The sequence below is a fragment of the Chelonia mydas genome, chromosome 9 (genome assembly GCF_015237465.2).
Source record: "Chelonia mydas isolate rCheMyd1 chromosome 9, rCheMyd1.pri.v2, whole genome shotgun sequence".
Taxonomy (NCBI): domain Eukaryota; kingdom Metazoa; phylum Chordata; order Testudines; family Cheloniidae; genus Chelonia; species Chelonia mydas.
In genome coordinates, this window is record NC_057855.1 from 92,484,079 (window position 1) to 92,556,167 (window position 72,089).

Here is a 72,089-nt window from a genome sequence, read left to right on the forward strand (position 1 = left end):
CCACCCACACAGAACCCAGCAATTCAAAGGAAAAAAAAAAGGAATGAATCAAATGATAGGAGACCAATGCTTAACCATAAATGCCGTTTTAAGATGCCTTCTCCGTGGCATAATAATGAGGTTTTCAGCACTTCTGGATGAACATTCGCTCCTGAAAAAGGGAGGGAAGGAGCCTGCTGTCCTTTGCAAGTGCTTACTTGAAGTACTATGCATACTGATGGGATTCACCCGCTACAGAGGGCCAAATTACGTTACAGCATAGTCTATGGTGCTAGCTGTTTACACAAGGGTGAATTTCAGCCATAGAGCATTGTTTTAAGTCACATGAGTCAAACTGACATGGGCAGTCTTCAGAGCCTTTCAGGTTTAAAATATTTGGGACAAAACCCATTAACATTGTTTTTCCCTCCTCTCTTCCCCTACGAGGTTCTGATATGGTGTCATGACTGCCTGTTATTGGCCAGATTCTGATCATATTTCCACCAGCAATGAATTAAAGGTAACTCCACTGACATCATTCAGACTCATAGCTAACGGACTTACTCTGGATTTACACCTATATAACTGAGGTCAGAACAGGGCCCAATACCAAAAGCGCTATGATCTTGTCTCTGAATAACATTGGTGGTTTTTTTTTTCATTTGTGGGTATTAGAAAATTTACATATTCATCATTAATCTTCACAGTTCTCACAGACTCTTGTCTATTAACTTAAGATGCCCAACTAATGAACTGACATAAGACTTATTATTGAAATGGAGGAAGCAAGAGAAACAAGCTAGTTCATGCAAGCCACCTCAGTGGAGTGACACTCAAAATGGAAATCAAAACAATTTTTAAAAAAAAAAGTGTCTGATATAATATCAGTGGTTTCGAGAGAAAATATTTTACAGCCTTTTCATGGAAACAACAATCTCAAAAGGAGATAGCTACACCAGGTCCATATGCAATCACTGTACCAGCTCCAACAAAACCAGCATTCCTCAAATGGTCCCACTGCCTGCTACTTAGAGGCTAATTAGCACCCGGCACTTCTGCACTCAAGAGCAAGAGGCATGGTGAATGGAGAAGTCACAGGGAATCAATGCTGCTGAAACACAAGTCATAGCCAGAGAGAAACCTGCATCTGGCATTGCAGACATTTCAGAATAATTTTTGTACAATAGTTATTGCTACTGCTTGCAAAGACACAAGTTAATCACCTCCATTTCAAAATGGTAACGCCATCTTATGCTCACGATCTTTACTTTCAAGGTCAGCAAAGTACGGATTGGTCTCGTTTCCTAACGAGTAACACATATTAATTTGATCACAGCAGGGGAGAAACATGTACTTCATATGCCCTTATGAAAAGCTGGTTTCAACTAAGGCCCTTAGAAGTGAATGGACTACAGGATCTATTACATAGTTAATCCATGGCATTTTTAAAAAAGTATATTAATGAGTGACAAGGAAATATTCTAACTAGGTTTATTCTTGGTAACTGTATTATGGTTATTAGACATCTACAGCCAAGCTGTAACAACAGTGCTATATTTGTAGACATGTACAGACATAGGGTAATAAACAAGAAAGCAATAAAAACCTTGCTAATCCCAAACACTTCAATTACGTGAATGTACTTTAGGATAAATGAAGTCTATCTGACCTCTAATTTCATCTATCCAGATACAAAACACTATGTAATGAAAGCCACTACTGTAGTCAAATGGGTGACTTTGTTCATAATCTCAACAATAAAATTAGACTTCATGATTTCTCATATTTCAAACATTACTAATATTCTTGAACTTCTCTGGTCTGTAATATGATTAAAAGCCAACCGCTCCTCCATAATTTCTTCCATTCAAAACGATCTACTCAGTATATTCACAAACATGTCAATAGTCCACTTCCAAAAAGGAAAAAAAAACCCTCTCATTAATCCACCTCTCTTATTATCCAGGATTAAAAACAAAAACTTAGTCAAAATGATTGGCCCCATGCCCAGAAAAAACGATGAGATTGATAATACAGACTTAATAATCCCCTTCCTAAAGAATCACTTTTTCTACTTCTTCTACAGAATGCTTTGAAAAAAGAATTGAAAACAAACAAAAAAAAAAACCCTGAGAAACGTCACATCTCCCAGAAAAGTTTATTACTCTGTATTTTTTGGTAAATAGGAATGCTTCCACTATGTTAATTGACATTCGCCATCTGCTATAGTGGTAATATGTGAAATCACAAACTGTATCAGTGATTAGCCTGGAAGAGCCTAAAACATTTCATTAACATTTCCAGTATCTCATTTCACTCATGAGCAGTTTAAAATTATGGCATTTGTATTCTGATGCAAGGTCAATCTTCTTTTTGAAAGTGTTTTATTTTTGCAATTCAAGTTGTTTACACCATTATCTTGACACAAATAGTTACAACTTAAAACTAAGAAAAAATGGGTTTCTTGGTTTCTTTTTTTTATAAACTAAAAACAAAGAAAAAAGATTGATGTGCAATTCTCTGTAGATACAAAAAGAATTTATAGGTGCTTTTCATCCCAAAGCACCCACATTCGACAGGGATCACTTCAGCCACCAACAATATGCATCCACCTCAGAGGTGGAATAAGGCAGATGTTTAACAGTGCACAGCAACAACACGCAACAGTTTAGGGACAGAAACGAAGAATTCAACACCCAGAGGGCATTAGGGAGGCAGAATGTAGTTACTATGGTTTAAGATTACTAATCTGCCAAGCCTCATGCAGAACGTCCCTCAGCAAAGGCAGAGCAGTTCTTAGATTGGGTAGCACATGTTAAATCCACTGTGGATGCAAGAGCACTGCTCTGTTTTAGAAGCCGGCCAGCTAGCCTCTTCTTCCAGCTGAAGAGGACCACACAGCGGCAGGGGAAGGGAACTGCTACGTGCAGCTCCCTCTAGTGCTAAGGCCCATGTTTACCATGACGGTTAGGCAGCAGCATCCAAGAAAGACACACACTGCTTCTGTCAAAGGAGGCAGAAAGAAGGGGAACTTGACTGCCCAGGCTGAATCACTCCCTTTGGTGCTGAAATTCAGCGTCAGGGAAATAGGGCACAGGACGAGCTTGTCTGTGAGGAAAGGGGGACAGCAGAGAAGGATACATCTGAGGAGAGCGCTTGAATCAGTGCAGGGAAAGAGCTTGCAGAAGGTGATTAGGCAGCTTGGAAGGCAAAGAGAGTCGAGGCGGTGAAGAAAACTGCGAGGAGAACAGAATCTTCAGGGGGGAAGGAAGCAGACAACCTGGAGGCTTTACAAAGTCACAAGCAGCAGAGGGTGGCACACTGAGAGATAGCATACCGTGGCCCTTCTACCAATCTTTTCTTTTTGAGGGGAGAGGGGGGTTTACAATGTCAACCTCTAGCAATTACCCAAACTAGAAGCTGGCCAGAATAGGAGCTCTAGTGAAAAGTGCCATGGACACCACTGACTGCAGTTCTCTCTCTCAATCTCCCTATCGAGAAAACGAGCATTTACAAATAAGCAGACAGGAAAGACAGGTGTGTCACACATGCAATAGAATTTCTCCTAGGAGATGCCCGCCTAGGAACCATAGACCAAATTCTATCCTCAGTTACACCTTTCCTTATACCCATCCCCCCATGCACAGGCCTGTACATCAGGGTAGCGTTCGGCCTCATCTCATCAGGTGTTCATGGTGGGTCAACTTCTGATAACCTTATTTAGATCTTACTTTACCAGTAGCCCTATTGATTTAATGCTCTATATCCAGAGAGACAAACGTAGGCAGTCTTTTTTTTTTGCACTGCAAATAGCTACATAGTTTTAGTACTGTGCCACCCTATCTCACCCATCATCTTTAATCTGGGGGCCATTCTGTCATGCGTCATAAATACATCAATTTACCAGGAAAAGAAACGCTTTTCATCTTATTTTATACAGAGACAGTCTTCCACTGATTTGGTCACTCTTTTTTTCCACAGGTGAGCTCTGGAAAGGAGCCATCAACCAGGGAGATCTTTTCAGATTGCTGCTAACTATGAGGCTGCTACCAAGGCAGGCATCATCTCCTAGGAGCAAGAAGCAGCCGCCACTACTGCCTAGCAAGGGAGGCCGACAGATCTTCCACAGGACAGCAGCTGAGAGGCACAACTTGCTCTATCAGAAGCAGCATTTTAACTGTTAAAGAAAAAGAAATCTCTCAAACCTATGCAAGCTGTGAATAAAATTAAAGTTTAATAATATATAACAAACAAGATCCTAGAATAAAAATTGTTTTGAAAAGTTTGCACTGATAAGGCAAATCAAAATGCATTTACTAAATAAAATACATTAATAGATCTGAAAAAAAAAATGTAAAGGAAAACAATACCTGAAAAATCTCTCTTTGCCATCGAGGCGAACCATGTGCAAAACTCAGGGAAGCAAAACAAACATAAAAATTGAACCATAAATAGCTACTAAATGAATTCATAATCTGCGTGCTACCATGTTGTTCTTAAACATTATAGAATTGAAAACCCAAATTTGCAGAAGACAAGGAAATTTTGCATTGGTTCTGCTGTTTGGAGAAGGGAGGAAGACGATTTACTAATAACTCCAGATACAGAAAAGTGCCAGTCTTTGCAAACGGTACTAAAAGGGAATTTAGAAAGAGTTAATGCAGCAAACCCCATCACAAAACGGTCACTTTAAGTAATCCCTACACCTGATTTTCCTAGTTTTCTCAGCAATAAATACATTTAGTTGTATCCCGTGTCCCAGACATAAGACAATAGTATTGGAAGCTCTCAAATAAGTACCTCACCCAAAGATGGATGCTATTCCAGGCAAATATTCCAACTTCAACTAATATGATAATACTTCTCCTCCTTCTTGAAATGAGACCATTTTGAAGACTGATTCTTCAGTGGTTCATTGCAGCACTTCAGTTTTAAACCTGATCTAATGAGCAGCAATAGAAGTTACGGCCTCTAAAGATAAGCAATTGACAAGTTAGCATATTAATGTACTCATATGTCACATAAGTCACTAGAAAACAGTTTGCAGCATGACCCATATATTTGACCCTATACATGCAAACCTTGTTTACTTCTTAAATATAAAGCTACTTCCTGCTGGCAAAAGTCCTGATTAAAATAACACAGATTGTAGTAATTTATAACGAAAATCTATTGCTTAAAATTCCTCAAAGTTGCAGATAATATATCATTAGTTAGAGTAAAGCTTTAAAAATCAGTCAGCAGAGTCCACTTCAATCTCTGCATGATAATAAAGGATTATTATGTGGAGTAACCTATTTATGAAAAGGAAACAGTGTGCTTCTTTCAGACCCCATCAATTGCTTTAATAAGGAATTGAAAAGCCTGGCCTACTTTATATGCAGATCACCATCCCAGTTGCATAAGGATTTACAATAGACAAAACAAAACTTTTTGTTGTAAATAAGGGCTGTTTGTTGAAATCACACAATGTTTGGATCTAAAAATTATTTACAGGCTACTAAGGCTCTATAAAGTTTGTGTATCTCACTTGTTAATTAAAATGTTTTCAATATTCTTCAGGAAGGAAAGAAATGTACATTTTAGATGTGAAGGTAAAGATTCAAGTAACACAAGCCCAAGTCTAAGGCAGAACAGAAAACATATTGACTATGTTTACTGATGTTCTTATTAAAACCCATATTGAGATTAAAAGGTAATTGATTAATAAACCCCTCTAAAAATTTAAACTACTGTATTTAGTAGGAGTTGTTTATCAACTGGGTTAGGATTGCTGCACTGTTACTTTCTATTTAGATAGGGAAAACATGAAATTGTTCACATTGCTGAAAGTTAGTATGATGTATCTATCAATCTCTAGCAGACTGAGGGGACCCAGGTTCTAATCTCACTTCTGAAGTTTCTTTGCAAGTTTGTTTATTCATTTACGTGTATGGCTGTGTGTTTAATGAGGTTGTGTGGCGGCCCCTGCTGGTGTGCATGCTTATTTTAAAAGTACTACACCTGGCAAGAAAACAAACTGGTAATTCCAATTAAGTTAGAAAAATAAACTCTGTTGTTAAATGTATAAAAATATCTAATTTAATGCAGAAAATATACATTACAAGTAGAGTAATGTTTTATTTAGTATGAAAAAATCTTAAACCACTGAACATTATTGGCTGTGTTAGAGCTGCAGTGTAATGAATTGAGAAGGGACATTAATTGTTCAGTTCACTATGATGTCATGTTAAATGTCTTTTATTAATGAACTGTTACTCCCATCTGAGGCAGCTGATTACCTCTAGTCCATTGCTAAGTCCTCTTAGTTGATTTCAATGAATCACTTAAACCAAACCCAAAGGGGGGGAAAAAAATCCAAATAATTTACAGTTCAATCTATAAAGTCCTAGAACTACATTCCCTTAAAGAAGGTCTGGCTTCCTATAACTCAAGCAAGATGGTTTGATTTAATGCAGCTGACATATAGATCTATTTTACATTTTTTTAATTTCAAAAATACAACACATTAAAATAGGTTCAATTTATCAAAGCTAAGAGCAACAATTAAGTAATAATGTACTTAAAGTGCAAAGGCACTTTAACACAAGAAAGTGATGCCCAGTGGCTATACTTGTAATTGAAACAGCAGTATTGTATATTATTATTTACAAAAAAAGTTATAGTCCAGGAAAAAGATCTTTGGAGATCTTCTACATAATACATTACCTTTCCACTTTAAATTGAAGAGAAAAAAAAAGTCCCCCTTCCTCCCAACTCAAAAAAAAAAGAGAATTATGCAAAAATCTATTGTCGAAACATTCATTTGCAGAGACAGTTCCTAAGGGGAGGGAAAAAAGAAGAAAGATGTAGAAATAACTTAAAGGGACCTTTGCAAAAGCAACACTACACCCTCAGCACAGTATAAGAGGGTTGTGTTTGCTTGTTTTCAGAATTTAAAAAGTGGAAATATTGAGAATGTGACAAGTCACACTGATTCAGAGCTCAATACCAATCAAGTTTGACTTTAAGACCCTTTTAAAATGCCTCCTCCTCCCCCCCCAATCCACCCTCACAGCTGACTAATTGCAGTTTGTTTTTCCAGAACTTCGAGGTAGTCTGGTTCCGTTTGTAGCTTTCCTTGCAGCAAAGGATGCTCGGGTTTAGACTGTTCTGCAAAATATTTCCTGGGTGTTCCATACAAAACAGTCTTATTTATCCTGTCCTGGTTTTGGCGTCTGGATTCATAGGAAGGAGCAAACTGCCTTTTGGGTAAGGTGCAAAAGTTATAATGAACAACCCCTCCACTGGGGAGTTCCTTGACCCTCTCTGCAATGTTTTGATACAGCAGCTCTGGCTCCCTTGGCGAGGACTGCTTTTCCAGCAATTCAGCGGCACTGATTGTAAATGCAAGGCTGGCGGAGTCTTCCTTTTTGTGGTCAAGATTGCTATAGCTAAACTCATGGAGATTCCTGTAGTATGCAACTGGATCCCCTTCCTTTTGCATGTAGATTGGGTTTTGGCACATCTGCCCGACAGGAGGGGGGATGTAGTTATAAACATGCCCTTCAGTTTTATCGTGGCTCTCCATGTTGTAAGACCCATACTGCAGCTGAAATGAACTTATGTCTAAGTTGTTTGCACTGTTGGGCACGCTTGGCACTCCCTTTCGGCGTTTCAGAACAAAGACAAACAAGCCTGCCCCAAAACAGACAGACAAGATAAACACAACCAGCAAGCCTAAAATTAAGATAGAGAGTGGAACTTCTGTGTGTATTTCTGGATAGGAGCTGGGCGAGACGCTAAGGGACTGTGGTGTGTCTGTGTTATGACTCATAGAGAAGAGAGTAGAATCTGACAAGTTAGGGTTCTCTGGACAGATGGCCTCTTTGCTCAGGAATTTCAGATGTTCTCCTGAGTGCTTAGCTGGAGACTCGCATATGACCTCATTGATAACTACAGGGGGACTTGACTGTTGATTGTTCTGCTCAGTGACATGCTCTATCCAGTTCCTGAGCCCCATTATGTCACACGTGCAATCCCAAGGATTTTCTTGGAGGTCTATCTGAATTAAAGCCGAGAGCTGGTCAAGGATGCCTCTCACAGGCAAGTATGAGAAGTGGTTGTTCCTCAGATTGAGCCTCGTGAGGGAAGTACCACCAAACACATTATCAGGCAAAGACCTCAGCAAGTTGTTGTTCAGAAATAATAGATGAAGGTTGCTCAGAGCATCAAAAGTGCGTGGCAGGATTTCCTTAATGACATTATACTCTAAGTAGAGATACTGCAAGCTCTGCAGTCCATTGAACATAGAAGGGTACAAGATTTCAAGGTAATTGCCATTGAGATAAAGTCTGCGTAAACTGGTGAGGTTTGTAAAGGCACCTTCCTGTATCACTGCAATCCTGTTGTTTCCTAAATGTAACAAATCCAGAGAGCTGTATTCAAGGAGATCAGTTTTATAAACAACCTGTAGATAATTACTTGTAAGGTAAAGTTTCTTTGGACTGGTGGGTTTGGGGTGGAGATCTGAGATGTTACTGATCTTTTTCTCTTGGCAGTTAACATTTAGACCATTGTCAGAGCTTTGTGAAGTGCAGACACAGCCACTTGGGCAGGTGATGGGCACAGGGGACTTGGTCTGGTAAACCATGATAGGTCCGAAAATTTGCCTGTCTTTTGACACCGTGACCCGAGGCGTTGGACGGTTCCTCGTTTTGGGTGGCCGGCTGGCTTTTGGGGCTCTGGTGGGGCTGACGGCAGGGTTGGCCGTGGGTGAGAGCCTCTGGATGTGCGTGTCTGAGTGGGAAGGGTGCTTTTCCCTCTGGTGAGAGTCACTGGAACTTTTCCGAGGGCAGAGGTCTTGCCGCGTGAGCTGGGTCACGTCCTTCCCATGCAGCCGGAAGGGCGTCTCACAGACGATCTCCCCGACAAAGACGGTGATGGTGTCCAGCCAGGCTTTGAGGGGGAGCAGGTCGCAGGTGCAATTCCAAGGGTTCTCCTCCAGCTGGATCTCCATGATCCCACCAATGTGCTCCAGGATGCCAGCGAAGGGCAACATCTTCAGCCTGTTCCCCCTCAGGTCCAGGTGGGTGAGCAGGACGAAGCGGAAGACGTTGCTGGGCAGGGACAGCAGGAGGTTGTCGTTGAGGATGAGGACTTTCAGCTTGTTGAGCTGGCTGAAGGCTCCGGCCTCTATGGCACTGATATAGTTGTAATCGGCCTGCAGGTATTCCAGGCTCTCCAGGCCCAGGAAGGTGTCCTCCCGGAGCACCTCCAGCCTGTTGTTGTTGAGGTGCAGCCTCTTGAGGGTCCGCAGGCCACTGAAGGCCCCGGTGCGGATCTCCTGCATGTCGTTGTTGCCCAGGTGCAGGGTCACGGCGTTGGAATAGTTGACGAACTCATTGGGGTGCAGGCGGGTGAGGGCGTTGCCGCTGAGGAACAGCTGGTAGATCTTGGAGGGGGGCGGCTGCAGCAGGCTGACGGTGGTGAAGCCTTTGTTCTCGCAGTTGATGTTCAGCACGTTCTCCTTCTCCTCGCAGGGGCAGCGGCTCCGGCTGCAAATGTCTTTGGCGGGCTTGCGGCTCTCCGTCGTGGGCGAGATCCCAGCCACTGTCAACACACTGAGCAACCAGACCCCCTTCAGCATCTTTAGGCGCCGCGCGGGTCCCAGCTCCGGTACCTGCAGACAAACCTGCAAGCAGGTGGGGAGGGGAAGGAGAACCCCAGTTAAGGAAGCCAGGAAAAGGGGGAGCAACAAGGCAGATCAGGGCAAAAGCCCCCCCACACACACACACCCTCCTCCCACTGGCCCTGGGGGCAGCTCGCCCTGCCCCAGCCCCTGCTAACCCCCTGCCCCCCGAGTTACCCCAAAACTGGCTCAGACCCCCCCCCGTCTCCAAACAGCTGCAGGGGACCCCCCCCCCACACACACCCAGCAGAGCCCCTCCCGCTGCAGAGCCGCCTGCCTCTGCTCAGCCCCGAGCGGCCCCGCTCCCGGGCGGCTCCTTGCGCCCCGACTCCGAGCGCTCCCCCGACCCGGGCGGCGCCAGCGGGGAGCCCCGGACCCCCCGAGCCCGCGCTCTCCCCCCCCCGCCCCCGCAGGGCCGCGGTACTCACGCCTCAGGACCGCACCCGGCTCCCCGCCCGCGCACCGACCCACGCGCTCCGCATCCCGCCGGCCGCCGGGGAGACCGGCCGCCCCGCGCCGCGCTGCGGTCCCGGCGGCAGCAAGAGGCGGCCGCTCCGCATGGAAGTTTCGCCCCGCGGGCTGGGCAGGGGGAGAGACGCCGCCGCCGCCGCTCCCGTCCCGGCTGCAGCCCGCGCCCCGCCGCTGCGCCGAGCGGTTTGAATCCCGAGGCTTTTGCAGGCTGCCCTTGGACGGAGCCGGGGCTGACGTCACGCCCGGGGATGGGGCTGCCGGGGGGAGGCACGTCTCTCCCCCCCCCCTTCCCTCCCCGCCCCACTCCCGCCCCGCAGCCTCTTCTTGCGGGGTCCCCCCCACAACCCCGCTCCGCTGCCTCCGGAGCGCTGAGCTCGCCGCTACACCGGCAGCGTGGCCCTCCCCAGCAGCCGGGGGAGGGGGCGGCAAAAGCCGGCTTCACCTGGATCCTGCCAGGGTTTGGCCCCCGAGTCTCCCCCCCCCGACCCATTTCCACCCCCCCACCGCAGTCGCACGGTCCAAAGCCAAGAGGCGTCCAGCAGCTTCGGCTGCACACCAAAATCTGGCGGCCGGAGCAGAGGGTTCCGCAAAAAACCCGGAGCCGGCATCCGGATCCAGCCAAATTTTGGCCCCGACCCTCGCCCCGCAACATCCCTAGCGCCTACCTCCGTACCCAACGCTGGGAGAGCTGCAAAGCCACCTAAGGGGGTCTGAACACGCCCGCCTCCCCCTCCGCGGGGGTTGACAGGGAATGGAAGAGGTGTTTCGAAATCCCTTACGCTGCTTGGAGTGGCTCAGCCAAGAGCTGACCAGGCTCAAACAACATATAATGTGATCATTCACACCGGCTAGACTATCTGGGCTGCCAAACTGCCAGGGTTACGGTATGAGATTTGGCTGCCGCTAGAAAAGAACGAGATGTCAGAGCCGGGTTGCTGGGGCTTCACTTAAGCACAATGCATTGGATACAGTTTTATCTGATGTAAAAGGAGGGCTGAACTTGCTGTCTGTTGAGAAGGTAAAACTTTGGGGGGGGGAGGTCTATCGGGGGGAAGGACAAGATCATTCATGACGATTGTTTTCCGGTGCTCCTGTGCCAAGATGCAGTATTACCAGAGTTTTATAGCGGGGGATCTCTATTTATGAAGTTAAACGTAGAGATTTTCTGGCCAAAAATTTGCTGGACCTGGCAACACCTAGGTGTCTGCTGTACGAGGTTGTGCGGCTGTTTAACCAGGTTGTGTAGGAGCTCAGATTTTAGGAACAGCAACATGTGTTGCCTATTCTGCTGGGGGCTTGGGGGGGGGGGGGGGGGGGTCAAAAATAGGATAAGAGCCATCAGGCTTCCAGCACTGGATAGATGTCTCTGAGATGGTGCTGAGCAGGGATGCACTGGCTTGGCGTTGCAATCTGAGCAGCTGCACTTATTCTCTGTTTAGGTATTTTAGGAAATGGGGAGGGGGAGCCTGAAAAAAAGGATCAGGGTGTTGGAGTCACATTTTTGCAATGCTGCTGCTCCAGCCCGCAATAGGGTCTGAATTTTTGGGTGCCCTAGGAGCTGTTACATGTTTCCCCACACACACATACAGTACAGCGTGGGGCCAAAATTTGCCAAGATCCATGTACTGGATCCAGAATTTTGCAGTGGGATGCATCAACGTCCAGAATTTTTTGCAGCCGTTTTTTGCTTGTTTTCTCATTCGACATTAGAATTTGAGGGCAAAATTTGGCTGGATTCAGAAGCATATATATGCTGGGTCCAGGTTTTTGTAGTGCTCCTGCTCTGGATGATTATTTTTTTTCCAGTAGGCATGTTTAGATTGTTCTCTATTTTGAGGATACAATTTGGAGACTTTGGGACTAAAGATATGCAGGACTTTCCTGGGGGGAATACTTTGGAGTGCCAGTGCCCGCACACACAGGCATTTCCCTCCCCCCCCCCCCCCGGCCTCCTTCCATGCACCACACCTATACACAACACTGTAACATCCTTAACACTCTCTTGAGAAATGCACAACTCTCTCCAACAGACTGCAAAAGCAGAAGGCAACAGTAAGTCCACTGCATTTCTTTCTGATGGCTTTATGTATGCATGTGCGGTTTTGTGCATGAACTATTTTGACATGTAGTGTGTACTGGTGTTAAAGTGTCCTGTCCTGGACTTGGTTTGTGGGACTGTATATGCTGGACTTGCATACCTGTGTCTTAGAACCAAGGTGCATTTATGTCAGTTGCTAATGATGTCTGTGGAAAGAGTATTCACACACTGCGCATCTCAGCAGTAATTGCCAGCTGTATGTGGGATGGAAGGAACAGCATGTCAGGGGATGGCAGAAGTAATAAGCACAGAGAAGATGCTGATGCCATTACACTACACGTACATATGTACAATGATCACGGTAGTAGGAGGAGTAAAGGGGATATTTAGGAGCAAAGTTATGATTTTCTCAGTACACCATAAATGTTTTATAATCCCTTTACTTAACAAGTAAATGGTAAAAGCATTTGCTTTTCTGCCTGTTTCCCCCCCTCCCCTTGACTTCATTTAATTAAAGCCAGATCAATTCCAGGCATTAGGATTGTGGGGTAGCCTCAATCTGATGGTGGCCTTCAACAAACTTCAATTTTATACTTACATTCTCGGTTGTCAAAGGAGTCAACAGGCAGAGAGGCTGAAGTGGTTTAGGGAGATGCTGGTTTCTGCCCAGAAATGCTGGCTTTCCAGACAATTTTTGTTATCCCCCACACCTCCCCCCACACACACTTGGAGGAAAAGACTCATAGATCAGGTCATTTGTGATCATCTAGTCTGATCTCCTGCCTAACACAAACAATAGGACTTACCTGAATTAATTCCTGTTGGAAGTAGAGCACATCTTTTAGAAAAAAACATTCAGTCTTGATTTAACAATTTTGTGTGATGGAGAATCTACCTTGGTAAGTTATTCCAATTGTGAATTACCTTCACTGTTAAAAATTTGCACCTTATTTCAAGTTTAAATTGTTCTAGCTTCAGTTTCCAGCTACAGGATCTTTTTATATCTTTGTCTGCTACATTGACGTCCCCTCTCTTATCGAATCTCTGTTCTCCATGTAGATATTTTTCAAGTGTAGAAGGATAGGAATGAACTGAAGGACTCGCTTGATCCAAGCCTAGACAGCTTCAAATAGTGTGAGAGCACCTTATGCAGGTTAAATATGCTACAGCAGATGGAGGCTCCTGCATGGTCTTAGAGCCTGCATGGTATCCCTTGGCTATTAAAAAGAATTGAATACAATATAGGGATACAAAGTGCTACACAGATCAATACCCTTACAGAACTCCGCTAACCATACTGTCTTCCTCTTCATAGGTGTGGATATCATGGGGCAGGTTTTCTAACTCCGTAGAAACATGGACTGGGGGAGACTTTCTTCAGTCATAATATCAGATTTTCTGAAGGAAGAAAAGTTGGTGAGGGTCAAACACCTTTCCATATACAGGTGGTAAAAATTTCTGGCAAAAATCTCATCATCCAGTAAAAGAGGAATGAAAAAAGGGAGAGACCTTCTCTAAGGTCCTGTGGTGTGAGATGCAAGACGAGAATGGGAAATCTCTAGAAAGCTTATGCTCAAATAAATTTATTAGTCTCTAAGGTGCCACAAGTACTCCTTATTTTTTTTCTAGAAAGGTAGAAACTCAGCTGAATTTCTGTTAGGTGAGCAATAGCTACCTTTACTCATCAGCTGGAAACCATTGCCCCAAGGTGAACGTGTGCTGGAATGGCTAGGTGGTCTGAATGCATTTGTCAGGAATGGGTACATGAAATGCTTCACCGTCCTGTTAGTTAAACAAGGGGTTAAGACTTGAGCAGTGAAATGATGTCTGCAAAGCATTTGCATCCTTGCATTCTCCTTGTTGCTGAAGTTTTAACATCTATTTCAGTAGCTCTTGGTATTCCAGCCCATCTCTCCTTGAGCTACATAATCTGAGGACTGTAATCATCTCACAGACACAAACCAATCCACTAAGTCTCAATGAGGGAAAGTGGCAATTTTTCACACTACTTCTGTCCCCAAATGGTGCTAGTGCTTAGGGTCCTGAGATAAGCTCATAGACTTCATTACCTCTCTGTGTGCGCTCCCAGAGTCATCTGCCTGTGTGTGTTTTCCTAGATATGTCCGGGTGGGTGGACGGCTTGAGACATTGTCACTCTGTGAGTGTGTGTGTGTGTGTGTAGTCATTGTTACATTGTGAGATATTTTTATTCTTTACTAACAGTGATTATTAAGAAAATAAACAGTTACTGTATTTAGCAGTAAACAGGAAAAATACTTGTGTCTTGTAGTATAAGGCTTTATCTCAGCCAGCAGCAATAAAAAGCATGTTGTAAAGACGAGGGAGAAAGAGGAGGATCCTGCTGCACCGGCTTCCTTTGGGGAATGGAGGAAAAGGGATGGGAATGCGACAGTCAATGTGAAGGGCAGAGAGGGGAGAGAACAGGCAGACTCTGCCCACAACCTGGGTGCCTTGATTTCTTTTCTTCCTCACAACTGATGCTCAGCAGCAAACCGGGGAGTGTGTGCACCTGCGAGAGGCAGAGATGCTGCCTCCACCAAAGAGCCACCAGACACCCCAGCTGAGGTGGTGGACAACTTACCACACAGCCCAGTGGCTACCTGCAATGTGGGCTGCTGGGTTGGAGTTTGCCCAATAGGCTGAAATGTTTAACTGGCAAGGCTATTGACTAGAATTTCTTAAGCCCTGTGATGCATTTATTTAATTCAGTTCCCCTGCCCTCCCCAGTACCCTAAGATCTCTGTGCTGTATTGGGATTGTGTTTATTAATATTTCATGACCATTTACTATGTAAATAAAATAACTCAATGATACAACTTAAAACAAACCTGCTATCAACTCCTATTCCCAGCTCCAGGCTCCTGCAGGAACTGAAATCCTAACCAGGAATTTACATTGTTTTAAGGGCCACTCTCTCCTCTCTAGAGCTGAAGAGGTCACTCCCATCATCACCATTGTTTTGCATCATTTTTGTAGAATACTGATTTTTTTAAAAATAAAAATCATATATTTTCTGAGTTATAACAACAAAATCTGCTTCAGTATGAAACTGGATATACAAGCACTTGGGGGGGGAAAAACAACAATTCTCCAGTCTGCTAATGCATTGGGTACATCGATACATTCAGTACCATGTTATTACCAACACATATTTCCTTAGCTTGAGCCCACTCCCTTCAATCTTTACTTGAAAAAACCTCCTCCTCCATCCCCACCCATTGATGTGAGGCCCAATTCAGCACAACACGTGTTTAAATGTATGCAAGTTCATATGTCCATCCATATTCAGCAAAGCATTTAGGCCTGATCCAAAGACTATTGAAGTCAATGGAAAGAATCCAACAGACTTCAATGGGTCTGGGATTATTTCTTTAAACAAACGCTTAACTTGAAGTCTCATTGAGTTAAACAGGCTAAGTATCTGCTTAGATGCTTTGCAGAATCCCTTAAATGGGAGTTTTACCCTGATAGGGACAGCAGGACTGGTTTTTCTAATGACAGATATTCCCATGATATACATCAATGGATTTATTGTTTCTTTCATTGTGAGAGGGTAACTATTAAACAGCTAATGCAACTACTTAAAATAAATTAATAATAGGGTTCCTTTTATGTATAATCTATGTTGAATATATTGTAAACATATTTTTAAATGTGAGTGTCCAGTTCTGCAAACACTTACGATGTGAGTATCTTTAATCATGCAGAATCCCACTGAACACAATGATCTTCTTGCATGGTATGTACTTTGGTACCTCAGCACTCATCTTTGCATGCTTCACCTTAACATTTAAGGTCAAATATGCAGTAGGTTATGCAGGTACTGTTAATATTCATTGGTCCAAATCTGACTGTGAGATATGTCTTGCTTTATTATACAGTAAACACCATAGCTAAATATGTTCCCTTATTATTTGTATGGCAGTAATGCTGAAAGAACCACAATCAGGATTCAAATCCTAATGTCCCAATGGCATATATAGAATGGCATGTGAAACAACAAGAGCAAAGGGTGAAATTCACCCTGTACAGAGAGCCAGCCCAACCAATTATACCCCACCAAAGTTCCCAATTAAGTCCTCAAAACACAGCTTAAGCGGGACTTCACTGGACATTAGTCTTTGTGCTGGCTTTCCGCACAAAGGTGACTTTCACTTGGAGTGACTAATTCATAGTAAATAATGTATTCCACTAAGTTAGCCTCTTTGTCTTGTTTTCTTGAATTTATTTAATTGAAATTACTCACCAGATAATTTCTATGAATAATCATGGCCTGTGGATTATATTTCAGCACTTCACTGTGAGCATTTGTATTCAATATGCCAAATGTGAGCGCTGTCATTTATTTCTCAGTACACACGAAGGTCACGTGTTACTGCTTTTGCACCACGGTTAGTACAAAAATTACCCAGATTAAGGTTTCCAGCGTGAGTACTTGGACATGCAAATTCAGAATGTGCTTTCTGCAAATAGAAATGACTATTCATTTACAATTCAATATGTCTAGGTGTTGGGTGAGGATTACTACACACTCAGATTCATTAATTCAAACCCTTATTTGAACCAAAAGTATGGTCTTGTGTTTGCAATTGCTATAAAAAGCAATGAATGACAGATCTATAGAAGAAATATTGATCAGTGGCTTCTCTTGGGGCTTAGACTGGTTATGATGGATTTCTCCTAGAAGTTTCTGACTATGCCCTTCCACTCTAGCATATTTATACCTTTCAACATTATCTGACCATCATAATTTGTATAATACGCCTGTGCAGACTTCAGGTTACATACCTTTTGCTGTCCACGTTATTTTCATTTCATCATGTCACCATACGCCATATTGGGATTTTCCTGCTTTTCCTAATTATAGGGACTTTTTGGCATTATATTTTGTGTATTAAGAGGGTATGATTAACTTCCTTATCTGTGTCCTCCAACACAGTAGAAAACACCACATTTATCCTACATAGCTAGAAGCATCATTTAAGCAAGTCCACATGGAGCAACACTCATGTCAAACAAAGACTAGGCCAAAGTCAGTTAGCCTAGCATAAGTCTGACTTTGGCCTGTAGAAACGATCCACGCTGATATTTCCAACACATGCACATTTCTTCAATTAAACTCACTCACAACGATATTTGTAGAAAGCAAACAGGAAAAGGGGTGCAAATGGCCAAAGCAAATTCAGTATGGTTAACTTGAGCAAATATTTGCAGGGTTGGGGTTTTATTTATTTTAAAATATTTGCCCCTTTCTAAAACTACTACTGTGTTCGCAATCCCCTGCAATATTAAGTCACAATGGGATGGGTTAAATAGGGAGCATTACATTTTAGCTCTGCAATTTGTGAATGTTGTGGTTTCAAATCAGACTCTCATCATTATTTCTAAGGCTATTTCTAAGGCCCTGTTTCTTCAAACACATGCATGAAGACAGTGGGACTACTCATCTGTGTAAATTATTTGTGCAAGATTGAGGTCTTGGTGTTGCTGGTTTCTGTGGAGCTTTTCGGTGGCAGTAATCATAAAACACAGTGCTGACCAAGAGGCCACCTAGAATCAGTAGTAATGAGGAACTATGCTGAAAAGGCAAGCAATATCTCTCTGAAAAGGGGGCACAGTAACAGCTAAGGAAGAAAAAAAGTCAGTGCTCATCTCTGTTCTGGTTTTCACTGGACAGAAAAGCCATATCTAAGAACACAAAGATTTTCCCCTCTCCCTGGCCACTGGAGACAGTTTCAGTTTTAGCTGCAGCCTCCTTTCGTACAAACCCTGCTGCCTTTGAACAATATTCACCTAGCTAAAGAATACCCTACAGTATTTCTCTTTGTAGAGGACAGGCTGCTGCAGATATTGAGTTTGACATCTGAAGATGTATAATTCAGAGTGGCAAAAGGAAAATGGATGAGGCATTTAAAGCTTATCAGAATGGCAGTTGCATTGATAGTGTGTGAAGAAGTCAATGGAAAATGGTGAAAAAACCCCAAATATATATATTTGTATGAAAGGAGCACTCAGAGGTCCCATTGTGCTAGGCACTGGACAAACACATATAAAGATAGGGGTGAAAGCCTGGCACTATTGAAGTCAATGGCTAAACTCCTATAGACTTCAGTAGGGCCAGGATTTCATCCCTGGTCTCTGCCCCGATCTATAATATATATGTATCCCATGATACTCTTGGCATTTCATACCATCTATCAAGGGCATGTGTGTTTAAATGACTCCCCATCTCCTCATATTTCACCTTCCCTTTCTACCTTTCAACATTTTCCCCCCTGCAGATGGATCACTGAAGGAGACTTTGATGTCATAAACCCAAGATTATGACTTCATGATGAAGCAGCGAGAGAAGCCAGGATGAGAGAAGGAAAATAGAACACATTCATCTTTCGTAACCAGCAATGATTAAAAGGGGAGTCCAGAAAATTTGACAAAAAACGGAATGTTATAAATTTTCTCCTGAATGTCTTTGCTTCCAAGCTACTATGCTGATTGACATCTGGTCTTTCTAGCTATTCAAGTAGAAGCCAATCGGGATCAAATTTATCACTGGTGACATCAATAGAGTTTCACCAGGATGACCTGGGACCTTTATGCCTCTAGGGGGAAGATACCGAGAGATCTCAAATGCAAGAATCACAGCACTTTATATGCTTCTTCAGCCTCACCTACATTATGAAAGCTTGCTGTGTGCTCATCTTAATTAGCTGTTTTACCAATGTAACTATCTATCTTTTAAAAATACATTTACATCATCAACATGCCATGGGGCCTAATTTTGCCACCCATACGCTCGTTGAATAATACCTTATTCTGTGAATAGTTTGAATGGGCTACTCCTCAACAGGAGTAGAGGTGGCAAAATTTGGCTCGAAGTTAACTCCAGGAACAATCTGATTGTAATTAACAAAATATGTTTGGTGTTAATTTTGCTCATTTTCTTGTTGATTTTTGATATTAGTGTTATTTATTCTTGTGTTGCAGGAGCACCTAGGAGCTTCAGTCATGGACCAGGCACCCATCATGCTGGGCATTATACAAACAGAACACAGAGATGGTGTCTGCCTCAAATAGTTTACAATGATATGCTGAAAATTTGACTTTTTTTTCCCCCTTTGGCTGGATCTTAAATGGAGAAAATGTTGGTTTGTTTTTATTTTAAACAAAAAAAGTACAACTAAATTGACAACTTGCATGCCAGGGTTTTACTTGATGCAGTTTGAGACAGCTGAGATGGTATATCAACCACCCCTCTTGCAATGAGATTTATAATGGAAATGCGGACAAGACGCCTATCTTTGGAGATGGCACCGTGCACTGCTTTAAAAGCTTGTTATGAATGTTAACTGGTTATCTGAAGAGTTTTCTTTTTCCACCTGTAGGCAGCCCAGGGCACAGGCTCGGTAATACCATTTAACGAATGCATGAAAACACAGGATGCTTATGTGAGTATTAGAATGGCTGGCATTGCTGCAAACAGTGTTGCAATTTTATTTTCAAAGTTTAATCAATAATAAGCTGTTTGATATTGCTATGTACTTGGAGAAGAGCATTTCCTTAGGATGACAGCTAAACAACTTTCCCACGGTTTCATGTCTGTATTTGGGTTTTAATCAGTCTGCTCGGGGGATTGTCATGAACGTCAGTACTACACAAAATAAATAGAAGGCAAGCCACAAAATGGTCATGCAGTTAGGGTGGTAATTGTTCACCCAGCATGCAGGTAGCCCACCATATTCTGGCTTTTGCAAATCGGAGCACTGGTGAAATTCACAGTTATTTAATTCCCACTTACCGTAAGCCCTAATAGCTCATGCCAGAGAGGGCTTTGATGGCTTAATTGGTGCATGGGCCTTATGCTGGCTTTCTGCACGGGGTGACTCTCACCCTGAGTGACAGCAGGCAAGGACAGCAGGCAACCTATAGGCAGGGCACCATGCTGCAATGCAGCCCCTCAGCCTATAGGCTACCTCATAGCCTGAAAGAGTGTCTGTTGCAAAGTACCTTCCACCTGGGGTGTCACAGTAGGACCACTGGATCCACCTAATCACAGATTCCTTGTCTCTGCCTTCAGATCTTCCCTGGGCCCGAGACTTTTTAGGGCCCACCTGGATTCCCTCTCAGTGGTGCCCAGGGGGTCCAGAGAATCATCTGAGCAGCCAGCCTGTGCGGCACTCTCCCCATGCACCACACAGCCCACCGCAGAGGCTTTGTGGGCTCTCTGTGCACTGGGTGGATGTCACTCTTTCTGGGAACACCTTTTGTTTGTTGTTGTTTGTTCAAAACTATACCAATTCAGAGAGCTGACCCTTGACAGAGTTAACCTTTAGCAGGTCACCAGCACCGAAGAACACATTTCCTGAAGTGCCAGTAAGAAAGTGCTAGATAACAAAAAACAAAAATGGCTTTGTCCTCTACATTGCAAAAATTTGCACAGAAGCTGGGCTGGCTCCACAAAATAGATCTCTAGGAGCCTGCTCAGTGTGGAAGACAAGATGATTTATTAAATCTGGCACTGTGAGGGCACACGGTATCAGCTTGGAGATAACCTTCGGCGGGGAACTCTCTCACAGACAAAGCATAGTAAGTGGTAGGCGCTTGGAAGACAAGAAAGCAGAGGCATTTCAGGTAATTTGCCCTGAATGTAATGAACTGCCATTAACATTCATGCCCTCCTACTGATGTCGATGGAAGCTCTGTGCATGGCACCATTGCGGGATATAGGCCTAAAGGCATAGGGTCTGGTTCTGCTCTCAGTTTCCAAAGCAGCTGCACTGAAGGCAAAGGAATTACATCAAGATACAATCAGTGTGAAATCAGGGTCTCCCCTTGGCGTGTGCTTACCTCTCTTTAATGCTAATAAGAGTAAAGAGAAAAGTGAATGAGACTACGAAGCTTTAGTTACTGTAGTTGCTTTAACTTTCATCAAGAATATATTGTTGGAATTCCCAGTTGCTGTACTTCTAAGACATTGCTTTAGGTTTTCATACAGCCGGGGGGACACACATAAGATTCAAAATAATTCACTCAGGATAGCAAAGGAAAACTTCAGTTTAGTTAAAAGAAACGAGGTTTTCTTACTAAAAATGAGTAAATCACTGATTCCTTGGGATACCTTTGCTCATGTTGAATCGTACCTGATGCATTGATTAGTGCCCATAGGGCCACCTAGTGGAATAAGGTACTACTCAATATCACAGTCTGACCCCCCAGGTCTTGCTCCTTAATCAAAACTCCATTAAATGAGACCCATGGTTTGTAGCAAAAGACATTCTATGCTGCATTAAAATGCATTGGAAAGGCTGGAGCCTAAGTTTTAAGGGTTAATTGGATCCCACAAAGAAGAATTAACTGAGCTGTTTTCTCTCTTTTTAAAAGAACCTTTATAGTTATTGTAATCTCTACTTTATTTCCACACAGGGCAACCAAAATACAGGATATTTTTCACATTTTAATGGGTTTTTTGAACAAAATGGTTTTAACAAGTAATGTACAGATTTTGATTTATCTATAATGTCCATACTGTAGTCTCATTGCATGATGATTTATACACCAGATCTTCATAGGCATGCATCTGAGCTTGACTATTAACCTTTAGTTATGTTTTACTATGTGCTAATGTTATTCGCTTCTCCAGTGTTAAAGGAGAATTTGATTTTCAGATGCTTACCTCTTGTTTGGAAAATAATAGCCTAAGGCACTGCTATTCAACAACTACTCCGGGGAGGTTGAAGTTCTAGCCAACCAGGTTTTTCAGGCTCCCATTGCTCACCCGCTGAGGAACTCTACTCTTGATTCAGGAATATAAATAATCTGCTTCCTTTCCACTGAGCTTGGATGTTTGTCGTTGGCTACATGAAAACATGAGTCCTTGTATCCATGTATGGAAAGTAGACAAGTGACCTGACTCCCTGTCAAGAGAAAAATCACTTCCACACACCAGAGAGAGCTCTCAGAGCCTGTCTAACCCTGCCGGCACAGCCCGATCACTTGATGGGAACATGCAGTTTGTGATAATAGATTTAGATCACGGCTGATGACTGCCTTTTCAGGGGTCTGCCTTATGATTCCCCGTTACACACCTTCCCAAATTTCTTCCATCGGCATAGGGTTGAGGATGCTGTTATCTGTTTTCGCTGCCTACCCTTGCTTATGTGCAGCACACATAGAGAAGAGAATAGCTTGCAGATTGGGAAAATCATCTTTTTCCTTCAGCTTAAAGCTGAATTGATTGTTTTTTGGAGGGGGATAGATAGGAATTAAATTTCTAGTTCTCCCCACCCCACTGCAGCACCTCCCAATTTCCTCCCACATCCCTGTGTGTGTGTAGGCGCACGCGCACATGGGGGAGGGGGGAAGGGACGACCAGGGCGTATATGTACTGTTTCTATAAATCTATAGCGAGAACCCAGGCCAGAGGAAGCTGGGGAAAGCTCTAGGCAGAGGCAAAGATAGAGTAACTTCAAGACGCATACTGTTTTCTCCATTCTAATACAGTTCCTTGTTCAGTGTCAAATGAAAGCAGCTTTCTGTAGATCCTTTACTATTGTCATAGGGGAATTTTAATAGGAGTTGGACACCCGTTTCCATTAGGTGCCTTTGTAAATCCCAGCCCGAGTAGTTTATTTTGTATTTAGTGAGATGTGTGTTGTTGTTTACCATCGTCGTTATGGTAACTCCCAGAGGTCCCAATCAAGTCAAAGAGAAAATCTGCCATGAAACGTATAATAGATTCTGATGATATTGAAAGACGGAAGTTGTATGTCAGGGATAGCCTCATAAAGGATGAGCCTTTTTAAAGAGAAAGCTACCGCACTCTATCTGGGTAACCAATACAATAGAAACGCTACACTCATAGTTCTGTGCACACTGCTAATATAAACCCGTCCTTGCTTGGCATCTACAAACTCCTGAAACCAGCATATTATCCTGTGAACAGGCAGAATGCCATCCCAACAGATGAGCCCAAGTAGGCAGCCAAGGTATCATGTAGGATCATCAAGTGTGTTTATTAAGGTCAGGGCTCCTGGAAAGCCAAATGGCAAGGGGAGCCTGTCTAGGGTTCTGTGCCTCCCATAGGTTTACTGGGTTGACCATAAGCACTCCAGCTCTGATCTGAATTAATGTCAAAAATAAAAAAATAGTTCACACGGCTCTTCTGTTAACACCAGGGGAGTCACTGTGTAGTTAACAGTAACTGACTAAGGGAATGATGAATGCAAAGGACGAGTGCTGGTGTATGTTTGTGTGGTGGGATAGGATTGGAGAAGATGAGAAGTCTTGATGCACAGAAATGTAAAGGAAACATCATGGTAACACAAGGGAAATACGTTGTTTGAAATTAGGGATGGTAGCAAGCAGGGGGAGTAGAGGGAAAGGAGTCCCAAGACTTCTCCATATAAACTCCACTCTCTGTATTGGTGCACATGCGTATCAAAATTCTTCCCTCCACATCCTTTGACCTCTTCAGAAATAGACAGCCAGTGCCAAAACGCTCTTTTTTAAAGGTTGTGTGTGCTGGGTCATTTTTGAATAGCTAGTTAGAAATGCTGACATCTTTACTGATGAGAGCCCTATGGAATTAACAAGTCAGCACAGAAACACACAGTCGCTTAATATTTGGAGGCAAATCATGCCCCGCTGCTACCCTGTGTGTGGAGAACTCTGCATCCAGCAGAACCAAATACATTTCTGTCATGTAGGCAGGATGGGAGGCAAATAGCCTTGTGGGAGGATCCCTCCCCAGTAAACATCAGCCCTACTCAGGTTGTTTGCAGGAATGAGAATCTGCCCTATTACGGCTAAGTGGAAGGATTTCCATTTTTTCAGGGATGTTAACATCAACAAAGCCGTGGAAATATATCTTGCACCAGTCAGTAAAATGCCTACACTGCAGTATTTTTCCCATTGCAATAATCAGTGATTGTATTGCAATCCCTTCTACCATCACTCAAAAACAAATCAAGATATATTGCAAGTCAGGTCACTGGTGCAATCATATATGGAAGGACAGTGGAATCTCATTTGGAAAAGAAGGATGCATAGCCTTCTTTTGTCCACGTGAGAGGAGGATGAAAAGCTTCATTTGAATTTGTGTTCAAGCATCACAAGAGTCTCCATTATGTTACATGTTCAGGGCTTTAACCTATGACCCCCATTACGGGGCCAAATACAGACCTTGCTGCAGTAGGACACACTGGAGGGATTCCGGATGGCAAAGCCAGAATTCCTCATGGAGACTGTTAGGAGACACATGCTATACAGGCAGCTAATGCAACCTTTGTAAATGGAGCAGTGTGAAGGGAAGGTGTAATCTTTTCGGGAAGCTAATGCTGCTAGTGTCACGAAGCTTGAAGCAGTACTCAAGTATAGCAAGTGCTGGAACCAATCTGGACCCCTGCACAAGGAAGCAAGATGGGTGGGGTAATTCTCCTTAGGGTCTCTACCTTATTAGCTATCACTTGTATTGTGGCAATGCCTTGGAACACCCATCAAGAACCAGGGTGCCATTGTGCAAGGTGCTGTACAAAAATATCCTTGCACAATTTTGCGGCCAAAGGCACAAAAGGAGCCTTCTAAATTTGATAAACTGGTGACAGAAATTGCAATCCTCAGGATGTTTTCAATCAGTAGTAAACTACATCACTTTGTATCAGTAAGCAAATAGTTCTTTAATATCTCTCTGGCTACTAGAGAACAGCTCGTCGATATTTGACTATGCACAAACATATCAATATTTTCTTACAGGTGGACTGGCTGCACAGATTTCAACTAAACCACACACTGAACTCTGCACACAGTATTCATTAGCAAAGGGATCAGCCTACATTGTTGCGTGGTGCATACTAACTAGATGTTTCCATAGTTCTAGGGCATGGGAATTGCTTCAACCTACTCCACTTATGCTCATGTTCCTCCCAGCTCAGCATTTGGAACCCAGCATTCTGCATTGAACAGTTCCACTCTGCACAGTCTCTACTGGTGCATTTGGCTACTCAGTGGCACACGCGGGATTTGCACATGTTGAGGTGGGTTACATCAAGTGCACTTATCTAAAAATGTAACTTTGGATTGAGATGCTAGTTGTGAAATTCAAGTGATTTGTACATGGAGCAGAAGTGGCAGACACACACAAATCAGATTTTTCTTTGGGTAAAAGTACTTTTTTTCTGACTGCTGCCTTGAAGTTTGGGGTTGGGGGAGTCACTTCCCTTTCACTAACAGGATATTATAGACCTGCAGCTATACCATATCCGCTCTTTCTCTCTCTCTCACACACACAAGCATGCAAATAGCCAAGAAGAGAAAATATCCCCCCCTCAAAATAAATAGATCTCACATTACATCCCAGACCCCTTCTCCCTTCCTTTGCCTGCCTTTTGCCTATAGTTCTTAGTCTTAATATAAATGCAGGTTATCCCCTATTAATTCAGTTTATCTGGTTGAGGTCAAGGGTCAATCTTGACCAGTAAATCAAAATAAAAGAGGTGAACCTGAGCCTTTACTAGGGAAAAGGTTGTAGTTAAGTCAGGATCCACTAATATGCATTAGTGAACCCTGACCAGAGGTGAAAGTAAGCCGGTACGCTCTGGTACAGCATACCGGTAAGAGCCGGTGCGCCGTACCAGGACTGGCTTTCCGAGAGGGCAATTTAAAGCCCTGGGATAGCGGCGGAGGGGCTGCGGTGGAGATTTAAAGGGCCCCGGAGCTCCAGCCGCTGCTACCCCGCCCCCCGGGGCCCTTTAAATCCCGGCCTGAGCCCTGCTGGCCGAGCCCTGGTATAGCAGCGGCAGGGCTCTGGCAGGGATTTAAAGGGCCCTGGAGCTCCAACCGCCGCAACTGCCCTGGGGCCCTTTAAATCCCCGCCTGAGCCCTGCTGCCCGAGCCCTGGGGTAGCGGTCGCCGGGCTCCATCGGGGATTTCAAGAGCCCCGGGGCTCCAGCTGCCGCTACCGCCCCGGCCCTTTAAATGCTACCCCAGGGCTTCAGCAGCAGGGCTCCGGCGGGGATTTAAAGGGCCGGGCAGTAGCGGTGGCTGGAGGTCCGGGGCTCTTTAAATCCCCACTACCGCCCCGGCCCTTTAAATCCCCGCTGGAGCCCTGCTGCTGAAGCCCTGGGGTAGCATTTAAAGGGCCAGGGCGGTAGCGGCAGCTGGAGCCCCGGGGCTCTTGAAATCCCCGATGGAGGCCGCCGACCGCTACCCCAGGGCTCGGTCAGCAGGGCTCAGGCGGGGATTTAAAGGGCTCGGGGCTCCGGCAGCTGCTACCACAGCGGAGCCCCAGGCCCTTTAAAGCTCTGCCAGAGCCCAGAGCCCTGGGGTAGCGGTGGCAGCCTGGAGCCCCCAGGGCTCCTCAGTGACTTAAAGGGCCCGGGGCTCTGCTGTGGTAGCAGCAGCTGGAGCCCTGGGCCCTTTAAATTGCCCCTGAGCCCTGGGGCTCCCAGCCGCCTCTGCAGCTGGTAGCTCGGGGGTGATTTAAAGGGCCCCGGGCTCCCAGCCGCCACTACCGCAGCAGGAGCCCTGGCCCTTTAAATCAAGATTTAAGGCCACTCCTCTTCCAGTTGAGGCCATGCCCCCTGCTCGGGACTCCAGCATACCGGTAAGTTCTCTAACTTACTTTCACCCCTGACCCAAGCTTGTGTTCTTCTCTTAATATAAACACTCTATGTTTTCTACTTAAGCCTGTACATTGTTAGGGTCAGGGACCTGCTTCTCCCTAACATACTTGTAGACAAAATCAATCATTTTATATTCTCTAGGACGTAATAGATGAGAGACCTCTTAGGACACTTAACATGTCCTAGGAAGTGGTGCCAGCAATCCAGAAGGTGATACACTTCCTTTTGACCCAGTGCTTAATGATATCCCAGCAGGGTGTTAGGGTGAATTGGGTTACTACAAGTGCTGTATTTCAGATCAGACATAAAAGACTCCAGACTTCTTTTTCACAATAATGGTGGGTTAGTTCTGGTATCCTGGCAAAATTCCAATTAGGTAATTACATTCTGCCTCCTGAAAATTCCCCCTTCACCTTCTGTCCTAGAATATTTTATGATGTTGCTATGACCGCTTTAAAAAGCTTACTTCATTTTACTTCAGAAATGGCTGTGTTCCAGTGGTGAGTGAAGTGTCCCCTGTATGCATATGTCTAAATGTTCAAAAGATTTTCAATCAAGTCTCTAGATCTAAAAGTTGACACCTACATTTTTGCACACTTACTTTTGAGAGCCATGTTTTTGCATACAAATCGACTGAACTCTGGATGTGAAAACTGGGCCAAATCCTGCTCGCTCCTTGAAGTCAAGGGGACTACTTGCATGAGTAAGGCTATATCTACACTAGAGAGCTTATAGCGGCATGGCTGTACCAATGCAGCTATGCTGCTGTAAGATCTCTCGCGTAGCTGCTCTCTGCGAATGGGAGAGAGCTCTCCCTTTAACATAATTAAACCACCCCCCAAAAGAGTGACAGTAGCTATGTCTGTGGGGGAAGCTTTCCCACCGACATAGCACTGTCCACACCAATGCGTTTGTCAGTGTAATTTATGTCACTCAGAGGGGTGTTTTTTCAAGCCCCCGAGTGACCTATTGACATAAGTGGTAGTGTAGACATAGCTTTAGGCAAGCAATATCAGAAACCGTATTTGTCTGTACAAATGAGCTAGTGCATTTTGTGCACCTAGAGTGGTTTACCACGTTACCAAAAAAAAAAAAAAAAAAAACAAGCACTCTTAGGTGTGCAAATTTGGAGATTTCTTCAGAAACTATGCTGCAATAGTTTACAATTGAGTTGAGAGGGATTACAGAGTTTATAATCTATAGGGAGGCTAATCCAGAAGATGACAGTAGCCTACTATGTGGAAGACCTGGGTTCAAATCCTGTGTTCTACCATGCACTTCCTGTATGATCTTGGGCAAGCCACTTAGTCCCCCCCCGTGCCTCAATTTTCCATCTCTAAAACTGTAAACAGGTGCTGTGGGATGTTGTACACTGATATTTTAGATGACATTAAAGATGCAATACACTACAGATTGTGAAGATCTCAGTAATGGAGACCCTATAAGTACCTAAGGGATAAATTTGTCCAGAATCTTTGGATTTGGAAACAAATGAGCCTATGTAAATAAGAATTGGTGCTATTATGATATACAAGTGACATGGAGCATTCAAATTCTAGAAAAAGGCCGGAATGGGAGTTCCTTTTCATGCATAAAATATATTGGGTAATGATTATGTAGGATGAGCAAAAAAAAAAAAAAAATTGTGTTTGTGCCTTGTGTTGAAAAAATTCATCATGTTCATCCCTGGACAAGTGTAATGCTGCAAATGTCAATGTCTGCAGGGTCTATCTGCCATATAAATGCCAATCAGATACATTTACACTTCTAAGGAGAAGATTTAGCTTGTGCATTTGACTTTTCATGTTGCTTTCAACATTTGTTTGTGATTTCTCACCTAATTTCAGTTTGTGCACTAGGATCCTGATCCAAAGTCAATAGAGACCAGCGCAAAGATTTCTGCTGACTTTGGCTGCCGACTGACAAATAATCAAATCTGTGCAAGTAACTGTTTTGTGCTCAGGGGAAAGTGGTGGCGCGTCATTTTCCCATGTAACGCACAAATCAAAATGATGAGGGACCCTTGGTATAAAATTTCCTGTCCCTTTCATTAGTATTGTAGCATCCAAAAAGAACAAACTACATAAAATGCACTAGTGAAGTCAGTACAAACTAAAATTTCATATTGATAATGACTTTATACTGCTCTATATACTATCCACTGACATGCAAGTACTATATTTACATTCCAATTGATTTATTTTATAATTATAAGGTAAAAATGAGAAAGTAACTAATTTTTCAGTACTAGTGTGCTGTGACACTTTTGTATTTTTAGGTCTGATCTTGTAAGCAAGTAGTTTTTAAATGCAGTGAAACTTGGGATATGCAACACAAATCAGACTCCTGAAAGTCCAAGCATTAGTTTGGAAAGGTTGAGAGCCACTGGTCTAGTCTGCTGAGTAGACAGCCCGCTTCACGACAAACTGTCCAAATGCAAAACAGACACACAAGACAGACCACACGTTTTTCATTTTCCTCTGTGAAACAAAATTAAAGCAAACAAACCAACCGCCCGAAGCTCAAAATGTAATTTACATGAAGAAATACATGGTAGAGGGAATTTGTACAGTTCTAACTAAGACCATTTTGTCTGGTTTCATGTGGATCAGCTTGAGGTCTGAATTTCCTGTCATTTGTTTGTCAATATTTGTTATCTGAACATAACAGTTATGTATTTATTTAAGGCTAAATTCCAACCTGGCCTGACAGCAAGGTGTTTTATGAGAAATCATTCTTTCTAAGATTGGGAGTAGCACTCCAATACATTTAAGCCAACTTTATTATTTTTACTCTGGGTATTCAGATATATACTAGTTTGATGGAGCTACTATGGGGATAGCCACTCAGTCAATGCAAATAAATAAATAGGGTGAGATCCTTAGCAGGTGTACATCAGCACAACTTTACGTCAGTCCGTGGAGCTACTCTTCTTTAAACCAGCTGAGGATCCATCCCTAGTTTTTATGAAGCAGTAGACTGGATTCTGTGCAGGAAGATTTCATTTCTAGGGGAACATTTTTATGTGTCAGAATAACAGCCGTGTTAGTCTGTATTCGCAAAAAGAAAAGGAGTACTTGTGGCACCTTAGAGACTAACCAATTTATTTGAGCAAAAGCTTTCGTGAGCTACAGCTCACTTCATCGGATGCATACTGTGGAAAATACAGAAGATGTTTTTATACACACAGACCATGAAAAAATGGGTGTTTATCACTACAAAAGGTTTTCTCTCCCCCCACCCCACTCTCCTGCTGGTAATAGCTTATCTAAAGTGATCGCTCTCCTTACAATGTGTATGATAATCAAGGTGGGCCATTTCCAGCACAAATCCAGGTTTTCTCCACAAATCCAGGTTTTAATAGCTAAGCTGTTACCAACAGGAGAGTGGGTTTGGGAGTGGAGGAGGGGAGAAAACCTGGCTTTGTGCTGGACATGGCCCACCTTGATTATCATACACATTGTAAGGAGAGCGATCACTTTAGATAAGCTATTACCAGCAGGAGAGTGGGGTGGGGGGAGAGAAAACCTTTTGTAGTGATAAACACCCATTTTTTCATGGTCTGTGTGTATAAAAACATCTGCTGTATTTTCCACAGTATGCATCCAATGAAGTGAGCTGTAGCTCACGAAAGCTTATGCTCAAATAAATTAGTTAGTCTCTAAGGTGCCACAAGTATTCCTTTTATTTTTATGTGTGTTTCTCTTTGCATTTAAAACATATCTATAGTGCAATAAATGGACATTAGAATGAAGCTGAGTCGGGATGTCTGTGTGCATTTATTTCACTTCCCACTAGGATGATTACTGTGTGTAAAAAGGGTAAAAGGGCCAGATGCTCAGCTGGCATGGCTCTAATGAAAGCAAATGAGCTATGTCAATTTACGCCCGCTGAGGATCTGTCCAGAAAGTCTAAACTGTATAGGTTTAGCATGAAGACTGCAAAAGTGACTAATAAAATGTGCATTAAATTAGAAGCTGCGATGTAGTTTTGTGGAGCTAAGATTCTGTTATGAGCTTTGCAGTATGTGTATTAATAAAATAATGACACACATAATGAGCACAGCCTAAACACCAGTACTTGAGTAAAATAAAGTCTTAATAAACAACACATTCCATTAGCTCTCCCTTTTACAACTAATATACTTCCAGTTCATTAAGCTATTGCATGCAACTCCTCCTCCTACAAATAGATCCCATAATTCAGTCTTTTCCAGAGTTGCACATTCTTTTAGTCTACAGGGTACATTATCAGAACACATTTTAACAAAAAGCCTTCTGTTTAGTGGGGTTTAAGAAAAGCTATAGGAAATGCATGTGGTTTTATTTGTCAGAGGTCATTTGTTTGCTTCACTGTTGTTTTCATTCTATTTGTACAATCTCTAAATTATGGTTATTATGGAAAGCCCGTGGTTATTCATCCTAAACCACTTCAGATTAATTTCCTTATTTTATTTCAGACTTTTCAGCTTGTGTGTGTTTGAAAGTATGATCTAATACTACCAACTGTCCTTTCAGAAACAACCAGAGAGACTTTTACAGGATCCAGTCATATACTCATGTGAAGGGTAGTAACTTCCGCTGGCACGCAGTGGAAAAGCTGCACAGTGAACAGAAGTGGCTGCACGCTGGATCCCTTGAGCCAAAAGATGCTCCAGCGCAGGGTCCAGCTGTTGGAGGGTGATGATGAATCTTTTTGGATGTGACAATCACAAAAATCCATCTTGGGGCCTACATTGAATCCCCATCAACCCCTGCCATTCCTGCCTACAACATATTCCGATGGAGTACAGTTAATCATAGAATATCAGGGTTGGAAGGGACCTTAGGAGGTCATCTAGTCCAACCCCCTGCTCAAAGCAGGACCAGTCCCCAATTTTTGCCCCAGATCCCTAAATGGCCCCCTCAAGGATTGAACTCACAACCCTGGGTTTAGCAGGCCAATGCGCAAACCACAGTTGAAAAAACACATCAAGAAAAATGAAGAGGCAGCTTGTGTTTACTCACAAAAGTAAACCTCTTCCAGGCTTTTATCAAGAAGTGACCAAGCTCAGCCTAGAAGTTGTTGTCATGGAAGGTCTTTCAAAGAACTCCCAGTCCCTAGCCCACACACCTCCTCTGCATATACTCGTGATTCATTAGGTGGGTAATTCTAGCCCCAGTACAGCCCAGTGCGTTGCACACAGTGTGGTAGGATGCATCAGTGAGGAAGCCAGGGACGGTGCTAACAGCTTGCTGGAGAAACCAGGAGTGGGACCTGCCCTCTCTGGAGAAATTGCCTAACATGTGAGTTAGGAAAGAAGACTCCACCACCTAGGGAATCATGAGTATGTGGAGAAAAACAGGAGGGCAGGCTAGGAGTTCCTGGAGAGAGCTTGCACAGGGAGGAACCACAGTATGTGGTTGAGGGCACCTGGAATGCATACCAGAGGATGAGGAAGTGACCGCCAGGCTCCAGGGAGTTGTGCTGGCTGTACAAAGCTGCAAGTCATCAACTTTTCTTTTGGGCCTGGCTGAAAGAACCTGGGTCTTGATTTCTCTGCTTTAGAGATGGGCAGAGGAAAGTTCTTTTGGGGCATGTATGGACCTGAAAGTCACAGATTGCTGTATCTTTTTTCAGTACGGCAACCCCAAGCATTCCTAAATTATGAGTCAGGCCCCCCAAAAAACATGCGATTAGTTTAAAAATCATAAGATTAAAATAATGAAACCTGAAACATTTTGGGTTCTTTTCATTTGCCTTTTAGTTTTTAAGCCTTCGGGGGTCACATGTTCAAGCTTTGCTCTGCAAACAGGAGGGCTGGAAACTTTTTTTTTTTTAAATGACAACTGAGAATCTCACATAATCCCATAACTCCAGCAGCAGGGGCTTGAAGAGAAACATCAAATACGGTGAGACTCACAGAGTTGGTGGCACTGCCTTGTTTGTCATATCTAACAAAGGCAGCTGGCTCCATGTGCATGTTTTGAAGAGGTTGTGCAGCTGAGGAGAAAAAAAATGCCACCCTCACCAGCACACACATTTCTAAGTGGATGGACTGAATTCATGGCCAAGTCTAACAATTGGTTATAAACCAGCCTCACCATAGCCAAGCATGCTTGCTGCAAGCCAGCTCCAATGGAGCCCAAATATATACAAATCAAGGGTCATAGGAACTCACAAGGTTCAGAGTTTCCGTGCTTAACAAACCCCACTAGGCCACGCACTCCTTCTCTACTCAGTGCTGCGTCCCTGAAGTAGAGGGCCAATGGCCTGCTGTCCAGCTCTAGCATCTTTGGTGGATGGACTATTCTGTTTTTCTGTCTTGTATCTTTCCCCTCTACGGAGTCCCAACTTTCTTTTGTTCTCTGATGGAAATTAGCAAGTTAACCTTTCACAGAAGCGAAAACAGAAGATGCAAAACCTGGTGCCATTTCTCCACTGCTACTATCATCAACACCCCTCCCCCACCCCCACACCTTTCAAGATCCCGGGGGACTGCACATGCCTATCACAATATGCAGCGTGCCTCATCAGTGCATCAAATGCCGCAACAACAGCCATGTGGCCCAAATTAGACAATCCCTACTTTCTCATGCAGAAAGAGGATAAAACACAAAAACACCCTTGTCACCCACGGGTGAACACTTTTCACATGATCACACCCTGTCGGACACCTCAATGCTCATATTCAAAGAAAACTTGCACAATACCTTAAAAAGATGAGCTTGGGAGCTTAAATTCCTCTCTGCTAGACACCAAAAAATCAGAAACTCAGTAGAGACGCTGGTTTTATGTTTCATTACAACAACCTGTAACCCACTAACTTGCCTTTAAGTCTCACCAAAGACTTTACTGATATCCATCTTAGAGACGAGTGCATACAATCAGATGTATCTGATATTGAGCTATTCAGTGCAATATGTTCCATTCACTTAGGGTTTTTAAATTACTGCCACTATTTAATGTGATCTGAGCCTTCGATATTTTATTATCAGTGTGCAACTTTCATACTTAACCCATGAAAAAAATATTGCTGATCTGAAATCACAAGGAGGAGAAAAATGGATCAAGAGATCTACACTTAGTTGGGACTGTACCCTCCAAAAATCAGTAATTTAAAGCAGTGATAAAGGGCCTCGGACGTCAAAACACTCACGCAAGTGAGTAAAAGTTACTCACATGAGTAGACCTTTCCTATCAATGCCAATGTTTGTCGTAGTGAATTAATCCAACACTGTATTTGGCCCAGTGTCTCTTGACTCTCACGGGTTTCAGAGTAGCAGCCATGTTAGTCTGCATTCACAAAAAGAAAAGGAGGACTTGTGGCACCTTAGAGACTAACCAATTTATTTGAGCATAAGCTTTCGTGAGCTACAGCTGACTTCATCGGATGCATTCAGTGGAAAATACAGTGGGGAGATTTATACACACAGAGAACATGAAACAATGGGTGTTATCATACACACTGTAAGGAAAGTGATCACTTAAGGTGAGCTATTACCAGCAGGAGAGCGGGGGCGGGAGAACCTTTTGTAGTGATAATCAAGGTGGGCCATTTCCAGCAGTTAACAAGAACATCTGAGGAACAGTGGGGGGGGGGGGAAGGGGGGAAATAAACATGGGGAAATAGTTTTACTTTGTGTAATGACCCATCCACTCCCAGTCTCTATTTAAGCCTAAATTAATTGCATCCAGTTTGCAAATTAATTCCAATTCATCAGTCTCTCCTTGGAGTCTGGTTTTGAAGTCTTTTTGTTTTAATATTTGTTAGTCTCTAAGGTGCCACAAGGACTCCTTTTCTTTTTGACTCTCACAGTATGGTTTTTAAAAAAGTTGCTATTATCTTTTAGCTCTGCTTTTTATCAGAGAAAGTTTTAATGAGAAAACTTAGCAGATGCATGTCTATTTTTCTACAAATTAGGGGAAGTGTTTTTCTTTTGCAATGGGTTTTCTTTATCTTGCACTGGTCAGCTACCATGTAGCGTCCATGCAAGGTGTTACCTTCTTATCTGCTTCATTGGCACATACAGCATTTAGATTCTATACAAATAATTTAAATGGGCATTTAAGAGCTGATGCTTCTGTTTATAGGTCCAGGCTTGCCATGTGCTATAGCATAATGGTTGAGCATTTGTATGTTGTCCCAGTTGCAAGGCAACTTATGGTCAAAACTGATAAATTTGACAATGTAAGCTTGATGGCTGTGTCACCTGCAGTAACATAAATGATGTGTTCTTCCTTATTGCTACACCTAACTGCCTTCATTTTTGTGATCAGCATTCACTCCTGCGCTGGCTGCTTTTATACTAATAGCCCTAGCATAGTTAGATACAGTACTTACAGCGGTCTTTTTTTAACCAAGCGAGTAAACTGGGGAGTCAGGGCTAGTGCTGGGTAAGCGATGGTGCTTTGCTATAGGGCATATGTGATCTATTTAATCGAAATGGCCCTTCACTGTGGGTGGAAGGCAGCCTCCTTTCTAACTCTCTTCACAGTGCTCAAAGAGATGGAAATCATGGCTAGATTATGAAAAGGCAGAGCCATGGCTTGTTCTAATCGCACTGTGGTTTGAGATACTTTCCCCAGATCTTTTGTGGGCAATGCAGATGTGTGTTTCTTGGATCCGCACTTATTCTCTGCACAGCTATGGGTCCAGGACCATGGGGAGAAGATATCATGGGAAGCCTACAAATGTCCCAGCAATGAGAAGAACCTTTCACAACAGAACCAGCAGCTCCAGCAGCAGATGTGAGGGTGAGCACACCTCAGCCCTTCCCTATCTCTCCTTCACTAGAACCAGCACATCCACTCTGGGACTTAACATCCTCCACACACCTGGCCAGGACCAGCTCAGAGGATGATTTAAAGTCAGCCTGTGAAAGATTCACCTTCTCAGGAGCAGCTTTGAAACCATCTGCCTCCTGATACCGTAACTGATATCTACACTTGGACATTTCAAATTTTGAAGTACAAACTTTAGTCCAGTCATATGCCTCACTCTTCCACAGCAATCCCTTCAGTCATCCCTGCTTGCCTACTATCCCCTGCTCCATCCTTCCCAGTCTCTCCTTACTGACTGTCCTCATCCTGTTTTTACCCTTTTACTTATCTGCCTCCCCACAAACAAAGCACACCAAGTGCTAGCACTCGAAATACCATTTTTCTTGTTAAAAATTATACCCAGAGCTGACACAATAGTTGCCAACCTTTGCCATGACCCACCTACTGTTATCTTAGATACCCTTACCATATCCAGTTCTGGTGTCCACCCTTCAGAAAGGATGTGAATACATTGGGAAGGCTTCAGGAAAGAGCTTCAAGGTGATTCAAGGTCTACACAACATGGCTTATAGTGAGAGACTTAAGAAGCCCATTTCATTTAGTTTATTCAAGAGAAGGGTAAGAGGTGACTTGGTTATGGACGATGAATATCTTCATGGAGAAGATATTTCTGATAGTAAATGGATTTTTAGTCTAGCAGAAAAAGGCATCACAAGATCCAGTGAGTTCCAGCTGGAAGATGAAGCTAGATAAACTCAGACTAGAAATAAAATGTTTTTTTTTAAACAGTGAGGATAACTAACCGTTGGAACAACTTCCCTGAGAGTGTGATGTATCCTCGACTACTTGAAGCCTTTCCATTAAGGCTGTATATCTTTCTCAGATATATGCAATAGCTCAGACAGAAGTTATGGGTTTGATGCAGGAATCAATGGATGAGGTTTTCTGGCCTGCATTATGCAGGATGTCAGGCTAGATGATCAAATGGCCCTTCCTAGCCATACAGTCTATAAATCGGTATCCCTTTTCCCCCACTTTTGACACATTTTAATATCACAGGAACCAGGTCTTTCTACAGGCCTGGAAATACCTATATATTTGGTGTACTGTTGTAATCAAATAACAGTCTCATTGATGTTAATAGGAATTCTGAGCATGGGACAAGGGCAGAGTATACAAGAATTAAAGACTGTGGACAGAAAACCTGCCTTGTAAATTGCAAAGCAGAATTTTGCTTTGTTTTTCCAGATCTGTGCCTCTACATTAAGAAAAATAATGGCCAAATCCATGACTTCTTAGACCCACTGTCCTTTTATATCTCTTTTTTTTTTTCATTGCACTTGAATACATTTTAGAATTATTCAGTCACTCATGATGGATATTGGCATTTAACTGTAAATAAAATAAAACAAAATAAAAAAATTGGACTGGATTTTACCAGCTCTCTACTTGTAAATAGTGTGCTTTATAGTTTTGGATGAAAAGCTGTAGTTTTATGTTTTTCAAGCATATTGTCTACTAAGGTATTGGTTTTATTTTCTAGTTTAATTTGTTCTTTAGATTCTGTGGTCTTCAGTCAATTCACTGGTTGATTGAATTATTATCCCAATAATGAGATTATACATGATTAGTGTCAGTTACCTATCTGATCTTTTAAGTAGGTTAATTGGCAGCTCTGAATAATTATCAGCAATCTCACCTTGCTGACTGAGACTCTTGGAGAATAAATGAAGCACAAAGATGCGGGGGGGGGGGGGGGGCGGGGGGGGGGCGCTGGAGGTGGCATTTGAAGGGAAACAGTTCTGGATTTAAACTTGAAAGTTATTTAGTGTGAGAAAAGCAAACTTTTTCACTAGTAACTTTTACATAAAATGAAACAATTTTGGAGTATTTTAAGTGTCCCATCAAAATTTTGGCCTTGTAATGTATATTTTTGCCCCGCAACACTGATCAAGAGTCTTTCTCAACACAACAAGGAAACCATTGAGAGGTAGATAAATAGGCCCTACTCCTGTTATCAGATTTGCATCGTGGGATCATTGTGCTGTCAAAGTCAATAGGGATCATATAGGTGTAAAAGTAAAAGTGTGCTGGAGTGATTCCTTCTGGTTTTTTGAACCTCAGAAGTTCATGTTTTCTCGCTTTTCTCCACAACTATCAGGGCTAAAAACTTACCTTTTTAACTGGAAACTGAGATTACCACATATTCATATTTCTCCAGGAACTGGGTTTAAGAAAAATAAATATCATGAGAACTGGCAACACTTAAATATGTGTATGTTGTTCCTTTTTTACTTAGTGGAGTGTAGAAAAAAACTAAAGTTACGTTTCTGATTGATTTTTACTACAAGGAGGAAGATTTGGAATGTGTGAAGAAACAGAGTAGACTTTGGAGAAGCCAAGGAGAAAAAAAATATGGTAGACCCAATCCTGCAGTCTTTTCTCTATCAAATCTCTGAGGAATGAAGCCAAACGTATGATGTTCTTGTTTCCTGTTAAAAAGCACATTTTTTCCTCCTACATTCAATGTTGCAGAGAGGTGGCTATTGAAGAGCAAATAGCATCAGTCACATTCTGCCTCATGGTTTATCAACAAAGTTATCAGGTCCAGAATCCTGCTTACTTCAATGACAAAAAGGGCAACATCCTGCTTTCCTCAATGGATCCAAATAGCCTTAAACGCAGCAGAACCTGTGTAGATCTGTTACATGGGTGGGTGTCAGGGCCGGGTCACGGGCAGTCAGTGTATTGACTCAGAGTCAGAGTCAGACATCTGGAATCGGTGGCATGGATCAATCTGGGGTCAGGAACCAGGGGGTCAGAGGCAGGAGTCGAGGCCAAGTCAAGAGCCAGGGCTGGGAATTAACGCTGAGATCAGGAACCAGAAGTTAGAAGCAGGAGACCAGTTAGCTGAGTTAGAAACTGGCTATTGGAGCCAGGAGATAAAACCAAGGTCAAAAACCAGAGATCAGAAGCAGGGCCTGTAACAGCAGCTAACTGGGTTTCCATATAGTTGCATCCGAGCAGTGCCATTGATTTCAACAGAACTACTCACATGCTTGAAAACTAAATACACGCTTAAGTGCTTTGTGGGATCAAGGCCATATTGAGCAATACTGACCTCACTGAGTTACACCTGAGATGAATCTGCCCCCTGACCTCCTACCCCCTTTTTCTCCAGGGCACATACCTACACTTCCATCCAGTAAACAGTGTCATTTTCTAGTTCCTAAGCGCTCCTTTTATTTGAAAACTTTATGACTTGTTTAGTATCTTATAACCATGGGTTGATTTCCTTCGTCTTGGTTTTCTCTCAACAGGACTTTCTATTCCTACCCAAAGGAATTCAGTTGTACTGTACAAAATTTAATCAAAGCTAAATTGTTGGAGCTTATGAAAGACAGCCATCTCTTCGTGCTACTTCATCTACCTTAAGAAAAGTTACTGAAGATCTGATGCCAGGTGAAGCTGCTATCTATAAATGTCAGAGATAAGAAGGTGTTTCAGCTCTCTGCTTGTAAAAAATTATACTAGTATGCGGTCCTGGTGACTAAAATTACAGGCATTTAGACTGTCAGGCAGGGAAAAACTAATAGTAAAATAGCAAAGCGATGCTGTCTTGGTAATAGTTATTAGGTCTTTTATTTCTTAAAATAGCATGGTTGTATAAGGTTATTTTCTAGCAGGTATGTTAGTAAGGGGTCTGCAGTATTCTGCAGCTCATTAATTGTTGATTACATAGGTGGTTTTGAATGAAGCACCATTGGAAAGTCCTGCCACAGAGCTAAGCTGACAGGATTTCTCTTTCTTTTTTATTATTATAGTCAATAGCTGATTTGTGAAGAACATAATTGTTCTTTGTTCTCATGTTAGGCATTCATTTTATGGAGCAGGCTAACATTTTAGATCAACAAAAGTATTTCTAACTGAAAAAAAGAGCACCGGGAAAATCATTACAAGACTGACTGATTTAGCACCCATGGTCAACCAAATATCTTTGGCTATTGACCCTGTAATTCCTGGCTGAGGTCTTTTTATTGAAATCTACATAGAAGTTGATATAACATTATTATACTCTCTCTCTTTATTAGGAATTTGCCCATGAAGTGTTTGTATGACCAAATACGTTGTACAAATGCGTCCTACATCTTTTTTTCTTCAACCAAAGCACGTAGTCGTCTATCTAGTACGTACGGCTTTTGTATTTGTATCTCTGTGTAAATTAACAACTGGTGGAGTACACATGTTCTTTTCACAATGACCATTGCTAGTGACATGGCAGTAGAATGTGTGTCCTGGACAAACTGTTCTGTACTATAAATATGCACCTACTGTATACGTTCACCTGAAGAATAAGACCTACATTCTGGATTTGTGCTGGAAATGGCCCGCCTTGATTTTCATGCATGTTGTAAGGAGAGTGGTCACTTTGGATAGGCTATTACCAGCAGGAGAGTGAGTTTGTGTGTGTGGTTTTTGGAGGGGGGTGAGGGGGTGAGAGAACCTGGATTTGTGCAGGAAATGGCCCACCTTGATTATCATACACATTGTGAAAAGAGTGGTCACTTTGGATGGGCTATTACCAGCAAGAGAGTGAGTTTGTCTGTGGGGGGGCGGAGGGTGAGAAAACCTGGATTTGTGCTGGAAATGGCCCATCTTGATGATCACTTTAGATAAGCTATTACCAGCAGGAGAGTGGGGTGGGAGGAGGTATTGTTTCATGGTGTCTGTGTATATAATAATGATATTCTGCAATTTCCACAGTATGCATCCGATGAAGTGAGCTGTAGCTCACGAAAGCTCATGCTCAAATAAATTGGTTAGTCTCTAAGGTGCCACAAGTACTCCTTTTCTTTTTGTGAATACAGACTAACACGGCTGTTACTCTGAAACAAGACTTACATTGTGGAAACGACACCTGAAACCACATACGCTATGTGTTAATAATCATAACACTTTACATTTACGCAGAGTTTCCCATCCACAGAGCTCAATATTCTATTCAGAGATTTGATAATTTAAAACACACAAACACCTCTGTGAGAGGAAAGTATTTTACACCTATTTTACAGCTGAGGAAACTGAGATGCAGAGAGGTTAAACGAAGAAGCCTGTGACAGAACTAGGGTTAGAGTCTCCCTATTCATACAATCCATGTTTTAATCATGAGACCATCTTAATTAGACAGGGACAGCAGGACTTGGGGTCGGGGAGGGAAAGCTACTGCACCCACAATGGCAACATATTGATATTTGAAGAATCGATGTTTCTTCTCCCCTCCACAATATCTCATGGATGAAAAAAAGTTAAACCTGGAGGAGGGGTTAGAGTAGCCACCGTGACACACGAAATCAAGCCAGCAGCCGGGAGCAAGTAAGAACGGTTCTCCTCTTCCTGCCTTCCAGCCATCCTGGGTCCCATTGGAGACACCCAGCTCAGGGGGAAGGAGCAGGAGCACATACACCAAATGCTTGGCTAGGGGACAGGGCACTAGCACCTGAGCCATAGGGCACACAGGGTGCCAGCTGCCAAGGGTGTGGGCAGGGTAGCAGAGCGTGCTGGATACCAGCTACAGAGAAACTACCACAGAAAGGGCAGAAGGGACGCCCCTTCCCATCCTGGAGCCAGGTGCACTCCTTCTCCCCTCCCACCACATCTGAATATCTCCCCTCACTCCCTCTACTATTCCTCTGCCCCCCATTCAAAGCAAGCTTCCTCCCCTCTAGCACCCCTCCACTCCCAATATTAGATCTCACATGGGAAGATCAATACCTAAATGACTTTTGAAAATGGAACTTAAGCTTCTAAGTCACTTAGGCCAAGATTCAAAGAGACTTGGGCACCTAACTGCCACTTCAGGTGTGTAAATCCCAGAATCAGGCCCCACTGGGATTCACAAAACCTTCGCTCAGCTGCCGCCAAATGCTGTAGGTGCCTAAATTCACTCAGCGTTTAAGTTTTTGCACTAAAGGCTCCCTAGGCGCCTATGTGTCTGCCTCTGAACAGGCGGCAGGGAGGAAGAGGAGGAAAATGACTTCATGCCTGTTGAAGCTCTTGCACTTTGGATAAATAAGCAGTGTCATGAGGGGGAGGGAAGGGGGGAAGAAAGAGAGGGAGCACAGACATGCAAGGATGAGAATGACATGACTCCACAGCCTGGTGGTTGGAGCACTCACCTAGGAGGTGGGAGACCCAGGACCCAGTCCCTGTACTCCAATGACTAAGTATTCAATCCAAAGTGGAATAGCTTCAACAGGAGAGGTCGAGGGATTCCACCCGTGAGAATATCCCACAGCCCAGAGGCTAGACATGGCAGATCCCTGTTCAAATCCCTTCTCCACTCAGGCAGATGGGGGCTTGAACTGTGTGTGTGTGTGTGTGTGTGTGTGTGTGTGTGTGTGTGTGTGGGCGTCTCCCACTTCCCAGGCGAATATCCTAACCCCTAGGCTAAAAGTTATGAGGGAGCGGCTCATCATTCCTCAGCCTCTTGCAAAAATGGCACAGCTGCTTACCACCAAGAAGGGGTTTGTAGCTGAGAATCTCAGGCAGGAATAGGTGCTGAACTCCCTGGGTTCGAGGGAGACACCCCACTCCTTGTCATCTCCCATTGGCTAGCTTAGGCAGGGAGCCACTTAGCATGCTCGTTTTTGTGAATCCCGTTCTTAGGTGCTCCCTCCATTCATTGGATAGGAAGCCCGAACACCCAACACAGGCTTTGTAAATCTCATTGACTTTCTAGGCACGTAAGATTTAGGTGTGGGGGTGCTAAGCATCACGACACCTACATTCCTTTGAGAATCTAAACCCCATGTGCTTTTTTAAATGGTACCTTTTTGTTCATTCACCCCTATACAGAAATGACTTGATGGCAGTTTGATAATAGATACTTGATTACCTCTAGCTACTTGTCTCCAGGGCATGATTGCACTTTACAGACTCAGATTTCTGGCATCTTAAAAAAGAATACCTTCAGATATAAAAGGTTTCATTTCAGATGAAAAATAGCAACAAGTAGAACCTCAGTTAACATAAGCACTTGGATCCAAAAAGATGAGAGAGAGGCACTTCTCTTGCATAGTCATCTAGCATTCCCTCATTTAAATGTCTGAGATTTCAGTAGGTGTTACAGTCCCAGTTGTCTATCTGTTGCAAGCCGTGAGTGGTGAATGGTGATGTAATATCTGAGTAAGAGATAGCTATTAATGCTTAAGAGCCAAGTAGGAGACAAGCAACACAATGAGTTTAATCAGTAACTCCTTTTGACTATGACTTTGGAGATCCTGTTTTCCCTCCCCTGACACGACCAAATTATTACTTTAACAAAATTGTTAGGAAGTGGGAGCAACCCACAGACACACATGGTATACTTAGATAAGGATAGCTTATTTGGCATATGTGTTTCAGTTTCACAATGTTAATGTGCAACGACATTCATAAGAATAGGTTAGCAAATGAATCAGGCAATATTAATTTGATGAAGGGTTTTGTTTTTTTTTACCATTAATGATATCAGTTTACTGTTTGATGCTCCATGCAGATCACATCTGCTTCTTCATGAAAGGTAAGTACACAAGGCTAGATCCAGGTATCCCATTTATAATAATGATTCTGTAATAAACTTCACTAAACATTTCTTGGTAATTTTTCCAGAGCCTTTTCAGAATCAGAGTCCTAGAGGAAAGCAGCGCCCTTTCTACAGGTACTGAAGATTATGCAACGGAATTCACCCTGACAGGAGAAAAATTCCTCAGACTTTGTGTTAAGTTAACTATATCTTACAGTGCAATGTGATGTGATAAAACATTTAATAGATGGTCCGTAGAGTACGCAGGGACCCGATGACTATATCAAGATTAAGCATGCTTGTAGTGGTGATTCTAGAGAAGGGGTTGGAGAGGTAAAAGCAAACTAGGTATTTTACAAAACAGATAACCAGAGAAGCATTAGGGTTAATATAGAGCATAACCAGCTTTTTAAGCTTATATTTAGGATCCATTACGCCAATCCTGCTCCCATTGAAAACAATTGGAGTTTTAACTTGGGAACAGGATCCGGCTCAGTATTTCAGACATGTAGTTCTGGGCCAAACTCTCTGAGGAGTAAATGGGTAAAATGCCAAAGTCAATGGGTCTATATCCGTTTACACTGGAGAGATTATGAATTTTAGTAAATGAAAATTCCTCAGGGTCTTGAAAGCCCTGCCAAGGTGTAACACAGTTTTAGCTGTTTAAATGAAAACAATTCAAAGTGTACTGTATCCTTTATTATTGTGGTTCCTAGACATGTTTCACTGTGAACTATTAATTACAGAAACACCACATCAGAACTTGAATCATTGTTTTTAAAAGTAAAAAGTTTGATGAGTTCTGAGCTGAAGTCTAAGGTTAAAGGCTTGGATTTACATGACACTGAAATATTTTACTATACATAGAGGGATAAAATGAACAACCTAGCCTACCAGTTGCTTGAGTACTCAAAATAAGTTTCTTTATGGTTCCCTGAAGTCAACAGAAAAACCCCTAGGGTGAAATCCTAGCCACACTGAAGTCAACGGAAGATTTTACCATGGGCTTTAATGGGCCCAGCATTTCACCCCTATTGAGGTCAGTGGTGCAGGATCTGGCACAATAGGGCTAATGCAAACCTCACTGAAATCAATGTACAATCTCCCATTTCATCAGTAGAGTTGGAACAAGTTAATCAATCAGTAATCCAGATAGGCAGAATATGCACATCGGATGTGTGCAGAGCCCATGGGAGATGCTCCACGTCACTTAAGACCTTAAGTGGTGGGGGAGCACTCCTGTATGGGTGGCTCTGCACCCCTCCCTTGAAAGCTGCAGAAGGAGTCTCTGCAGCAAGGCAACACAGAAGGATGCATGGGGTCCATCACCCTCAACTGGAAATTCCTCTCTCATTGCACTTAATTTTTTCTTTGTCTCTTTTTGCCATCATCATTCTCCAAGCATATTTTAAATTGTAAACTGGAACCTATTTGCTTTATTTATGGAATAGAATGGAAGCAACAAAAGTATCAAGAGAAATAACAGCGGTCACTAATCAGAAGTGTTTGTGAAGAAAAAAAAAACCTGAAAAATAATTTCCCCCAAAAAAGAGGCTTTCCATTAAAAATGAAAGTTTTTGCACACACAAAAAAATCACTTTTAATTGCATTTTCCAGTTTGTTGATGAAAAACAGAAAGCAATGTTTTGTTATTTTATTTTTATACATATTTTGGTTTAAAAAACAAAATGATTTTGCTGAAATTGATTTTTGAAAACCAGAAATTTAATCAAAAACTGAACATTTTTCTTTGGAAATGTTGCCAAAAATAAAATATAATAAAAAAAAACACACGCAAAAACAACACACACCTTTTCCTTTAATTTTCCACAAAGAATAATTGGTATTTTTCAACCAGCTCTACGCCTCACAGGTACCAATGAACAAGGAATTCATTACCTGATTTCCTGAGGGGAGAAAAAAATGTAAGGTGCCATTTTTCCACGGATTGTTTTCGAGTAAGTTAGATTTTTGTGCATCCCAGCTTCCAAGGAGATAAAATTTCCTGGCACAGAATAACTTCCCAAATGGTATAACTATTACTTTTATGAAAAAGGGATGCAATGCTTTTTTCATATAATAGTCCAGCTGAAACATCATAGGACCGCTTAGATTGTAAGCTCTTTGGGGCAGGGATCATATTTTGCTCTGTTTTTGTAGAGCACCTAGCACAGTGTGGTTCTGGCCCATGAGTAGGGCTCCTACCTGTTACGGCAACACAAAAATAATATTAATAAAAAGCCATATTGTGAAGCATCATTTCAAGCAATACAATTGGGACATTTAGGCTCACAATTTTGGTCTGTTAAAACACAGATTTTGGAATCTAATAGCAATAGCAATCATGTCATTAGATTAGAAAAAAAAAATCAATGCAGTTGGTTTTTTGTTTGCATTTAAACATGCCCTGGGGTTCACTGAAACTACAGAGTAGCAGCAACAGCTAACAAGCTGATGGAGCATGATTGTGTTTTACATCCATGCAGGCGATTTTGGTTGAAAAGAGCCCTATCCATATTTTAAAAAGACAATGGATAACAGAAGGAAATAGCTTTAAGCCTAATTGATATGCTTTCCCTGTTCATTCACTGCAGTCAGCTTGACAGATGCAGATCAAATTAATGGCACACATGATAACCTGCGAAGCAAATATTCTTATTAAAATATTTCCCCAGTGTTCATAAATCAATACTTCCCCAAACTCCATCTCTGCCAATTAAATAACTTTTTATGCTTCCTATTAAATACAGCAAGTGTAGGTTACTATGGTGATCAATAGGAGTACAGAAAAACCTCTGATTCATCATAATTGCCCCATGTTAGAAGGGAAAAAATGCCAAACATCTGAACTGTATCTTTCAGTTTCAAAATGGCTCTTTGAAACAACAATTGCTGTCTGGAGACATAAATCTGTTTGATGAGGCCCATGTAACAGTGGATGAAGCCATCACAAAAATGAAAACATTACAGCAGCCAATTTCTTCAGGTAGAAAGGGACTCTGCTCGGAAGCATCCCACGGCTCAGCGGTGATTTCATTTCATAATCAGAACCCTCATTATTAGTCATTTTATGCTACATATTAGACACAAGACACTATGTGAAAAGAATGGTAAAGGTTACAGATAGACCAGCCAAAACACGACGGGCCAAACTGTCACACGTGCACACCCTGTTTATGTACAGCCCACCCTTTACTGATGCACAGAGGGGATCAAAGTGCCCACTGTGATGTGCCTTTATTTTTACAAAAGAGCAGTTTATACTGCACTACAAGTTATGTTAGTGACTTTCACTAACATCACCTGCTTTAAAATAGCTCTTATTTCCTAGCCTTTAAATAAGCAATGTTGCTCTGAATCTGACTTTTAGTCTGTCATCTTTTCCTAACATGGTTTGCCTTTTGTCTTTAAATTTCTAGACAGAGCGTTCAAAATCAAAAAGATGTGGGAAATTTACATAGACACTAAACTGGAACCTACTTAATGGAAATCCATAGGGATGAACAAGTAATGTAACACCAGTTCCTCATCTCTGGCCCAGATGTTATTCTTCATTATGTTCCAAGTGACATGAACTCAAACACGATTGAGCAATCCATCTACCACATAATAGTCACCTTAAAAACAGACAGACATTTTAGGAGCCAGGTAATGGTGGATTTAATGTATGGTCTTTTTGATCTACATGTCTGTCTAATACCTGCTGTGGCAACAATATAATCAAACTTTTATCCACAGAGACATCCGTGTTCAGTGAAGGACGTAGCTGACATCTTGATAACTGTTGCTCAAAGGAATACTGCACCTGAGTCTCCTCTAACTCACACAGCATTACTCCACCAACTCCCCTATTACACAAGCATACTAGAGTACCCAGCACAGATGCTTGTACATATGACTGTACATTTCAACTTCTACACAGTCACACAAGCAACTTGGAACACAAGCAAACCAAGTCCTACGAAGTTCGTGGAAGCAGCCATGCTCCAACCCCCCACCTGGCAGCCTGCTAAAAATAGCTTCCTGGGATGCTCAAAGCCCAGCCCCAGTGTGACGCTCCGCTCCCGTGGTCTGATTGGCAGAGTCTCAGAGTGGTTGATTGGCTCGTTGTCCCTACTTAAGCCCGGCTCAGGAACAGGAAGCTGTCTGAACAGCTGGGCTCCACCCTGCTTTAGACTGTGTGCCTGTGATTCCTGCTTCTCTGGCTAGATTTCCTGGCATCCAGACCTGGCTTGACCCCAGCATTTGATTTGTGGTTCCTGACCTCCAGTTTGCCTCCAGCCTCTGATCCCCATGATGTGCTGACCTGGCCTGACTCTGGCTCCCAACTAATGGATCTGATCTCCTGTTTGTCTCCTGCTTCTGACCTCCCAGTATTCTGACCCAATTGAGTCTTGACTCCTATCTCGTGACTGAACTCGGGCTCAGACTACTAGGTCTGGCTACCCGTGATCCAGCTGTGACAATGTGTGTGTAGATAAACAAGTCACTTATTCTCTCTGTATCCTACTTCCCCTTCTCTAAAATGATTAGTAGATTTCCCAGCCACACAGGTAGGCTGTGAGGACACAGACATGAATGTACTCACACAGCACGGGAAGTAGAGTCACTAAAAATCTGGATCAATTCAGCAATATGTTCTGCTGCTGATATTTTTAATTTTAGGTCACAATTATGTTCTAAAGTCTAGAGGAAGGAAAATAATAAAGAGCAATCACGAGCAGAGTTGATGGGGTAACTTGATGTCCCAGTTGGAGACTTCAATCCGAGTCATTTCTTACCAGGAGAAGGTTTCAAAGAAACATATAAAGGGAGTGGTTCCCAAACTTGTTCCGCCGCTTATACAGGGAAAGCCCCTGGCAGGCCGGGCCGGTTTGTTTACCTGCCGCGTCCGCAGGTTTGGCCGATCGTGGCTCCCAGTGGCCACAGTTTGCTGCTCCAGGCCAATGGGAGCTGCTGGAAGTGGAGGCCAGGCCAATGGGAGCTACTAGAAGTGGCACGGGCCGAGGGATGTACTGGTCGCCGCTTCCTGCAGCTCCCATTGGCCTGGAGCAGCGAACCGCGGCTACTGGGAGCCGCGATCGGCCAAACCTGTGGACGTGGCAGGTAAACAAACCGGCCTGGCCTGGCAGGGGCTTTCCCTGCACAAGCAGTGGAACAAGTTTGGGAACCACTGGTCTAAGGAACTGTTTTAGGTGGGGAAGCTGTCACTTTTCTGACAGAACAAAATCTAACTACTCCTATGACTTGAGATCCAGGGTAGAGTTGCTTGAGTGGAAACAAAGGTTGATGAACTAAAAGCTTTAAAGCAGTCCTGTTATCTTTTCTAGCATTCCAAGCAAAAGCACACACTGTATCAGGTCCAAGATGAAAACCTTTTAATAGTTGCTTCCAAATTGTAACTTCAGCTGAAAAAGTAAAAGACAAGCATAGATAACTGCAAAGAAAGCAGCTCCCACTTAGTCAGTTTGGGACAGATCATGGCGTGTAGCCATCACTCAGTGCTGAGGCTGTTGTGTGCCTCCATGGCACAATGCCTCCTGGAGCGTGCATGAAGCTTGGGTAGAGCAATCTGTGACAGCCTCTTAGTGGTGTAGCATTACTCCTCTGAACATGTGGTCAGCCACTTCTTGTATTATTATCGTTATTAATCATTAGTGTTATCGTAGTGCCTAGGAGTCTAGTCATGGACCAGGGCCCCATTATGTTAGATACTGTGTAAACACAGAACAAAAAGAGCTCACAATGGAAGTAAAGGACAAAAGACAACTGATGTAGCACCCCATCTGTTTGTGTCCAAGGAAACAACACATAATATTGCATAATCTCTTGGCACACAGGGGCAGGGTGATCATTCTGTCTACTCCCTGCCCTTTCCCATCCCCTTTCTATAGGCCAACAGCAAAGGCTGCAAGTGAGGATTTAACAATAAAGCAAACCTGGAACGAAACAAAATGTTTATAATATTTTAAATGTTATTTCTTGGCCACTCTTGCTAGCTACATTATTCCAAATGGTCAGTTGGTTAACCATGATCTGATGGTGCTCCCTCTAGTGGTGGGAGGCTTGTGAGAGCACATCAGTGATATGGCTGTAGTACTATCACCCAGCAGAGACTAGTTTTTAACTCAACTGGTAGACCTGCTCATTTTGGACCCTTGTTCTCCAGAGGGACATATTTCTTACATATGCAATATTTCATTTTTTCAGTGATGCTATTTTACCATGAAAAAATAGCTTTTGCTTTCTATGTGCTCCTATGTCCGAAATCATGTGTAGGATTATCCTAAAGGGATACACACAGCCTGAAGGGGAGACTCACCCAGAAAAAAAGATCACCAGCAGTCTCTTAATTGGTATCTCAGATTCAAGAAACGAAGTCATATCTATTCCCTGCCCCCTCTCTTCTTAGAATCATAGAAGATTGGGGTTGGAAGAGACCTCAGAAGGTCATCTAGTCCAACCTCTTGCTCAAAGCAGGACCAACACCAACTAAATAATCCCAGCCAGGGCTTTGTCAAGCCGGGTTTTAAAAAACCCTAAGAATGGAGATTACATTACCTCCCTAAGTGAGCACTCCAGTGCTTCACCACCCTCCGAGTGAATAGTTTTCAGAGTAGCAGCCGTGTTAGTCTGTATCCGCAAAAAGAAAAGGAGTACTTAGAGGGCTTCTACATCCATAGTGGCCAGGATGGTATTTTCAGGAAGAGCACCAATGGATTGTAGTTTCCTCAGGAAGTCAGTGGTGTCTCGAAGATAGCTGGGAGTGCTGGTAGCATAGGGCCTGAGGAGGGAGTCTACATAGCCGAACAATCCTGCAGTCAGGGTGCCAATGCCTGTGATGATGGGGCATCCAAGATTTCCAGGTTTATGGATCTTGGGTAGCAGATAGAATGCCCCTGGTCGGGGTTCCAGGGATGTGTCTGTGTGGATTTGTTCTTGTGCTTTTTCAGGGAGTTTCTTGAGCAGATGGTGTAGTTTCTTTTGGTAACCCTCAGTGGGATCAGAGGGTAATGGCTTGTAGAATGAGGTGTTGGAGAGCTGCCTAGCAGCCTCTTGTTCATATTCCGACCTATTCATGGTGATGACAGCACCTCCTTTGTCAGCCTTTTTGATTATGATGTCAGAGTTGTTTCTGAGGCAGTGGATGGCATTGTGTTCTGCACGGCTGAGGTTATGGGGCAAGTGATGCTGCTTTTCCACAATTTCAGCCTGTGCACGTCGGCGGAAGCACTCTATGTGGAAGTCCAGTCTGTTGTTTCGACCTTCAGAAGGAGTCCACCCAGAATCCTTCTTTTTGTAGTGTTGGTAGGAAGGTCTCTGTGGGTTAGTATGCTGTTCAGAGGTGTGTTGGAAATATTCCTTGAGCTGGAGACATCAAAAATAGGATTCTAGGTCAGCAAAGGAATAGATTCCCCCATTCCTCCCAGGATTCTTAAGTGCTGTTCAGTTGTGTCATAAATATAAAGGGAAGGGTAAACACCTTTAAAATCCCTCCTGGCCAGAGGAAAAACCCTTTCACCTGTAAAGGGTTAAGAAGCTAGGATAACCTTGCTGGCACCTGACCAAAATGACCAATGAGGAGACAAGATACTTTCAAAAGCTGGAGGAGGGGGAGAAACAAAGGCTCTCTCTGTCTTTGTGATGCTTTTTCCGGAAACAAAAAGGAATGGAGTCTTAGAACTTAGGAAGTAATCTAGCTAGATATGCGTTAGATTCTGTTTGTTTAAATGGCTGAGAAAATAAGCTGTGCTGAATGGAATGGATATTCCTGTTTTTGTGTCTTTTTGTAACTTAAGGTTTTGCCTAGAGGGATTCTCTATGTTTTGAATCTAATTACCCTGTAAGGTATTTACCATCCTGATTTTACAGAGGTGATTCTTTTACCTTTTCTTCTATTAAAATTCTTCTTTTAAGAACCTGATTGCTTTTTCATTGTTCTTAAGATCCAAGGGTTTGGGTCTGTGCTCACCTATGCAAATTGGTGAGGATTTTTATCAAGCCTTCCCCAGGAAAGGGGGTGTAGGGTTTGGGGAGGATTTTTTGGGGAAAAGACGTTTCCAGGTGGGCTGCTTCCTGGTTATATATCTGTTAGACGCTTGGTGGTGGCAACAATAAAGTCTAAGGGCAAAAGGTAAAATAGTTTGTACCTTGGGGAAGTTTTAACCTAAGCTGGTAGAAATAAGCTTAGGGGCTTTTTCATGCAGGTCCCCACATCTGTACCCTAGAGTTCAGAGTGGGGAAGGAACCTTGACAAGTTGTTAGAGGCACTTCTTAGGCTAGTTCAGCCCAGCATGCTCTATTAATCCTTTTCTGATGCAAGCTTGTCTTTTCTGTAAAGGTTTTCCACTATGATTGTTTTTATATATGCCAAACAAATCTTTCTAGCAGCTGAGATGGTTGAATAGCACAAGACTCCATAAAGTCCACTTTGGATTTCACTCTACAGTTCTGATCTACGTGTGTAGTGCTTTGATATTACAATGATGGGAATTATAAGAAAGCCTCAGATTGCTGGAGCTCACTGTCACAGGATTGTGCTGCAGCCTAGTTTTGAAGGCTAGATACACAGTAGAGAATATAGGTAGTTAGGCCCTAAGGGCCCCCAGAGGAAATGCCAAAAGCGCCTGAGCAAGTTAGGTGGCTACTTCCTGTTGATTTTATCTCTAGTAATCTAAATCTGTCGTGAAGTTCCTATGTCACTTTTGAAAATAGAACTTTTCTAATATTAGCAAAGAAACAAACAAACAAAAAAAACCAAATGGATGTTGTCGCATTTCACATTTCCTGGCCAAGCACTAACGTTGGAGAACCGAGCTATTAAAAATCCCATAAAAATGTTAGAAGTTTTATTTTACAGTAAGAATTTTACAATGTTTAAATAAAAATATGAAGAATTCATGTGCAAAAATTGTAGTCTTCAATTTAGTTCTAGTGCTAAACTGTAATTAATCACATCATTAGTTAGTCTTCACTATTAATTCATTAAGGGTGAATTTCACCCTAGGTGAAATATTCAGCAATCATTATGTTTTGTATTAAACTCCAATGAGTAGCTTCTTATTGATTTTTAACAACTGATCTTAAGAGGGGAAAAAAGAACAGTGAACGGTTTTAAGAGTATCTTGCTATATGGGGAGTTGCATTTAATTAATTGGAAGCTCATTTGTATCTCAGCTCCTATAGCACTTCTGATAGGATTATAGGGAACATTCCAATGAACACTCCGTTGTGTTTGAAGTAGCAATAATTAGCTTTAAGTTGACTTCAGTCACACTGCTGGTGCTGCTGCAGTTACATTGCTGTCTTTAAGTGCACTAGCTTGATAAAAGCTAGCACATATATGTCTACCCAAGCTGGAAATTACAAGCCCAGGGCCAACGTAGACGTACAGTCACAATATAGTTCCTGCTCAGCTCCTGGGGCAGCAAACAACAGACCGTAGAATAACAATCCATCCCCAGATAAAGGTCTTTGTTATTAATATTTTTGGTCCTCATAAGTTATCTATGTTCCCCACAGAACCCGAGTTTTCTCTGCCCTCTGCCTTGAAGGCCTTCTGACACAGTCGCAACCTGCCAGCTGCAAAAGAGCACACGGTTCTCATGTACAAAGGAGAGGTAAATCTTGAGACAGGCGCTTCCACCTCTTTGGGCTTAGCACGCAGCCACCACCTGAATAGAGGAGGACTAGGATTCAGTACCAGGAGACTCATATGCCATCACTTGTAGTAACTATTAAAAGAATCCTGCCCTTTATCCTCTCTCTCTCTCTCCCTCTCTCTCCTTTCCCTTCTCAGTTCTAGTATATGGTATATTATTTCAAGGCACTTCAGTTCTGGCAAAGCAATTCCATACGCAAACATGTAAGGGCCATGCTGGAGTATAAATATTTCATATGCTTCTCTATATATCATCGTTGTGAAATGCCAACTTAGCCAAGAAAGGGTTTAGAGGTGGTTGTTTTTTTAGTGTCCCATCTGAGAAGAAAAATGTGCCAGGTGGAAAGGGAAAGGTGCAGAAATGGGGAGTTTCTAATCAGCGATTTTCACTCACAAATCGAATGCTTAGGATTTCATTTCACTTGATGCGGAAGCATTCCAATGTTAGTGCATCCTTTCATGTTGGAAAGGAAGGGCATTATTAACAATGCCAACGTGCAAGCAAAGAGCACAGAACTTTGCCCTCAGCAGGCAGTGGTCCTTTTAAACACAGAGGTCAGGAGGGACTTTTTAAAATCAGAAAAAGGGACCATGAGTATACTTGTGAATGGACTTTCCATTTTGATGACTTATGCACATGCTCATTCCAAATACCCCAACGGTTGACCCTTGCTGTCAGCATCCTACATGATTCTCCAAATTTTAAAGCTCTCTGATTCAGTAACATAACTTACATGACAGGCTAATCTGTAAACTACAGTCATAAAATATAAAAAGGGTCTGAGGCCTACATCCTCAAAAGGTTTCTGGGCTCCTAATTTCCACTGAAAAATCCATGGGAGTTCAGTGCCCAAATACCTTTCAGGATCTGGGCCTGAATGTCCCTGAACTTCTGATTCAAAATGAAACCCAGGGCTGGGTCTGAATTTTGTGGCTGGTCCCTTTTGCTATTATGGGCCAAGCTATCATCAGCTGTTGAAAACTGGTAAAGCTCCATGAGGGCTATGCTGATTTACAAAAACTGAGGATCTGGCCCCCCGATGGTCCTAAATTTTGGAGGAGGGGCACTTTCAAACTCCAGATCCCCCTCGGCACCCAAATTTTGCATGTTGGGCCTTTACATACATTAAACTTGCTTTCCTGGAGCACATTTCATTTCTTCTTAAGAGTAGCTTTTCTTTCCAAATGTCTAATCATTTAGCAGTGTTTCATTATTACAAAATTGGAAACAACTTTATGTACAAAAAAACCCAGCTGATTTGTATTCCCAGGCATTGAGCAACCCTTATCTTTTTGATAAGCAGAGACAAGATATTTTTAAAATGAAAATGTAATAAAGCTACCAGACATTTTGATCTGACTGTGTTACATTAATGAAAGTAAGTTACTACTTCAGGTTCCTCAGGATCATCTACATAATTTTAAAGGCAATAGTCTTTTTATTAGTATGATGCATGTGGCTTATATAGTGTTATTATCATAGTGTCTCTGGTCTCATGTATTTAAAAAGATTGTTCATAATTTCACCCAGTATAGTAATATCCCCCCCCCCCCCATTTTGTTTTTATTTGTATTTGAGCCAGCATGAAGGGTTTTTTCTGTGCACAGGGAGGAATGCAGGCATTGCGTGGCTTTATTAGATACTGAACTGCTATAACCCCCATTCAAGATTTATGAACCAAATAACTATTTTACAGCAAATCCGTTAAGACACTGCCTTCTTCCAAATGCCCCGGAATGTTGTCTCCGTGTTCTGGTGGAAAGGTGGTTTTTGTTTGGGGGTGGGTTGTTGGGTTTTTTTGTGGGACGGGGGGAGGGGAAGAATGAGTATACACAATTTGTCTCCCTGTAGTAGATCTTATTATCCTAAAAGACACCTAAATAAAATTTCTCTTCTCCTCGGAGACCCACACCAAGAGGGAAGGTAATAACTCATCTTCTGCCACTCATCTCTTCTGCCTTTTCTCATTAGGCGCAGGTAGAATCAGGTTCACGTGATGGCTCTAATTCCATCTCCTATGTAAATGAAACTTCAAACACCTTTCCTGAGAGGACTACCTGGAATTACCAGGCACCCCGTTCCTCGAACACCCACTGGGCAGGGGCTAGTTCCCTGTTTGAGGGAAGAAATGCAGGTTCTATAGTCTAGTTTTTAACGGATTCAGTCACCAATATGCTGAGTAGTACCTTTACTCCACTTAAACTCAATGGCCCTGACCTTAGACCACCCTGTGTGCTCTTTGTATACTCTGATGGTGGAAAGGGGACTTAACACTAAAGAGACAGCTAAAACTTCCCTTGGTATCAGGAAATCCTCACTGGCCTTGAGCTACAGCGGCTGGCTCTACACTACATTGTACATTCCCAGCCACCCTCCATCAGAACATGGGATGTGCCAGGGACAGGAATGGTACATGCGGAGGCTGCTCTAAGGCAGCCTTGAGGATGCTCCAAGTTGCACCAGCAGACACCTCTTAAGCACCTGAGAACTGAAGCCAGGGGGAGAATTGCAGAATAATGTTCTGCTCAGCAATAAGTATCCTGCATTAGGGCTCATACTACTAAACTCCAAAAGTACAATGTTCAGACAGGAATAGGGGTGACCAGATGTCCCGATTTTATAGGGACAATCCTGATATTTGGGGCTTTTTCTTACATAGGATCCTATTACCCCTCCACCCCGTCCCAATTTTTCACACTTGCTTTCTGGTCACCCTAGACAGGAATCAGTTTAATCACAATCCTCAACATTACATAATTGCAAGTAAAAAGTTACTTTGAACATCGAAAATCCAAGAGGCCAGTTTTCAGTGAGGGACACAGTTGTTACCGTTCAACTCCAATTCATATTAAGAGAAGCTGCATGACTCAATCCCAAGTCAAAGTGCTGGAACCATTCCCCTAATTGTGGATAAAACCCTTCTGATGGATGTTGTCAGCAACAGCAATGGCTGGGTTCAAATTCCAAGTGGTGTCTCTTCAAACTAACAAATACCACTGGCTCACACCCATATTTTCTGGGATAACGAAATACCATCTCTGGGTACCATGAATAGAAAATACTTCCCCACTCATGAGCACTGAGTCAATGGATGAAACAGGGAAAACTATTGGGGGAAAAGTGAGCACAGCATCAACAATATATCCAGAAGAATGATAAGTAAAATATTCCCCCATGGTAACTTTGGCAGTAGTCAGTTTACTTGGTTTCTCAACCATTGGTGTGAACGCCCAATAAGCAGGTTTTCCTTCACTATTTCACTTCTCCCTTCTTCTCCTCAATATATGGCCCAGATATTCCATCTTCTTTTCTGGATAACTATAGAGATAAGGGGTTGTTGAACTCTCGGTCAAGTCTGAGCATTTGTTATAATTTCATTGCATTTAATATCTGGTATTTTTCTCAGGCATTTGCTTTCAAAGGCATTTAGACATTTGTATCTTCTGTGGATTTTCAGCTTTCACATCCATATGTTAAGATAGAAATCACATTTCAGTTGAAGATTTGTAGTTTGGTCTTTAAACTGCAGATTTTCAATGACCAAATCTTGTTGCCATAACAAACGGGATTTCCATGATCCCACTAGTTCTATTTTTTCTGTGACAATGCTTCACTTTATGCAGTTGCACACCTGCAACTCTGAACAGCCCAACAACTTGTGTGTGTGTTAAGGATCACGAGTCTGCAATCTATAATGCTCAGATTATAAAAGAATTAAAGCAAAGGCACCACCCATGAGCACACCTTGACGTCAAAGACAGTCTTTCCATTGATTTCCGTGTGCTTTAGATTATTCAGCAAGATATTCAAGCCCATGCCTGGCTTGAACCCAGAAGTCCTATTAACTTCAGTGGGATTGCTCAGGTGAGTAAAGTGAGGCAGATGCTTAAGTAGTTTGCTGAATCAAGGCCTTAATGGTCCATGGCATAGTTAACCAGGTTCAAAAGGTTTCAAATATTTCTAAAGAAATCATTATGTGCCTCAGTCATTTCATAACATTTTTCTTTTTTTATAAAAGTGAATATTACTAAGTACACATGCATCAGCTTTAAAGTCATGTTCCCAATGTCCCTAAAATCCTTGAGGGTATGGTTGGATTTGATATTATTAACTACCTACAGCAGCATGGACCACCAGCCAAAAACTGTATTTATTGGAAAAGATTTCTGTCTGTCAAATTCTTTATATTTTACATTTTACAAAACTCACAATATTTCAGTAGAAAGTCTGTAAAAAAAACACCCTGTAACTAAATTATTGCAAGGTGAATAAAATATTGTAGATGATAAAATGCCTAAGATACCTCACTAGTAAAGCTGATAATGTAGTCTGACATGTCAAACATTTTTACCTATATATTATTTCTTTTGAAAAGTGCAGGGTTAGAATCAGAGACGATGGAAACTCTATTGTACCAAAGACAAGGGGCCATTCGGTGCTCAGAACTTCCCCAATGTGCCTTATTGTGGGGTCAGTTCAAATGGAAAGAAGATAGATCAGCCACTTTGCAAGCTCAATACTTGGTATATCTGCCTAGGAAAGTGCCCAAATTTACAACTTTGGGGGAGGCTGCAATGTGTCTATTGTAAGCCTGCCTCTCCTTTCACTTACATCAGTTGTACACCACTGTAGCTACACTGACCTCATTGGCATTACTCCTGATTTACATCAGCATGAAGAAGAGGACAATCAGGCCTGTGTTAGCAAGCACAGCATCTGAGGCAAAAGATTTATTTCACACAGGCCACCAAATAACTCAGATGGATATGACTTATGGCCACAAATACTGAAACTGGGTTGGATAGAAAGGTAAAAGGTTCTATTCCCCACTACCAGTCACAAGAGCCATCTAACGCACCATGCTGGGCTCAAAACATCCATTGATACCGGACGAGCAGAATCTCTTTCAGTTGAGAAACTGATTCATAGATACTAAGGTCAGAAGGGACCATTATGATCATCTAGTCTGACCTCCTGCACAACGCAGGCCACAGAATCTCACCCACCCACTCCTATGAAAAACCTCTCACCTATGTCTGAACTATCGAAGTCCTCAAATCGTGGTTTAAAGACTTCAAGGAGCAGAGAATCCTCCAGCAAATGACCCGTGCCCCATGCTACAGAGGAAGGCGAAAAACCTCCAGGGCCTCTTCCAATCTGCCCTGGAGGAAAATTCCTTCCCGACCCCAAATATGGTGATCAGCTAAACCCTGAGCATATGGGCAAGATTCACCAGCCAGATACCCAGAAAAGAATTTTCTGTAGTAATTCAGATCCCACCCCATCTAACATCCCATCACAGACCATTGGGCCTATTTACCATGAATATTTAAAGATCAATTAATTACCAAAATCATGTTATCCCATTATACCATCTCCTCCATAAACTTATCGAGTTTAATCTTAAAGCCAGATAGGTCTTTTGCCCCCACTGCTTCCCTTGGAAGGCTATTCCAAAACTTCACTCCTCTGATGGTTAGAAACCTTCGTCTAATTTCAAGTCTAAACTTCCCAATGACCAGTTTATATCCATTTGTTCTTGTGTCCACATTGGTACTGAGCTTAAATAATTCCTCTCCCTCTCTGGTATGCCTGAAGGCTCTCAAGGGGCTGCTGCCTTAGTATGTTGAGTCTTCAAGGCCTTGAAGAGCAAATGCCTAGGCACAGACACTGGGATTGCCCCAATCTCAGCCCCTACCCAAGCTCTTGTGTGGGTGCTATGGGGTGATCAAAAGCCTCTCTGGGCCCCTGATATTGCTGCTAATGCCGTTGTTTTTCCCCTCCCCATAGCCTCACTCAATGCTTCATACACACCAAAGCTATGTTTAATCTGCCTCTTCCTTGTCATCACTGTTCACTCGTTCATTGGCCTAACAGCTCTCATCTTCTATTCCCTTTGATGTTCAGCCTCTCTCTCTGGCTCACTAGGGGCTCCATGCAGTGGAGTAAAATAGAAGTACCTGGCAGATCTGAACCATTTCATTAGCTAATCTTTGAATAATTCAAAACAGTTATTCCAAACAAGGGGAAATGAATCTTTATGTCTTTAAATTTAAAAATCTCAAAAGTGGCCTACGTGCAAGAATGCGGTTATTGTGACTGCTTGAGAGTTTGTGGGGAGAAATGATTTTTTAGCTAGATAACCCCAAAAGTTGTGAGAGGAAAACAGGGCAACATTTCAAAGAGAGGGGTACTTTAAGTGTTTTCTCTACAAAAATGAGTCAATTTTTCACTAAAGCAAACCCAGATGAAATTAAATTTTCCTCTGAAGAGTTAATATTCTAAACTTGGAGACTGAATTCAAACACCAAAATGTGAAAAAAGGGATTTTATTACTGATATAACTGTACATTTCAATACAACCAAGCTGCCAATGTGATATGGCCGTGAAAAAAGCTAATGTGGTCTTGGGATGCATCAGGAGAGGTATTTCCAGTAGAGATAAGGAGGTTTTAGTACCGTTATACAAGGCACTGGTGAGACCTCACCTGGAATACTGTGTGCAGTTCTGGTCTCCCATGTTTAAGAAGGATGAATTCAAACTGGAGCAGGTACAGAGAAGGGCTACTAGGATGATCCGAGGAATGGAAAACTTGTCTTATGAAAGGAGACTCAAGGAGCTTGGCTTGTTTAGCTTAACTAAAAGAAGGTTGAGGGGAGATATGATTGCTCTCTATAAATATATCAGAGGGATAAATACCGGAGAGGGAGAGGAATTATTTAAGCTACTTAAAGAAGTACGGGCTGGATGAATGCACTATAAGGTGGGTAGAAAGTTGGCTAGATTGTAGTGTAATGGGTAGTGATCAATGGCTCCATGTCTAGTTGGCAGCCGGTGTCAAGTGGAGCGCCCCAGGGGTCGGTCCTGGCGCCAGTTTTGTTCAATATCTTCATAAATGATCTGGAGGATGGTGTGGATTGCACTCTCAGCAAATTTGCGGATGATACTGAACTAGGAGGAGTGGTAAATACGCTGGAGGGCAGGGATAGGATACAGAGGGACCTAGACAAATTGGAGGATTGGGCCAAAAGAAATCTGATGAGGTTCAATAAGGATAAGTGCAGGGTCCTGCACTTAGGACGGAAGAACCCAACGCACCGCTACAGACTAGGGACCGAATGGCTAGGCAGCAGTTCTGCAGAAAAGGACCGAGGGGTGACAGTGGACGAGAAGCTGGATATGAGTCAGCAGTGTGCCCTTGTTGCCAAGAAGGCCAATGGCATTTTGGGATGTATAAGTAGGGGCATAGCGAGCAGATCGAGGGACGTGATCATTCCCCTCTATTCAACGTTGGTGAGGCCTCATCTGGAGTACTGTGTCCAGTTTTGGGCCCCACACTACAAGAAGGATGTGGAGAAATTGGAGAGAGTCCAGCGAAGGGCAACAAAAATGATTATTAGGGGTCTGGAACACATGACTTATGAGGAGATGCTAAGGGAACTGGGATTGTTTAGTCTGCAGAAGAGAAGAATGAGGGGGAATTTGATAGCTGCTTTCAACTACCTGAGAAGTGGTTCCAGAGAGGATGGTTCTAGACTATTCTCAGTGGTAGAAGAGGACAGGACAAGGAGTAATGGTCTCAAGTTGCAGTGGGGGAGGTTTAGGTTGGATATTAGGAAAAACGTTTTCACTAGGAGGGTCGTAAAACACTGGAATGCGTTACCTAGGGAGGTGGTAGAATCTCCTTCCTTAGAAGTTTTTAAGGTCAGGCTTGACAAAGCCCTGGCTGGGATGATTTAATTGGGGATTGGTCCTGCTTTGAGCAGGGGGTTGGACTAGATGACCTCCTGAGGTCCCTTCCAACCCTGATATTCTATCATTCTATGATTCAGTACCAATGTGAACACAAGAACAAATGGATATAAACTGGCCACCAGGAAATTTAGACTTGAAATTAGACGAAGGTTTCTAACCATCAGAGGAGTGAAATTTTGGAATAGCCTTCCAAGGGAAGCAGTGGGGGCAAAAGATCTATCTGGCTTTAAGATTAAACTCGATAAGTTTATGGAGGAGATGGTATGATGGGATAACATGGTTTTGGTAATTAAATATTCATGGTAAATAGGCCCAATGTCCTGTGATGGGATATTAGATGGGGTGGGATCTGAGTTACCCAGGAAAGAATTTTCTGTAGTATCTGGCTGATGAATCTTGCCCATATGCTCAGGGTTTAGCTGATCGCCATATTTGGGGTCGGGAAGGAATTTTCCTCCAGGGCAGATTGGAAGAGGCCTTGGAGGTTTTTCACCTTCCTCTGTAGCATGGGGCCCGGGTCACTTGCTGGAGGATTCTCTGCTCCTTGAAGTCTTTAAACTACGATTTGAGGACTTCAATAGCACAGATATAGGTGTGAGGTTTTTTGCAGGAGTGGTGGGTGAAATTCTGTGGCCTGCGTTGTGCAGGAGGTCAGACTAGATGATCATAATGGTCCCTTCTGACCTAAATATCTATGAATCTACACCTGTGGAGTCATTACTGACACCTCCTTAATAATGTGTGCGCATGTGTATATATCTATACAAGCAAATTAGATTTCTAATAGCAGCCTGTGGAAGAAAACACTCTGCTAAACTGGACACACTTGCATGATGGAAAATTCCACACAAAAATGCTGTTGGTTTTTTTTCATAGCAGCGCAACAGATTCAAAAAAGGGAAAAATTAGAGCATGATGTGACTGCACCAATTCCTTCTCTAATCTTCACTTTTTTGTTTCTTCTAGTGCTCGTCTGCATTGATGTAAGTGCTGAGGATCCTCCAATCCCCTGTACATCACGCTGCCATTTACTGCATTTACTACACTTCTAGACCAGAAGAACAGGCTGAGATTTCTTCGAGTGTGATCCCAGCCTCTGCTGGCCCCAGTGAAAGAGACCAGGAACAGAACAAAAGTGAGTCTTCTACATGGCAATGAAAAACTCCAATCCCTAATCAAGGTCTCAAATTCTCTGGTATCTCTACCTGCACTATATTACATTGCCACTCCAGTACTGTGAGGTGCTGTGTCTGGGCTTGACTCTCTGCAGTACAAAAGCAGCAGCAATGGGAACTGAAAAAGAAGCTTTACAACAAACCAACCTACCTCTGAATAATCACTCCGTAAACTTTTAATAAAACAGAGTAAAATAAACTCTAAGAAAGGTCAGATAATATGCTGAACAGAGCACTTGTGGCCACATCAGTATTCCCATGGGTGACTATAACAATAGCCTGGAGTTGACAGAATGCCTGACTTGTTTTGCTGGGTTGGGTGTTTTATTGGGCTGATCCTTCTTTCTACTTTTTTCCTGATATTTGCCAGGAGACTCAAGAGGCATTTCCCCACCCACAGACAAACCTAAAACCTAAATATTTAATGCCATAATGAAAGCAGTTCTGTGATGTTTTTAATGTATTTTTTAATGTTTAAATGCAGCTTGTGTGACTCACACAGTGGATCAAATCCATCTTCGGTGTAACTTCATTGAAAGCTATTGAGTTACACCGGGTTTGAAAGGGGCTCAGTGTGAGGGGAATATGCTGAACAAATGGGGAACCAGGGAATGGTTTCTCAAACTGGTAGTAAACACATATAACAACCTCTTAAATTTAATGTTCTGTGTAGACATGTGAACTGTACGAACTGCTCTAAATTATGACTCGCTTAATGCAGTGGGAGATGGGAAGTTAGGTTAGAAAAAGAAACTTCACCTTACAAGAAAAAGCACATCCATTTTCACATCCATATTCCTGCCTATCCATTTTCCCCCCCTTTTAGTTACATTCCATGAAGGAGAGGAGACAGAGAGAGAATTAGGAAAGAACAAGCAGAAAAGTTGAAAGGGGAAGAAGAAAGAAGGAGCTAATTTGAGAAACATTATTTCCCTTCTTCCTCCACTGGAGGAAGCACCTGAAGAGAAGCCATTGCTGAGGTGCTCTAACGCAGTGGTCTCCAAAGTGGGGTGTGCGCATCCCAGGGGGTGCGCCTGAGGATCCCAGGGGGTGCACGGCAGGAGGAGTGCCGCCGGACGGCATTCTGCCATTTTTTTTTCTTCGGCGGCAGCTCTGCACGCCTGCAGCAGGTCTTCCCTTCCGGTGGCACGTCTTTCCTCCTCCTTTCTTCGGTGGCATGCCTGCGGCGGGCCTTCCCCTCTCCTTTCTTCAGTGGCACCATGGGGGTGCATGATCCAAAAACTTTGGAGACCACTGCTCTAACAAGAGATGGTTTGTGCAGGTTGCCTGGTGGAGTTGTCGGGCCCCAAGTTTCCATGAAAGAGGGGAGTGGACTTCAGGCTGTTCAGCTGGCTGAGGAGCAGTGAAGGCAGAGTAGTTTGTCCCTCTCTTGACAGTGCGATCCTTAGCAAGTAGCATAAACCGACTCTGAGGTCACTTGCTCATGTCAGTCTACCCTGGTGGGCTGTGATGTATGAGAGGGAATGGGTCGCTCAGCTCCTATGCTGAGCTCCTCAGCCTTAGATGCCTGTTTTTCTCTCTGACACAACCCCACATGTCCACACCATTCAGAGAGCCCCAACTCTCTGGCTGAATGAGGAGGGTAAGAAATGGCCATTATTTGCCCAGCCTGTTAGTTTTAGGATAGAGGGACTCCATGGGGCTGATTTTCGACTGTCTTACACATTGTGTAGCCATTTGTGGGTATGAAAAAAAGTCTACCAGATCAGGCAGGGAGGTAGTATTTAGACCAACTTTGCAGAAGTGCAACGGTATGTCTCCACTGCAGCCGGGAGTGTGCCTCTCAGCCTGGGTAGACAGACTCATGCTAGCTTGGCTCAAGCTAGCGCTCCAAAAATAGCAGTGTGGATCTTGTGGCACTGCTGGAGACTCAGACTAACCACCGTAGCTTGGCCCTCCTCTTATCCAGGGTTTATAGAGCCCAAAGCAGTAGTAACTGTTTCATTCCAGGTGGTGTCAGGAATAAATCAATGGGAACACAGCGCTTCCAGCTGATGAAAGATTGATAGAAAGCAGCTTGTTCTTATCTAAAATGATTTATTAGATAACAATTATCTATTTATAAGATTTAAGCCCACACAGACAAAAGCAATAGGTTTAGAACACAGATTTACCTAGAATCTGAGATGGTGTCGAGTAATTAGCAGCAGGTCAGTGATGGTTGGTCGCTTCCCCGCTGGGGAATAAGGTGTCAAGAAAAAGTCTCTCACAATAGCTTCAGAGAACTGCTCCAAAGTACACTCTATTATCTAGTCTTGTTATAACTAATTTTTACAAAACACATAGCTCATAGTGATCCCTACTGGGTCATAACTTCTCCTAACTTCAGTCAACTACTTATCAACAAAACATTCCTAACAATCTTAGCCATAATATGCGTCTATACCAAAAGGCACTGAAACTCAAGGTCTCCATCCACTTTTTTTTAGTCTCAATTTTCTTTCAGTCTCAATTCAGTCTCCTCTTCCTGTTCTGATTAGCAAAAACTGCAAGCCTACAGCTAGCACTTGACCTTACCTCTGGAAGCCCTGCTTGTTTGAATTAACTCATAACTAGGTGGCATTCTATTTTATTAATTAATGGTGGCTGAATGCACACAATACGGTTGCAATTAGCTTGATCAAAATCTGGGATACACACATGCCTCCATTCCAGGGCAACACTCCCAGCTTCAGTGTGATACAATGTACCTTAAGTGACCATACAAGGTGCAAAACAGTGGAGAATCAGACGGCAAATCTTTAGGCTTTCAAGGACTGTCATTATCTTCCAACAGAAGATAATCCTGGAATGGGATTCTGAAACTGACAGGTCCAGGAAAAAAATTAATTTCATTCTTACTGGATTATCCCTAGGAGAGGCACATAATTAGTTTGTCATCACTATAGAGGACATCATCATATTTGTATTTAACTTCTTTTCCATGGGACTATCTGGTTCCAAACAAGAGATTACCTGATGAGAAATAGGTAACTCTAGGATTTGCTAGCCATTTCACTCAAAGAGTGCCACAGACCCCTTCTGAGCTGGCACTGAATGAGTTAATAGCAACGCTTCCACCTCCTTCCCTCAGAAGACTGCAGTTTAATAAGTGTGGCTTAGTGTGTATCTGTAGAAATTTCTAATCTGGGGCTGGGGCTGGGGAAGGGGAATGCTGTTTTCTAGATAAGTGAGATGTGACACTATATATTTTTTTCCTTATGAGTATTCCTATGCATGTTGTACCATTTGCTCTTATTTATCCTTTTAAAATATATATATTTGCAAACCCAAATGAACAAGACACCCTAATTTGCCTGGGGGATGATTTAGCCGTTTAGTCCTGTGTTTGGATGTTGAAGCATGGGGTTTAGAAGGAGTATTAGCATTGTGCTTGCAGAGCTGGTGGTTTAATCTATTCTGCAAATAGATTCTCCCCTTTGTGTAACAACAATATGGCCTAATTCTTTTCATTAGTAGCTCTCAAAGCACTTTACAAAGAAGGTCAGTACCATTATCACTATATTATTAGAGGCACAGAGAGGTCAAGTGATTGTATAGCAAGTCAGTAGCAGAGCTTGGACTAGAACCCTGGTCTCCCGAGTGCCAGACCTATGCTCTGTCCACTAAGTCACATAGCCTCTAGTGCCTAGCATCATGAAGGCTGCCGGAGAGTTGTGGCACCACCACATCCATCACTTAAAAGAGACAAACACGAAGTGCTTCCGTCCTTGCACATTGGAAGGAGTCATTTGTGCACACTCTGAACATCAAAGGTTGCATGTTCATTGCAAACCATTGTAGCTAGTCTTTAACAGAATCCTGGCTGAGGGACGTATTATAGGTTCCTCCTCTACTATCATTTAAGTAGTCCTGCTTTAAAAATCAGCAACCATGACAGTGTCAGAAACCAATAAAGCTTTACACTGAAACCACCCTGCAAATATTAAGCAGCCGAACTATGTGAATTTGCAGCAGGAAGAAGAGTTATTCCTTTCCTAAATCTTGACACTTTGCATTAGAACTGCAGCGGAAAGAGGTACAACTGGAACTCAAGATAATGCAATGAAAATTAGCAGAGAACTGAAGGAGTGTTTGTGAGGGATTTGCAAGCCTCATGGAGCTCTCATTGACTTCGCAACTATAGTTTCTTAAGCTCCCAAAGTTCTATTTTAGGGGAAAAACTCAGACCCTCACCTATGGCCCAGGAGCACGTAGCACATCTCAGGAGGGGATGGGGACAACAATGACTTCTTGCTCACCTTTCTATGCCCCCTCTTCCAGGTCAGCTCTGTGTTGGGCCAGTCCTGTGCTATATGATAGAGTAGCCTTGTTCCAAGGAGTTGCTCTGACCAGTAGGGAGTGCTCCCTTGTGATTAAGGCATTGGCATAAAATTCAGATGACCTGGGTTTTGTTCCCAGCTCTCCCACTGACTGACTGTGTCATTTGGTGCAAACTGTTTGATCTCTTTATGAGTCAGTTCCTTATCTGTGAGACAGCATTAAGAATACTGCTCACCAGAGGAGCTGGGAGGATATATTCATGAAGCCTGTCAGGGGCTCAGATACTATGGTCATAAGGACGATATATGTATCGTGGTAGATGGATAGGGGACAAGTGTAGTGGAAGGCAGTGTAGTGCACGTCTCCATGGGGCCACTATGTTGGCTCTATGGCATCAGGATGAGGCAATCCCCATTTGTGTGCCTACACAGGCTTCAAGAGTTGCTTTGTGATATAAAGTTACTGCTGCACAGGGGAGAATCTGGGCCCTACTATTTTTAATAGACCAGTTAGGTTAAGTGCAGGAAATTAAAACTGCACATTTCCAGTGCCTCTTGGTGTGGTTTTCTTATCGCCTTTCCAGCTGTTCCACAGGGAAGCAGATTTGCTGAGTCAATCATCCTTTTTTCCTTTAACAAGTAGAGAAATTAAAAAGGGGAATTGTATCTCAGGGGCACCTTTATTGTCCAATTTCCTGACCATCTTCTGCTGTCAAATATGACAGAGGGAAATGATCTAAAATGATCAGACACTGTTCCATGTGCTCAGAGATGAAAGTAAGCCGGTACGCCCCGGTACCGCGTACCGACAAGCAACAGAGGCGAGTTATATGGGCTCATGGCTCCAGCAATATTGAGGGGCTGGGGGCCAGGTCTCCCCCAAGTGTCCCCTGCTCCCCATTGCTGAGCTCGCGCGCCTCCCTGGGTGCAAAGCAAAGCGTCCCTATCTCTGCCCTGCAGCTCCATGCTGCCTCCCTGCATCAACTTCCGCCACAGGGTCCTAGACCCCCCCAACCGCTACTGCCAGGGCAGGCTGCCCTTCCCCTGCCCTTCCACCTCAGACCCTCCACAAGTACAGCTGCCCCCCCCCGCCCGCAGTCACCGCTCCTGCCCCACGCTGGGCAAGGGGCAGCCCCCCCCCCCCCCAAGTGAGGCTACAGTGAGGGGCAGCAGCAGGAGATGAGGTGCACATGTGATGGCAGCCCCCCCCACAGCACCCACCACAGGGGAGGAGAGGCAAGGGGGATTCCTGGACCTGAGAGGGGCCCTAGGAGCACATGCAGTGACAGTGGTGGGGGTAGTGTGCTGCCAGAGAGGAGAGGGGGGCCCTAGCGCAGAGCTCGCTGCTGCCAGCATGGAGAGGGGTCGGGGGGGGAGTCCTCCTTTCTGGATCCAGTCCCGGGGCAGCCTGCCTGCACCCCAAATTCATCCCCAGCCCTGCCCCACCCCAGAGCCCATCCCCCCAGCCAGAGCCCTCATCCCCCCACACCCCAACCCTCTGCCTCAGCCCTGAGCTCCCTCTCACACCCCAAACCCCTCATCCCCACCCACGCCCCAAACCCATCCCCAGCCTCACCCCACAGCTCTCACCCCTGCATCCCCTGCCACCCCCAAACTCCCTCCCAGAACCTGCACCCCTCCCTCCACACCCCCTCCCATCACCAAACTCCCTCCCAGAGCCTGCACCCTGTACCCCTCCTGCACACCAATTCCCTGCCCCAGCCCAGGGCCTGCACCCCAGACCTCCTCCCCCAACCAAATTCCCTCCCAGAGCCTTGGGCAGGTGCAGGGTGGAGTTGCGGGGGGGCAGAGTTTGGGCAGGGGCAGGTTCTAGGCACCACCAAAATTTCTACAAACCTGCCACCCCTGCGGGCAAGGGCCGGTGTGCCGTACCAGGGCAGACTGGCTTCCCCAGGTGGCAATTTAAAGGGCCTGGGGCTCCCAGCTGCTGCTACCACAGCCCTAGCCCCGGTCCTGTAAATCCTGATTTAAAGGGCCTGGGGATTTAAAGGCCCTGCCTCTTATAGTAGAGGCCACGCCTCTTCTGCGTGAGGCCCCGCCCCCTCCTCAGGACTCCGGAGTACCGGCAAGTCCTTTAAATTACTTTAACCCCTGTATGTGCTATATGTGAGAGAATACTCAAACGCAGACATAGTTAAGTAAAATAATCCCACTATCAACATTCAAAAGTATATTGTATGAAGACCTTATTACACACAAAAACTAAAGAGAGAAGCCGCAGCGTATTTTAAGAAACACTTTCATTGTCAGACTTCTGCATGAGATATACAAGCATTAGTGCAAAATCAATTATAATTAAATTGTATGGAATCAAAATTGGCAAATTCAATTTTCCCCACATTTCATTAGAATTTAGCTGTACAGTAAATTGAACTAAACTACTTTCCACAAGCTCCTACCGGTATAGCCGCTATCAAATGCCATTTTACTTTTTGCTTAACAAGCCTATTTAGATGAACAATCACACAATATATTGTTGTCCTAGATTACTGAAGAACTGTCAACAGTTTTTAAAAATAGTAGAATAGTTAATGTGCAAAATATTCTAGATTCTGCCACAGAAATATTTCAAAAAGATGTCTCGGGAGTTTTGGTGGCTAGTAAGTCAGGCATCCTCAGATTCTAAAAGATCAAAGCCAAGATTTTCAAATTTATAGTTAATCTCCATAGTCCCTATAGTTAATCTCCAAAATCCATATTTTAAGCACCTACATAAGTCACCTGAACTTCAAAAGTGCTGAGCGCTCAGTAACTCCCATTCACGTCAGCGGGGATTGCTGCATGCTCAGAACATATGAAAATTATGCAATTTAGCCCGATGCAGGAACACATTTAAAACCTGTGCTTAAGTCCCACTGATGTCAATGAGATCCAAGCATCCAAGCATCTAAGTTAATTAAAGTTAAGTACAAGCTTAAGTACTGACCTGACCAGCAATGTTTTCCTGAAGCAGGGTCTTGTTTAGGGGCCTAAATATGAATTTAGGACCCTACACTTAGGTGGCTATTTTGGCCTAAAGGATCAATGCTTCATTACTCTCCAACATCAAAGTGAAAAATATAAACAATTTAAATAAGATAAGGAGAAGAAAGTAATCTGTTCAGTTGAAGATTTGGGACTTGATCAAAAGCTCATTGAAGTAAATCAATCTTTCTACTGTCTTCAGTGTGTTTTGAATCAGGACTTTAGTCCAGGAATAGCCTAAAATTTCAAGCTTGATATATATAAGACTAACATTTTATTAGCAATTTGTTTATGGTAGCAACAATATGAAAGACACTCCAAATAGAACAGTAAAGAATTGTACCTGATAGCTGTAAATAAAGTATTTGGGTCAGACATAAAACTTAATTCCTCTCACAGGATTATAGAAAATACTTGGGGGGAGGGGAAGAGAGGAGGAACATAAACAACAACAATAAATCACATCCTCCCCGCAAATATGGTCATCACAGAAGATCCAGCCTCTCAATGTAACCCAAGAGGAGAACAACAGAGTCACTAACAACACTTCCACTCAAAATGTACTCACTAAGTGTATACTTTTAAAATTGTTCTGCAAAATAATCCATCCTCTTCAATCCAGAGACCCACACTGAACAAACAAGAAGAGGAACCCTGAGAATTACAGATTGAGGGGGTCAGGAACAATACACATGCCCATTATTCTACCTGATCCTAGCAAGAAACTCATCCCCAAGATGAGCTGCCATAAATAGCCAGACAAAGCTTGTACTCTGTTTCCAGTTGAAACACATCCCATGTGTAAACCAAATGAGTTAGCCTCCTTAGTCTATTGTATCACTGAACCATTTTTGATAGCACATTATGATACGCTATGCTTGGTCCCAAGACTAAACTCTAGTAGCAGATTGCTCAGAGTAAAAATAGATTGTGTACCAGCCCCCAAGTGATTTAAACAGGAGTCTGTTCAAAAGAATCATTTTATAGCAAAACACAAATTATAAAAACAAGTGAAGAGGAACAACTCTTCTGATGTCTTCTGCTCTGAAGGATCTATGAAGGCATCTTCCCTCCTCTCATGAAGGGAATCCAGACACTTGGCTGGACTCGCTCTGATAGTCTAACCTATACTTTCAGTGGATAAATGATTTACAACTAGATTAGGCCTTTGGTCTTTAGGTTTCTGCCTGATTGAACAAAACTCTGCTCCCATTTTAGGAGCCCTGAAGTGTAATCTGTAAGAAAGCTTGTCCTGACACCTGCAAACCCTAGTTTGTTTGATGTTATGGTAGGTTTGTGTAGAAGTGTTATGCAACTGGAGATTTGTGCATTTGAGTAAAACTCCTAGTGGGGATGTAACTCTAATGCAGCTTCACAAGTGATAGGACTCTAGAGATCACATCTTCAAAAAAAAATATAGGCCCAAAACAGCCAGCCTATTGGTTAGAAAAGAAGAAGAGTCTCCTCATACTTACATAGTTTCAGGTTTCTAATCTAGCTTTATCATCAAGATAACTTGCTCTCTCGTAAGGGTCTGTCTGTCATTACTTAGGACTACAAACATTTCATCCTGCCCAGCGAAGCTATATAATTATTTAGCCACACTGAACTCATCTCCTGCAGCTCATTAGAATTCACATCCATCCTTCTCTCAGCTGAGGACAATGGATCAAACAGGAATCATGCCTGCCGTGTGCCAGACCACAAAATTCCTCCATTGTTATCTTTTAGCAAAGAGCAAGATTTGCAGTATTTAAATCCTGTTGATGCCAGCCAAGCATAGATCTCCTAGAGGAGTTGAAATTGTGCTGATTCTACTCTCCTAGATCCTTTATTTGATTCCTTTTTGTCATTCTAAAATCTCCAAATACACTTTCCTTGCACTGAGAAAGTACTGTATGTCAGACAAATATAAACAACATGCACCCAGGGACTCCAGTACACTTATAAAAGCAGCAGAGCAACACACAAATATGTCTAGACTGCTGCTCTTCCGTTCATGCCCTGTCTTCTGCACAAGCAGATTTTCCATGCTCTTTCCAATGCAAATGGTTCATGGCATTTCACCGCAGGCAAGTCCTGAAACGAATGCAGAGCTAGCTCCTGCACCTAGCTGGGCAATTCAACCAACAGCACATCTGGACATTACTGATATTCAAAACCATGGGAGCCGGCAACAGAAGGTTTTTTGGAGATGGAGAGATCATGCTAATAAGCTTTTCTGCTCTGTCCCGTAGGGGAACTTCAAGTTGGATGTCCTACATGTCCTAACCTCAAACTTTCAGCTTCTTTTCTCCATCAGTTTTCTGACTCCTATTAGCTACTTCTGTACACCAGTGACAATAATATTTTCAATGTTGATTTTTATGTAAGTACAGGAGTTAATTTTACACTGCATTTACAACTTCTAAAATAGACTGGCAAATTTCACAATCCATTAGCAAATTGATTTTTGTTAAAATGATGAGAATGCGAAGAATGCAGTAGAATGCTATTGGTAAGACATTCTTATTGCACTGGCAGTATTAAATTATGCTACCGTGATAGGTAACCCAAAAGAAAATATCATAATAATGCTTCCATTGCACTGGCAAATTATACATGGAAATCCCAAAGTACATAAGAATGGCCATACTGGGTCAGACCAAAGGTCCATCCAGCCCAGTATCCTGTCTACCGACAGTGGCCAATGCCAGGTGCCCCAGAGGGAGTGAACCTAACAGGTAAAGATCAAGTGATCTCTCTCCTGCCATCCATCTTCACCCTCTGACAAACAGAGGCTAGGGACACCATTCCTTACCCATCCTGGCTAATAGCCATTAATGGACTTAACCTCCATAAATTTATCCAGTTCGCTTTTAAACCCTGTTATAGTGCTAGCCTTCACAACCTCCTCAGGCAAGGAGTTCCACAGGTTGACTGTGAGTTCTGGGAAGAAGAACTTCCTTTTATTTGTTTTAAACCTGCTGCCCATTAGTTTCATTTGGTGGCCCCTAGTTCTTATATTATGGGAACAAGGAAATAACTTTTCCATATTCACTTTCTCCACACCACTCATGATTTTATATACCTCTATCATATCCCCCCTTAGTCTCCTCTTTTCCAAG

The 72,089-nt window shown here is 43.0% G+C and overlaps 1 protein-coding gene and 1 long non-coding RNA gene across 11 annotated transcripts; one reads left to right on the top strand and one right to left on the bottom strand.

The window, feature by feature from the left end:
- Positions 1-1,131: 1,131 nt before the first annotated feature.
- Positions 1,132-10,907, bottom strand: SLITRK2 (SLIT and NTRK like family member 2). Of its 3 annotated transcripts, XR_006283854.1 has the most exons (3): positions 10,078-10,364; positions 4,780-9,652; positions 1,139-4,156 (listed from the first exon to the last, which is right to left on the bottom strand). XR_006283854.1 is itself a non-coding variant. In XM_037909552.2 (2 exons), exon 2 carries the CDS (start codon positions 9,605-9,607, stop codon positions 7,031-7,033), a length of 2,577 nt encoding a protein of 858 aa, XP_037765480.1. In that variant the 5' UTR covers positions 9,608-9,652; positions 10,786-10,907; the 3' UTR covers positions 1,132-7,030. The 3 variants fall into 3 exon arrangements, 2 of the variants coding, with proteins under 2 accessions (XP_037765480.1, XP_037765479.1); XM_037909552.2 differs by lacking the exon at positions 10,078-10,364 and adding an exon at positions 10,786-10,907 and having other exon boundaries at positions 1,132-9,652; XM_037909551.2 differs by having other exon boundaries at positions 1,132-9,652.
- On the top strand, positions 10,889-40,028 carry LOC119567063. Of its 8 annotated transcripts, none has more exons than XR_006283859.1 (6): positions 10,889-11,138; positions 18,461-18,899; positions 19,164-19,624; positions 24,927-25,207; positions 37,909-38,031; positions 38,878-40,028. It is a non-coding gene; the product is annotated as an uncharacterized LOC119567063 (long non-coding RNA). The 8 variants fall into 8 exon arrangements; XR_006283858.1 differs by lacking the exons at positions 37,909-38,031; positions 38,878-40,028 and adding exons at positions 12,151-12,172; positions 31,312-32,087; XR_006283861.1 differs by lacking the exons at positions 37,909-38,031; positions 38,878-40,028 and adding an exon at positions 31,312-32,087 and having other exon boundaries at positions 19,164-19,320; positions 19,562-19,624.
- Positions 40,029-72,089: the final 32,061 nt, after the last annotated feature.

Coding starts and splice junctions, on each gene's coding strand:
- SLITRK2 (XM_037909552.2), bottom strand. CDS start 9,607: ATGCTGAAGGGGGTCTGGTTGCTCAGTGTGTTGACAGTGGCTGGGATC.